At 43.1% G+C, this 60,948-nt stretch overlaps 2 protein-coding genes across 3 annotated transcripts in view; both read right to left on the reverse strand.

Moving 5' to 3' along the window:
- Positions 1-12,209, reverse strand: part of LOC120062895 (T-box transcription factor TBX5-like) — a 15,447-nt gene extending 3,238 nt beyond the window's left edge. Inside the window, exons 1-5 of the mRNA XM_039012962.1 lie at positions 12,115-12,209; positions 11,540-11,659; positions 9,577-9,724; positions 8,822-8,974; positions 3,658-3,749 (exon numbers count right to left, since the gene is read on the reverse strand). Coding sequence (XP_038868890.1) covers positions 3,658-3,749; positions 8,822-8,974; positions 9,577-9,724; positions 11,540-11,659; positions 12,115-12,206 — 605 coding nt within the window. The 5' untranslated portion in view covers positions 12,207-12,209. The remainder of the gene's footprint in view (positions 1-3,657; positions 3,750-8,821; positions 8,975-9,576; positions 9,725-11,539; positions 11,660-12,114) is intronic.
- A 19,066-nt stretch (positions 12,210-31,275) lies between these two features.
- On the reverse strand, positions 31,276-54,771 carry LOC120063305 (pleckstrin homology domain-containing family A member 2-like). 2 transcript variants are annotated; one of them, XM_039013604.1, is made up of 12 exons: positions 54,623-54,771; positions 52,901-53,063; positions 52,584-52,640; positions 52,433-52,481; positions 47,859-47,956; positions 44,512-44,640; positions 44,274-44,375; positions 35,277-35,345; positions 34,892-34,962; positions 34,741-34,804; positions 33,998-34,075; positions 31,276-33,838 (listed from the first exon to the last, which is right to left on the reverse strand). In XM_039013604.1, the coding sequence occupies exons 2-12, from the start codon at positions 53,039-53,041 to the stop codon at positions 33,386-33,388; spliced, it is 1,311 nt and encodes a 436-aa protein (XP_038869532.1). In that variant the 5' UTR covers positions 53,042-53,063; positions 54,623-54,771; the 3' UTR covers positions 31,276-33,385. The 2 variants fall into 2 exon arrangements, with proteins under 2 accessions (XP_038869532.1, XP_038869533.1); XM_039013605.1 differs by lacking the exons at positions 34,741-34,804; positions 34,892-34,962; positions 35,277-35,345.
- Between the last annotated feature and the right edge of the window lie 6,177 nt (positions 54,772-60,948).

Here is a 60,948-nt window from a genome sequence, read left to right on the forward strand (position 1 = left end):
TCATTCTTGTTCTATTATAGACTTGCATTTTATGAAGTATTTACCTGCTGTACAGCAAATATTCACTCTGCAAAAAATACATATTTCATTATCTCTACTTGCTTTTCCTCCACTCTTTCTCCCTCTCGCTCTTTTTCACATCTACACTGGCCTCAGCTACCTCAGTGTTATGTAGGGGACAGTGGGCTGTCTCTCTACCTCTCATCCTACCGTCACACACACACACACACACACACACACACACACACACACACACACACACACACACACACACACACACACACACACACACACACACACACACACACACACACACACTCTGCTGAGAGATAATATGCTTCTCTAAAAATAAACTCTCAGCCACATGCCACTTCAGATACTCTCCTGTTTCCCTCTTCTCTCACTCTAACACCACAGTCCATCCCCTTTCTTATTTCCTCCTTCCTTTCTCCTCACATAGAGCAGTACAGTGACTAATACAATACCTTTCCAGTCCTCCCTTCTCATCCTCTCTCCTCCTCTCCTCCTTCTCCTAATCTACAGTCTCTCTCTGAGAGGACATAGAACTCTAAACCCCTTAAACTGCTGACACAAAACAGACTGTCCCTTTCAAACGTCTGAGGCTCTGTACTCCAGTACCTTGGATTTGAAATTATACAATGACTCTGAGGTTAAAGTGTAGACTGTCAGCCTGAATTTGAGGGTATTTTCATTCATATCGGGTGAACTGTTTAGAAATTATAGCACTTTTTGTACATAGTTCCCCCAATTTAGGGGACCAAAAGTATTGGGAAAAATTCACTTATATGTGCATTAAAGTAGTCAAAAGTTTAGTATTTGGTCCCATATTCCTAGCACGCAATGATTACATCAAGCTCATGACTACAAACTGTAGATGCATTTGGATGCATTTGCTGATTGTTTTGGTTGTGTTTCAGATTATTTTGTTAGCAATAGAAATGAATGGTGAACAATGTATTGTGTCATTTTGGAGTCACTTTATTGTAAATAAGAATAGAACATGTTCATGTAGATGATACCATGATTACAGATAGTGCTGAATTAATCGTAAATAATGATAAGTAGGAAAGTTACAGATGCACATGCAGTACCAGTCAAAGGTTTGGACACACCTACTCATTCAAGGGTTTTTCTTTATTTTTTACTATTTTCTACATTGTAGAAAAAAACACTTTTTTGGTTACTACATGATTCCATATGTGTTATTTCATGGTTTTGATGTCTTCACTATTATTCTGCAATATATAAAATAGTAAAAATATAGAAAAACCCTTGAATGAGTGGGTGTATCCAAACTTTTGACCGGTACTGTATATCATACCCCCCCTCGAAAATGCTAACCTTCCCTGTTATTGTAATGGTGAGAGGTTAGCATGTCTTGGGAGTATGATACTTGTGCGTCTGTAACTTTCTCACGCATCATTATTTAATTTTCAGTTAGGACTATCCGTAATCATGGTCGCATCCACAATATGGGACCACCCAACTAAATACTAAACTTTTGACTACTTTATTAATACACATACAAGTTAGCTTGTCCCCTAAACTGGGGGAATATGTACAGAAAGTGCTGTAATTTCTAAAGGGTTCACCCAATATGAATGAAAAAACACTCAAATGAAAACTGTCAGTCTGCACTTTAACATCGTAGTCATTGTATTATTTTTTTAAATGTGTCACTGTCCCAATACTTTTGGAGCTCACTGTATATGCTCCAATGTGATCTGGCCCGCACCAACCCCAGCAGGACAGCTCTGGGGTCCTTCCACCCCACATCTCACGTTTCCTGGTCTTCCACACTGCCATTTTTGCCTGCCCCAACAAGTAGTTTACTAGTCAGTCCCTTCGCCTGTTGGCTACGCTACAGTGGCTTCGGAAGGTATTCAGACCGCTTGACTTTTTCCACATTTTGTTACGTTACAGCCTTATTCTAAAATGGATTAAATTGTTTTCTCCCCTCATCAATCTACACACAATAGCCCACAATGACAAAGCAAAAACTGGTTTTTAGAAGTGTATATCATATTTACATAACTATTCAGACCCTTTACTGAGTAATTCAAGCACCTATGGCACCAATTACAGCCTCGAGTCTTCTTGGGTATGACGCTACAAGCTTGGCACACCTGTATTTGGGGAGTTTCTCCCATTCTTCTCTGCAGATCCTCTCAAGCTCTGTCAGGATGGGTGGGGAGTGTTGCTGCAGGTCTTTCCAGAGGTCTCTCCAGAGATGTTCGATCGGGTTCAAGTCCGGGCTCTGGCTGGGCCACTCAAGGACATTCAGAGATTTATCCCGAAGCCACTCCTGCTTTGTTTTGGCTGTGTGCTTAGGGTCGTTGTCCTGTTGAACCTTCGCCCCAGTCTGAGGTCCTGAGCACTCTGCAGCAGGTTTTCATCAAGGATCTCTCTGTGCTTTGCTCCGTTCATCTTTGCCTCAATCCTGACTAGTCTCTGAGTCCCTGCCGCTGAAAAACAACCCCACAGCATGATGCTGCCACCACCATGCTTCCCCGTGGGATTGTGCCAGGTTTCCTTCAGACGTGATGCTTGGCATTCAGGCCAAAGAGTACAATATTCATTTCATCAGACCAGAGAATCTTGTTTCTCGTGATCTGAGAGTCTTTAGGTGCCTTTTAGCAAACTCCAAGCGAGCTGTCATGTGACTTTTACTGAGGAGTGGCTTCGGTCTGGCCACTCTACCATAAAGGCCTGATTGGTGGAGTGCTGCAGAGATGGTTGTCCTTCTGGAAGGTTCTCCCAACTCCACAGAGGAACTCTAGAGCTCTGTCAGAGTGACCATCAGGTTCTTGGTCACCTCCCTGACCAAGGCCCTTCTCCCCCGATTGCTCAGTTTGGCCGGGCGGCCAGCTCTAGGAAGAGTCTTGGTGGTTACAAACATCTTCCATTTAAGGATGATGGAGGCCACTGTGTTCTTGGGGACCTTCAATGCTGCACACATTTTTTGGTGCCCTTCCCCAGATTTGTGCCTCGACACAATCCTGTCTCGGAGCTCTACAGACAATTCCTTTGACCTCATGGCTTGGTTTTTTCTCTGGCATGCACTGTCAACTGTGGGACCTTTATATAGACAGGTGTGTGCCTTTCCAAATCATGTCCAATCAATTGAATTTACTACAAGTGGACTACAATCAAGTTGTAGAAACATCTCAAGGATAATCAATGGAAACTGGATGCACCTGAGCTTAATTTCGAGTCTCATAGCAGAGGGTCTGAATACTTATGTAAATAAGGTATTTCATTTAGATTAATAAAAAAAAAATCAAATATTTCTAAAAACCTGTTTTCGCTTTTTCATTTTGGGGGTATTGTATGTAGATTGCTGAGGATTAAAAAAAAAAAATTACTTTCTGAAGGCAATGTATACCCAGGCCTGGCCAACGTATAGTACAGGTCCAGAGTCAGCCCAAACCCTAGGCCTGTACACCACCCACCCAGGACAGAAAACACCCCTACCAGTCTGGAACAAGAAAATAACAGATGCTCAACTGTCTCCTCTTCCCCACAGAATCCTCTACTGTAGATCACTAGAGAGAGAGAGAGAGAGAGAGAGAGAGAGAGAGAGAGAGAGAGAGAGAGAGAGAGAGAGAGAGAGAGAGAGAGAGAGGCTGTACTCACCCCTGTATCTTAGCCATGCGGTGCAGCTCCATGTCATCACTGCCTCTGAAGCCCTTAGCGAACGGGTTGTTCTCTATCTTCAGCTGGGTGATCTGACAGGGAAACAACATACTTCCTTAGATCACTTAACACCCAGCCCAGTCCTGTGTTATACTGTATCCTACTGATCCATAAGGAATGTTGGATCTGGACCTGAACAGGGGTGGATTTGGGGACTCTGGATAGCAACATGAACATTTCACAGAACCACATTCTTAGAAAGAAACGGTGCTATATAGAACCTAAAAGGGTTATTTGACTATCCCCATAGGACAACCCTTTGAATAATATTTTTTGGTTCCTTTAACTTCTACTTGCACACAATCCCGGATCCGGGAGCACCCCATCAGTAAAAAAGCTGACTAGCATAGCCTAGCATAGCGTCACAAGTAAATACTAGCATCTAAATATCATTAAATCACAAGTCCAAGACACCAGATGAAAGATACACATCTTGTGAATCCAGCCATCATTTCTGATTTTTAAAATGTTTTACAGGGAAGACACAATATGTAAATCTATTAGCTAACCACGATAGCAAAAGACACAACTTTTTTTTCTCCACCATTTTTTTCCTGCATAGGTAGCTATCACAATTTCGACCAAATAAAGATATAAATAGCCACTAACCAAGAAACAACTTCATCAGATGACAGTCTGATAACATATTTATTGTATAGCATATGTTTTGTTAGAAAAATGTGCATATTTCAGGTATAAATCATAGTTTACCATTGCAGCCACCATCACAACTCTCACCAAAGCAACTAGAATAACTACAGAGACCAACGTGAATTACCTAAATACTCATCATAAAACATTTCTGAAAAATACACAGCGTACAGCAAATGAAAGACAAAGATCTTGTGAATCCAGCCAATATTTCAGATTTTTTAAGTGTTTTACAGTGAAAACACAATATAGCATTATATTAGCTTACTACAATAGCCAACCACACAACAGCATTGATTCAGGCCAACAATAGCGATAACGAATAAACCAGCAAAAGATATTAATTTTTTCACTAACCTTCTCAAACTTCTTCAGATGACAGTCCTATAACATCATATTACACAATATATATAGAGTTTGTTCGAAAATGTGCATATTTAGCGGCACAAATCGTGGTTATACAATGAGAATAGTAGCCAAGCTGCCAACAATATGTCGGGAGAAATCTTGGGAGAGGCACCTAATCTAATCAGTAACTAATCCTAAACTTGACTAAAAAATACAGGTTGGACAGCAAATGAAAGATACATTAGTTCTTAATGCAATCGCTGTGTTAGATTTTTAAAATTAACGTTACTACGACATACAGCGTGCGTTAAAGCGAGACCGCACCGAAATTAATGGCGGAATATGAGTTTTACATTTTTCAACAGAACAACGAATTAACATCATAAATAGTTCTTACTTTTTGATGAGCTCCCATCAGAATCTTGGGCAAGTTGTCCTTTTTCCAAAAGAATCGTTGCTCGGTTGTAGATTGTCGCCTTCAACTTTGGAATTAGCAGTAAACATTAGCCATGTGGCCAAGACGTGTCCAACTCCCTAGAACGCAGCACAAATAAATACCCGAAAATCGCAATATACTGATATAAACTGATATAACTCGGTTTAAAATAACAACATTATGATGTCTTTAACACCTATATCGAATAAAATCAGAGCCGGATATATCTAAGGCCTATAACGGTAGCTTTCCAGAACGCCATCCTGAGGTCTGTCTTGCGTCATGGCGAAGGGAAAAAAGAGAGTACACCACGTTGCCAGCCCATTTATAAGGCCTCAGATCTGCCTAGCAACTCCATTTCAATTCTCACTATTCGCTGACATCCAGGGGAAGGCGTATGCAGTGCATCTCAACCAATAGAAGACATGCAAATTAATAAACCGACCTCAGAACAGCCTGCAGATTTCAGCATTCTCACATCCTCATAGGAAAATTGCTCCAACTCGAGTTCTGTTTTACTCACAGATATAATTCAAACGGTTTTAGAAACTAGAGAGTGTTTTCTATCCAATAGTAATAATAATATGTATATTGTACGAGCAAGAATTGAGTACGAGGCAGTTTAATTTGGGAACGAAATTATTACAAAGTGCAAACAGCACCCCCTATTGAGAAAAGGATAAGGACCCTTTTGGGTTCAATGTAGAACCCTTTCCACGGAGGGTTCTACATGGAACCCAAAAGGGTTCTATCTGGAACCCAAAAGAGATCTACCTGGAACCCAAACATGGAACCCATGTTCTGACAGAATACATTTTTTAACCAGCAGAAGATCCCAGTGTAAACTGCTTCCCTAAACAGTCGCCAGGTTTAAATACATCAAGCCAAATATACTGGTTCTTGGAACATTTGGAGTGAAAAATATTTATTTTCACTGTCAACGTCACAATGGGGTTGGTTTGTGTTTTTCTTGTTAAGCACGGGATGTATTTATCACAATACACGTGGGCTTTTACTATGGAGCTATAATCAATGCCAACAGAAGTGTAATTTGAATCAAAGAAAGTTGAATTTCTGTTCAGAAATGTTATTTGAATTCAATAGTTTAAAATGTTGTATTGCAAAAATATAATTATTGAACGCATACATTGAATTTGTATTGCATGTCTTTGTGTGTGTGCCTGCATGACAGAGAGAGAGAACTTCTGTGAGTGTAATGTTTACTGTCCATTTTTATTGTTTATTTCCCTTTTGTATATTATCTACTTCACTTGCTTTGGCAACGTTAACATACAGTTGAAGTCGGAAGTTTACATACACCTTAAGTGTAGTTTACATACACATTTAAACTCAGTTTTTCATAATTCCTGACATTTAATTCTAGGTCAGTTAGGATCACTACTTTATTTTAAGAATGTGAAATGTCAGAATAATAGTAGAGAGTATGTGTAACGGCTTTCGTTGGTGGAAGGAGAGGAGGACCAAAATGCAGCGTGGTACGTATCCATAATATACTTTTAATGAGAATGAATACAAAATATAAAAAGAACAAGAGAAACAAAATGAAAACCGAAACAGTCCCGAATGGTGAAAACACTAAAACGGAAAACAACTACCCACAACCCATAGTGGGAAAACAGGCTACCTAAGTATGATTCTCAATCAGAGACAACGATCGACACCTGCCTCTGATTGAGAACCATACTAGGCCAAACACATAGAAATATAACGACTAGAACAAAACATAGAAAAACAACATAGAATGCCCACCCCAACTCACGCCCTGACCAAACTAAAATAAAGACATAAAAAAGGAACTAAGGTCAGAACGTGACAGAATGATTTATTTCAGCTTTTATTTCTTTCATCACATTCCCAGTGGGTCAGAAGTTTACATACACTTAATTAGTATTTGGTAGCATTGCCTTTACATTGTTTAACTTGGGTCAAACGTTTCGGGTAGCCTTCCACAAGCTTCCCACAATAAGTTGGGTGAATTTTGGCCCATTCCTCCTGACAGAGCTGTTCTAACTGAGTCAGGTTTGTAGGCCTCTTTCTCACACAACCTTTTTCAGTTCTGCCCACAAATGTTCTATAGGATTGAGGTCAGGGCTTTGTGATGGCCACTCCAATACCTTGACTTTGTTGTCCTTGAGCCATTTTGCCACAACTTTGGAAGTATGCTTGAGGTTATTGTCCATTTGGAAGACCCATTTGTGACCAAACTTTAACTTCCTGACTGATGTCTTGAGATGTTGCTTCAATATCTCCACATAATTTTCCTCCCTCATGATGCCATCTATTTTGTGAAGTGCACCAGTCCCTCCTGCAGCAAAGCACCCCCACAACATGATGCTGCCACCCCCGTGCTTCACGGTTGGGATGGTGTTCTTCGGCTTGCAAGACTCACCCTTTTTCCTCCAAACATGACGATGGTCATTATGGCCAAACAGTTCTATTTTTGTTTCATCAGACCAGAGGACATTTCTCCAAATAGTACGATCTTTGTCCCCATGTGCAGTTACAAACCATAGTCTGGCTTTTTTTATGGCGGTTTTTAGAGCAGTGGCTTCTTCCTTGCTGAGTGGCCTTTCAGGTTATGTCGATATAGGACTCGTTTTACTGTGGATATAGATACTTTTGTACCTGTTTCCTCCAGCATCTTCACAAGGTCCTTTGCTGTTGTTCTGGGATAGATTTGCACTTTTCGCACCAAAATACGTTCATCTCTAGGAGACAGAATGCATCTCCTTCCTGAGCGGTATGACGCTGCGTGGTCCCGTGGTGTTTATACTTGCGTACTATTGTTTGTACAGATGAACGTTGTACCTTCAGGCATTTGGCTGATTTCTTTTGATTTTCCCATGATGTCAAGCAAAGAGGCACTGAGTTTGAAGGTAGGCCTTGAAATACATCCACAGGTACACCTCCAATTGACTCAAATTATGTCAATTAGCCTATCAGAAGCTTCTAAAGCCATGACACCATTTTCTGGAATTTTCTAAGCTGTTTAAAGGCACAGTCAACTTAGTGTATGTAAACTTCTGAGCCACTGGAATTGTGATACAGTGAATTCCAACCTAAGTGTATGTAAACTTCCGACTTCAACTGTATGTTTCCCATGCCAATAAAGCCCCTTGAATTGAATTGAGAGAGAGAGAGAGAGGGAGAGAGAGAGAGAGAGAGAGAGAGAGAGAGAGAGAGAGAGAGAGAGAGAGAGAGAGAGAGAGAGAGAGAGAGAGAGAGAGAGAGAGAGAGAGAGAGAGAGAGAGAGAGAGAGAGAGAGAGAGAGTGTGAAGAGTGAAGAACTATGTGTGTGAGAGGGCTTGCTCTCTGGTGCTGGAACCATAACAGACATGATCAAAGGAAAGGAACAGGTCAGAACTGCCCTGTGAAGTGTACACACTGTTATCAAACTTGACATGTTGAATTGAGAACAGTGACCCCGGGGAATAATGCACTGATTCACATGGAAAAAAAGATACACCCATAAGACAACTCTGGCCTGCTTTAGTTGCAACTCATTTAAATAATCTGCACAACAGGACCTGGATAATTCAATTGTATCTATGACAAAATAATCCAGAAATATCTGACCAAATAAGATGAACAAAAATGTGACTTTGTTAACTAAATAATAATGACTTTGTGTTTTCAGTGTTTCAGTACCTTGTGGTTCTGGTATGATGTCACAGCGATGAATGAGGTCTCTGAGAACATGTGCGTGCAGAAGGCTGTGTTCTTGGAACCAAACCCATTGTGTTCATCTGCTTTGACGATGTGGAGGCGGGGTTGGTATTTATGCATTGAGTTTAATATAATCTGCAATACAGCAAAAACAGAGACATACAGTAAACAGTAAAACACTGAATGCTGTAGCGCCATCCCACTTGTAGAATGATATTCAATAGGGCCACAAAATTGCCCTTCTGTCTACTCTGGACCCATGCTAAATTGTTAATTTCCAGATGTGTCTCTTTTTGTACCAATTTACTGGGTGTATCTTTGTTGTGGTCCCTCTCTAGCGTGTGTGTGTGTGTGTGTGTGTGTGTGTGTGTGTGTGTGTGTGTGTGTGTGTGTGTGTGTATGTGTATGTGTGCGTGTGCGTGTGCGTGTGCGTGTGCGTGTGTGTGTGTGTGTGTGTGTGTGTTCGTTGAGAGACCTAATCCTAATTGATGTGATAGTCCCACCAGGCATGGGTACGAGGCATGAGCTAATGGCCCTGAACATCATTAACATCATTATTGTGGTTACCGCTGTTTTATCAGCAGCGCTATCCATCCTCACACACACACACACACACACACACACACACACACACACACACACACACACACACACACACACACACACACACACACACACACACACACACACACACACACACACACACACACACAGGTAGAGAGAAGTAAAGGACTGACGTGTCCAAAGGGGTCCAGGTGGTTGTTAGTGAGTTTGAGTTTCTGGAAGGAGACAAGCTGGCGTGTCCAGTGGCTCCCAGTGGCTGGAGAGTCAGGGTGGACGTACAACCTCCCTGGCATGGCCGGCTCTGCCTTCCCCGAAACAGACCTGACACACACACACACACACACACACACACACACACACACACACACACACACACACACACACACACACACACACACACACACACACACACACACACACACACACACACACACACACTGAATTCACACGTCGACAACTCAACCAAATATCAATTACAATTGGACGCTGATGTGCATGTCAGATGGACCTGCTTTGACCCAGCCCTGCCCTGCCCTTTTCTGCCGCCACGCCACTCGTACTGTATGTCTCTCTCTCTCTCTCTCTCTCTCTCTCTCTCTCTCTCTCTCTCTCACACACTCTCACACACACACACACACACACACACACACACACACACACACACACACACACACACACACACACACACCAGACACACACACACACAGTCTGACCCGGCCATGCTCTATACTGTCACACTGGCACAGGAGACACACAGATCTGACGTGCCTCTGGCTGTATCTATTATTATCTATTCTTATTATTAGACCAACATCCTCCTCACATTTAAACTGCTTTCAACATGAAGAGAGACACAGCTGGCCCCCATCAGTGACATCAGGATATGTTAATACCAATCCAGGTGTTAATCGGAGCGATGGATGACGTACAGGCAAATCACAACCATGTGAGCATGAAAGATGTTTCCAAAAATGATCATCCTTGTAGGACAATAAACTAATCTGATCTATTTCAAACAGGCAAAATGTTCTGGTTCACATTAAATACAATAGACTATGACGTGTGTGCGTGTTGTTGTCGGTGTGTATGACTTCTTAAGTTGGAATCTGTCCGAGAAGAATGCCTCCAACTGGCCACAACTGGACCGAGCTGGAAAACATGTTCACTGAAGTTATTTCACGTCTGTCAAATGGGACAGGGAAATGACAGAGCACCACGGATATTTACAAACAAAGAACCTCCCTTAGAGGGAGATCTACCCACGCACAACAGCGTTCACATTAGACATTAACATAGGTCCTTGTCCTAAACATGACTGAAAATGGGCCATCTGCCTCCCATTGGGCCAGTGGGATCAGCTGAATGAAGCGTCTTTTAGGGTGCCACAGGGCATCATCACGTGACCAGGGAGAGGATGACAGCCTCACGCAGCACAAGTGGGTTTAGATCTCCCCTGCAGCCTCATGCTGGTGTGGACCTCAGAGAGACCCGGTCTTTAATCTGCCCGCCACATGAACCCATGGTACTGAGACTGAACCGGTGGTCAGGGACAGGGGGAGTGGCGCGCGGCCAGCAGGCAAACACAGGGAAATAGGCCACAGGGCACGGGGTAGGACTAGAACATCACTGCAGCATTTTAGTAGGGCACTGTGTTATATATTTCTCTCTCTATGATGTTAAAATACAGCATATAGCATTTTATCATGGGCGGCAGGTAGCCTAGCAGTTAAGAATGATGGGCCAGTAAGCGAAAGATTGCTGATTTGAATCCCAGAGCTGACTAGGTGAAAAATCTGTTGAGCACGGCACTTAATCCTAATTGCTCCTGTAAATCGTTCTGGATCAGAGTTTCTGCTAAATGACTCAAATGTAAATGTAAATGTTATCAGCATAGTGTTATTGGGATGAAATCTCTAATAGGAGAGATAGATATAGCTTTGCTCCTGGTTTTCTGATACTTTGAAGCTTGAAACTTGACTATGGGTTATTGGGTGTGTTGAGTCAGTTATAGGCTACTAAACCCATTTCAAGTATTTATTCCATCAGCTTATGAGATAAACATTAGTCTACATTTAACACAAACAATACACATCAAGTAGGCTATTTAAATATGCAAAGATGTGATATGAAGCTTGCCATTTATTATCAGCGAACTTGTAGCGGTGGTCATCTGCTGGCACGATATCCATGAGGAGAATATACTTGCTTTTAGGGTTGAGGCCCGTCACCTTCACCTTGTAGCAGGGGAACATCCGCCTGGTGAGACAGGAAAACCACCGACCGTAAGGAACATAGCAAAAAAATGCAATATCCGTAGGCCTATCACTGAGGCATAACAACCATCGCTGCGGTTGTGAGCAAAAACCGAAACAAAACATACTTGTGATAATTATAGGCTAAATAAAAATGTTAGGCTACAAACATTAATCACAAAAATGTGACTAAATATTTGAAGGTTTAACAGGTCTATAGGCCTAGTAGATTCGTTTTTATATTTTCCTAAATGCTCCTTGGTAATTACCATATAGCCTAAACCAAAGTAAAAAGAGAGAAACGATATGTTTGTAAGTTTATAGGGACACGATTTTCATTCTCAATCTCACCTAATACAAAAATACATTCAGAAAATAATAGGCTACTTTTACTTTTTCAAAGCATTCAGCACTGATGTTTGAAGATAAAAATGAAGAGATTAAGACAGGCAATTTTACCTTCCCGCCTTAGTGATGATCATCTCCGTTCCAACCTCGTGGAATTTATCCCACAGTTCCCGCTCTTGCATGTATACTTTTATTCCATCCATTCCCTGAGAACAGAGAGAACAGAGGAGATAATAAATATATTAAACATTTAAACCAAAGACCCACTCCCTCCGCCATGAATGTCCTACCAATAGGTCTACACAAACTTGTTATTTGAACATTGTAAAAACAATAAATAAATAAATAAAATAAAAATATGTTGGCCTGTAATGCCTGCCCATTTACATTGTATTTCATCTTAATGAGACTAGGTCGTATTATTGGAACAGGTTTACTTTACATTAATAACAATAACTAGTGTAAGACTATGTATTACATACATAGGCCTACACTGTTAAACAGGCTACTGAAGGTTTCACATTTATCCGTCAACAACGATATTTTAACGGAGTTTGACAAAGATTTGACCAGAGAGAAGCAGTCAGTCAGTGTTGCTCTGGGCATGTTCTTGGTAACCAACCGACAGTTTAGAAACCAAATCTAGGTCATATTCAGCTCCTGCATTCCTAAAACGGACTGTTTGTTTCTGCTTTGACATGACATGGACTCCTACCTAGCTGACTTTAGTTATTATATTGGGGGAATAAGCTAATCGTTTAAATTAGTGGCCTAGGCCTATATTATTCTGTGAAAAAACAGGTATCTCTAATAGGCTAAAACACCGTAGATTATTAGCCTAATAATTACATTATTTTTGGAATTTTTCCATATCACTTAAGGAGAAAAAAATCATGCAATTTCGGTGCATGCAAAAATCGTCATCACCCACAATTTAAAAATAAATGGAAGTGCATCGTTTTTATGTTTAGAACAATTAAACACACGCGCACACACGCGGTTAGTTACCTGCTGTGTGCACGTTGTCTGCGGTGAAGGTGGCGAGCTCAGGGAGCGAGTATGATTCTCCGGTTTGTTCTCTTTCGGTGAGTCCTTGTCGGTGTCCACGTGCTCTTGGATGGCGTTAGCCATGACACTACCTGACACGGAAGGACACACGGACGGGATAGACGCAACACACACACACTATTATCTGATATTATATTATCAGTCAATACTTTACTATTAGCCAATTAGACCTACTACAGAGACCATCATTCCATATTCCATTAAGCTAATAGCCAAAGGAGATAGGCCTATATGGACGCTGTATTTTCAGAATCATCGGCCTAGGCCTATACTGTACACTGTGTGTAGAAAACAATAAGAACACCCCCCCAATCACCACCACACTTTTTGCCCTCAGAACAGCCTCAATTCATCAGGGCATGGACTCTACAAGTGTAGAGTGTCGAAAGCGTTCCACAGGGATGCGGGCCCATGTTGACTCCAATGCTTCCCATAGTTGTGCCAAGTTGGCTGGATGTTCTTTGGGTGGTGGACCGTTCTTGATACACACGCGAAACTGTTGGGCGTGAAAAACCCAGCAGCGTTGCAGTTCTTGATACAAACGAGTAGCACCTACCATACCCCATTCAAAGGCACTTAAATCTTTTGTCTTGCCCATTCACCCTCTGAATGACACGCACACACAATCCATTTCTCAATTGGCTTAAATATCCTTCTTTAACCTGTCTCCTCCCCTTCATCTACACTGAAGTGGACTTAACAAGTGACATCAATAAGGGAAAACAGCTTTCACCTATTCAGTGTCTATGTCACGGAAAGAGACGGTGTTCTTACATTTACATTTAAGTCATTTAGCAGACGCTCTTATCCAGAGCGTCTTACAAATTGGAAAGTTCATACATATTCATCCTGGTCCCCCCGTGGGGAATGAACCCACAACCCTGGCGTTGCAAGCGCCATGCTCTACCAACTGAGCCACACGGGACCAACATTCTTAATGTTTTGTACACTCAGTGTATATCCGGATTCAATTATATGCTTAGTTTATCATCCAAATGAAAAGCGTTCACTAAAGCGTGCATTATAGGCTACATTGAAACGTTGCAAAATAAAGCAAATATGATCTCCACTAATATATTAACATGTTGACTGTAGAGCTGATAATATTGACTTGAATTCAATGTGCAGCTCAGTCTCATTTCACAGAAAATATGCCAAAATAATAATGCAATTCAAACTAAAAATATACTACCAAATAATCTGTTTTATGCATTTTGAAACACGTAAAGAAACATGCTCATGCACAAATGGTCTAGATAATCAAATGAAACAAATTAAGAAATTAAATATCAGTAGGCTAAGACTTTGTGACAAACTATTATTAGGCTATATTGAAAATAATTTGATGATTATGTCACATGGTGGGCATATTAACAACGTAATAATAACAACAATAATAATATCAACAATAACAACAACAATAATAATCATCACCATCATCATCATAATCATAATCTAATAACAGTCTAATAATGAATAATGTAGTTTATGCATACATGAATTTAGGCCTATAAATAATGTATCAATAATAACCTAAGAATAACACTATTTTAGGCTACTAGAAATCAAATATGTTATTAGTAAGCTATACAATGATATGATGCTATAAACTGTAAAAGATCAGGGCACACTGGTAAAAAAACCCATTGTTTTCAATATATTATTGACTATAACATTTCTAGTGACGCTAAAGGCTCTTTCAATCTGCAAAACTGAAGCGTTACATATACGCGATAGAAATGTAAAGGTCATTTCCGATGGAGCCGAAATATGCAGCGTTTACCGTGAATCAGGAACATTGACTTCAAATTTCAATCATGCTGTAAAACTGAATTTACGCGATGAGACTGAATAGAGCCCAAAATCTGAACAGTGTTTCTAGATGACCGATGAGAGGTCCAGTTTGACTTATTGTAGGTAAAATCCCAGACTGCACATGAATATCTCTCACTGAACAGCATCCGAGTTGAAATATATATGCTATGTGTGGTAGCCTACTTATTTTTCTGTGTATTTTTGTACTGTCAAATAATGTGGCCAAATCAGCTACTTCTATTTAAAGTAGCCTATTTGATAGTATTTTCAAATAACATCCTATAAATAGCCGAAACTATTTACAAATACTTGTTTTCAAAAACACATGATTTCAAATACCCATAGGACCAAACTGGGTTCAAATGCATATAGTATTTAAATATTTGTGTTTAAAATTTAACTTTGTGTATTTGAGTATTTTCACATGCCAATATTTTCCAAGTGTATTTGCAAATAGGCCTACATTCCAACATTAAACTACTTTTATTTTCAAAATAAAAAATATCCAAATACTTAGCCTACTTCGAAATGACTTTGAAGTAATGGAAATCCCTACGTTAAATAGTATTTGAACGCAGGTCTGCACTATACATCAACTCTGGACAGGAACGTCATGGAGTCCGCGTCTAAAGCCAAGCTGCTGAGACTAAACAACACATTCATACTCAAACACTTCTCAAACACTCCCTACTCTTTGGGTGTAGGCCGCCTACCTTATGCGCTGTTCTGTTTCGTCCCTGGAGAACACAGTTCAACGGTCATCCTGGTGTGTGTGTGTGTGTGTGTGTTAAATCAGTGTCCCGAGTCGCTGTGTTACCTATATCCGAAATTCAACGGTCATCCTGGTGTGTGTGTGTGTGTTAAATCAGTGTCCCGAGTCGCTGTGTTACCTATATCCGAAATTCAACGGTCATCCTGGTGTGTGTGTGTGTTAAATCAGTGTCCCGAGTCGCTGTGTTACCTATATCCGAAATTCAACGGTCATCCTGGTGTGTGTGTGTGTTAAATCAGTGTCCCGAGTCGCTGTGTTACCTATATCCGAAATTCAACGGTCATCCTGGCGTGTGTGTGTGTGTGTGTGTGTGTGTGTGTGTGTGTGTGTGTGTGTGTGTGTGTGTGTTAAATCCGTGTCCAGAGTCGCTGTGTTACCTATATCCGAAATTCCCACAGGCCCACACTCATGCACTTAAGTAACCGAATTAATTAGAACACTCTGTGAGCAGACCTCCGTCAGTAACGCAATATACCGTGGATATCATACTGGACGAAGGTTATATACGTCTTAGTATTTTAAAACTGGATTGTAGCCTATGTCTGGACAAACTTTCCTACACTGTCTGACTCTGACTGTTGTCGCAGCCAGCCTGGTCGACCCTTAAGAGACCCCCGTGTTCCCGCCTTCCCTCCTCCTCTCTCTCTCTCTCCGTGCAGGGGAGCTCTCAGTTTGTCCCTCAAATCAGCAATGATAAGCTTCAAGGAAATCCCTTCGTTTTTCAGCCCCACCCCCATCATACCCCCCCATAGCCTATACTCCTCCAATTCTCTCTGACAACCGCAAGTGTTCCCATATTTAGGATGCCCTAAATATCAGGAGTCAAATCGATCAAAGTAGGCCTATCACAATTATCAATTTATCAGTCACTGAAAGATTGGATCATAAGATGTCTCTCTCTCTCGCTCGCTCTCGCTCGCTCGCTCGCTCTCTCTCTCTCTCTCTCTCTCTCTCTCTCTCTCTCTCTCTCTCTCTCTCTCTCTCTCTCTCTCTCTCTCTCTCTCTCTCTCTCTCTCTCTCTCTCTCTCTCTCTCTCTCTCTCTCTCTCTCTCTCTCTCTCTCTCTCTCTCTCTCTCTCTCTCTCTCTCTCTCTCTCTCTCTCTCTCTCTCTCTCTCTCTCTCACACACACACACACACACACACACACAGACAGACAGACAGACAGACAGACAGACAGACAGACAGACAGACAGACAGACAGACAGACAGACAGACAGACAGACAGACAGACAGACAGACAGACACACACACACACACACATACATACATACATACATACACACAACACAATGAGAGAGAGATAGAAAACATGTGTAAATGGGGGGGTCGTCGTTTTATGAGGATTTGGTTTGGTTTAATAGCATGAAAGTAGACTACCTAATCCCTATTGAAGAGAGGAGCAACAATAAATAAATACACGAATGCATTCTCAGAATATAAATAGCTAGGCTAGCCTAGACATGTATATTATCTCATAGGCTACCATCCCCCAAAGCAATTTGGTGCAGTGAGCGCGAATATGCCTGGATTACTGACAATCGAGATAATCAACCGGTTGCGCGCATTACCGTGCAGCTCTAGACCAGAGTCAACCGGAGTTGAAAGTTGAAGGGGTCAGCGCGAGGTAAACTGGCGTTCGTTTGGACTCGGCTCTCTCCGGTTGGCGAAATGAATTTGACTCTGATTTCCATGAAATAATCCATCCGCAATCACACACACTGAAATAGTCTGTCAGGGCTACATTGCAGATGTAGTCTATTATAATAGCCAAATTGTGTTAAATTATAGACCTGCGCATTATGCGTTGGTGTAAGAAGTTGTCTTTGTGTAGGCCTAAATAATTATAGCATATAGGCTATTTTATATACTTTTCTCACATTTTCTTGGCTTCGACTCATAGGCTACCGATAATGACGCCATATCCTTGTTCTTCAAAACGGTCATTTTTGACGGTAATAAACTCATTATTACAAGTTTCCCACCAGAATTTGGGCTGTTATATATGCAGTGTCCCGCGCGCCCTAACGCGCAAGTTTCCCTTCAACCTAACAATTATTTTCTCAAGTGATAGCCTAGCAGATCATTTAATAATAGTCCTATATTAATAGTCTTATATTATATGCTTTCATAAATATATGCTAAGTAGGATAGATCTCTATTTTTATAACAAATAAAAAGACAAACGGCTATAGCCTGTAGGCCATGCACCTCTCCAAAACAGACCAGGTTATTTCAGCAATTGTTGTGTCTTACCGTGTTCAGATGTCAGTTCAGCGCTGGGACATTTATAGTCTATTGACTCTATTCGGTCTGTAGACTACTAGTCTGTCAACAGTCCTCGACGGTCTCATATGAAGCAGTCCATACGTCTGTGCGTTGGGGCATTCATATAGATAATGTGCTGTCATGGAGTGGCATTAGGATTGTGGCTGTTGTGGAGTAGAGATGGTGTGTGTTGAGTTGGGGGGATGCTCTGATAACGGTTTCCGTCGCCACGTACACCACACACGTAACCGCGCTCACGGTCGACTGACCCCCCGTCGACTGACCCCCCGCGGACCCGCACGGTTTGGTTACACTGTTAATGATCAGAGATGGGCCTATATAGTAAACATTAGGCCTAGTCTACTGCTACCAATCTGTGGTATTATAAGCATTTCAACTGCCAGAGAAATGGATGGAAATGACCGATGGACACATATCAACCTGCTATTGATAACTAGGCGATGTGAGGGTGTTTTGCGAATATCAGACAACGACTGTTTTTAAACTTCATGTGCAGCGGAACGCTCTCCTCTCTCTCCTTGCGCCCTCTGACCTGTAGGTGTTCTCTTTCCTCATATGGGAGAGAGAGAGAGACAGCGAGTGAGCGAGAGAGTTAGACCCCTCAATGTCTCAAATCCTAATCCTGCGATAAGAAACAGCAGCCTTAGTTGGTAAGTGTGAGATATAAAACACATTTTTCAAGAAATATTTTATACAAATGTGTAGAAGATTTAGAATTATGTTAAACAATCGTTTCGAGATAATTGGCCTACACTCGCAGTATATTTATTGAATAGACCTATTTAATTTTTAACTGTCAAGTGATTCTTTGGCTGCATAAGTGAACATGTAGGCCTATAATTCACATAATTCAGATTAAATAAAGTCTGATGCTTTGTCACTCAATACGGCTAATGTCAAGGAAAATAGTTCGGTCAATTCAAGCTCAAGACCGACTGTTTTAGTTGATTGCTATAATTGTATGTGTCATCTCCTTTTGAATGAACAGGAACGAAAACACTACGCTACATTCATTACGAACAGCAACTGTTCATGAGAAAATGTGTTTGGTTAGATGGTTTGACTGGCGCGTCTGCCGAGGCCTAAAGGGCCTAAAGGACGCGCATTTCCAATTCACCTTTTTAATCATTCATATTTCATCTAACAACTGTTAGGCATAATACGAAAACCGTTATTCTTTATAACTTCAATATTACAAATATGTCAGATTGTTATAAACGAATGTAGGGGCCTATCACTAAATTCAAATAGTTAGCCTATTAAACTAGGAATTTTAATCAGGTCCGGGGGTCAAGTGCGGTATATAATAAGGCAATTGGTTAATTTAAACAATCTTAAACTGACTGGCAGGGAGTAAAACATCCCATAATCAAGTCAAACCTTTAAAATTGAGAAATGTATAGCATATTAATTATAATGTCACATTTTTGAACAACTTTTATATAGACCTGTCTTTTTCCGCCATCTTTGAGTTTTCTAATACTCATTGAGTGTTGTTTCATAACATTTTGTCGTCTCGAGCAATATCTGAAAGACCATGATTTTAAAGAGATGTTAGTTATGCCTAATGCATTCATAATTGCAGATAATATAGGCTACCCTACATTTCGTCTCTGTCTGTAGCAGTCTAAAGCAGACTAACCAGTTTTAGGCTACATTATTTGAAAAAAGGCCAATTAATCAATCAACGATTTATTGACTTGTTTTCACAAAGATTCATCACAAATCGAAGTTGATTGTTTGCTGGGAAAAACTCGACAAACGCTCAACACTTGAACTTTTCATATTTGAAAATGTTTCATAGCATTACGAGTTATATTAAATATTCTCAGTTGGAATTGAAGGGGCAATCAGCAATTGCTACATCCATTTTTGGACTTATAAATTAATTAAATGTGCCCATTGATTCTTGGAGAATATAATTTATAAATGCATCATGAGTTTAGTTCATTTGTCCTACCCCATCAGACCCCAAATATACGCTTGTTGTCTTCAATGGTGGTAAACAAAGTAAATGTAAACAAACACTATGGCGAGCTTGAAGTTCCTAAATGTCCACATCACTAAGGAATTATCATGTTCCACACACAGCAACACAGTCATGAAGAGGGCACAACAACGCCACTTCCTTCTCAGGAGGCTGAAAAGATTTGGCATGTGCCCTAAAATCCTCAAAAAGTTCTACAGCTGCATCATTGAGAGCATCTTGACTGGTATGGCAACTGCTTGACATCCGACCGCAAGGCGCTACAGAGGGTAGTGCGTACGGCCCAGTACATCACTGGGGCCGACCTCTCTGCCATCCAGGACCTCTATAACAGACAGTGTCAGAAAAATGCCCTAAATATTTTCAAAGACTCCAACCACCCAAGTCATAGACTCTTCTCTCTGTTACCACACAGCAAGCGGTACCAATGCACCAAGTCTGGAACCAAAAGGCTTCTGAACAGCTTCTACCCCCAAGCTACAATACTACACTAACAATTTTGACTCATCACATACTGGACGCTGCTGCTACTGTTCATGATTTATCCTTTTGCCTAGTCACATTATACCTACCTATAGATACATACAGTTGAAGTCGAAAGTTTACATTCTCTTTTTATATTTTTTGAACCTTTATTTAACTAGGCAAGTCAGTTAAGGACAAATTCTTATTTACAATGACGGCCTACCGGGGAACAGTGGGTTAACTGCCTTGTTCACGGGCAGAACAACATATTTTTACCTTGTCAGCTCGGGGATTCGATCTGGAAACCTTTCGGTTACTGGCCCAATGCTCTAACCACTAGGCTACCTGCCGCCCCAGGCGGGTCCAAATACATTTAAACTCAGTTTTCCCCAATTCCTGACATTTAATCCTCGTAAAAATTCCCTGTCTTAGGTCAGTTAGGATCACCACTTTATTTTAAGAATGTGAAATGTCAGAATAATAGAGAATGATTTATTTCAGTTTATATTTATATCACATTCCCAGTGGGTCAGAAGTTTACATACACTCAATTAGTATTTGGTAGCATTGCCTTTACATTGTTTAACTTGGGTCAAACGTTTTGGGTAGCCTTCCACAAGCTTCCCACAATAAGTTGGGTGAATTTTGGCCCATTCCTCCTGACAGAGCTGGTGTAACTGAGTCAGGTTTGTAGCTCGCACACACTTTTTCAGTTCTGCTCACAAATTTTCTATAGGATTGAGGTCAAGGCTTTGTGATGGCCACTCCAATACCTTGACTTTGTTGTCCTTAAGCCATTTTGCCACAACTTTGGAAGTATGTTTGGGGTCATTGTCCATTTGGAAGACCAATTAGCAACCAAGCTTTAACTTCTTGTCTTGAGATGTCTCTTCAATATATTCAAGTAATTTTCCTATCATGATGCCATCTATTTTGTGAAGTGCACCAGTCCCCCCTGCAGCAAAGCTCCCCCACAACATGATGCTGCCACCCCCGTGCTTCACGGTTGGGATGGTGTTCTTTGGCTTACAAGCCTTCCCCTTTTTCCTCCAAACATAATGATGGTCATTATGGCCAAACAGTTCTATTTTTGTTTCATCAGACCAGAGGACATTTCTCCCAAAAGTACAATCTTTGTCCCCATGTGCAGTTGCAAACCGTAGTCTGGCTTTTTTTATGGCAGTTTTGGAGCAGTGGTTTCTTCCTTGCTGAGCGGCCTTTCAGGTTATGTTGATATAGGACTCATTTTACTGTGGATATAGATACTTTTGTACCTGTTTCCTCCAGTATCTTCACAAGGTCCTTTGCTGTTGTTCTGGGATTGATTTGCACTTTTCGCACCAAAGTATGTTCATCTCTAGGAGACAGAACGTGTCTCCTTCCTGAGCGGTATGACGGCTGCGTGGTCCCATGGTGTTTATACTTGCGTACTATAGTTTGTACAGATGAACGTGGTACCTTCAGGCATTTGGAAATTGTTCCCAAGGATGAACCAGACTTGTGGAGGTCTACAATTATTTTTCTGAAGTCTTGGCTGATTTCTTTTGATTTTCCCATGATGTCAAGCAAAGAGGCACTGAGTTTGAAGGTAGGCCTTGAAATACATCAACAGGTACTCCTCCAATTGACTCAAATTATGTCAATTAACCTATCAGCCATGATGTAATTTCTGGAATTTTCTAGGCTGTTTAAGGCACAGCGTGTGCGTATGTTAACTTCTGACCCACTGGAATTGTGATACAGTGAATTATAAGTGAAATAATCTGTCTGTAAACAATTGTTGGAAAAATGACTTGTGTCATGCACAAAGTAGATGTCCTTACCGACTTGCCAAAACTATAGTTTGTTAACAAGAAATTTGTGGAGTGGTTGAAAAACGAGTTTTAATGACTCCAACCTAAGTGTATGTAAACTTCCGACTTCAACTGTATCTACTTCAATTACCTCGTACCCCTGCACATTGACTCGCTACTGGTAACCCGTGTATATGAAGTTATCATTGCCCATTGTGTATTTATTCCTTGTGTTATTCTTTTTCTATAATATCCCATAAGTAAGCATTTCAGTGTTAGTCTACATCTGTTGTTTTGCAAGGCATGTTACAAATAACATTTTATTTCATTTGAGCCTCAAAACATGGTTTAAATTATGATGTTGATATCATGGATGGTCAGTCCTTGCATCCATAGCTCTGTCTATGAAATTGAGAGTGGTTACGTTTTTACAGCCCCATCCCTCAGCTGTTTACTGAAACAGGGGCAGAGAGTGGTTACGTTTTTACAGCCCCATCCCTCAGCAGTTTATTGAAACAGGGGCAGAGAGTGGTTACGTTTTTACAGCCCCATCCCTCAGCTGTTTACTGAAACAGGGGCAGAGAGTGGTTACGTTTTTACAGCCCCATCCCTCAGCTGTTTATTGAAACAGGGGCAGAGAGTGGTTACGTTTTTACAGCCCCATCCCTCAGCTGTTTACTGAAACAGGGGCAGAGAGTGGTTACGTTTTTACAGCCCCATCCCTCAGCTGTTTACTGAAACAGGGGCAGAGAGTGGTTACGTTTTTACAGCCCCATCCCTCAGCTGTTTACTGAAACAGGGGCAGAGAGTGGTTACGTTTTTACAGCCCCATCCCTCAGCTGTTTACTGAAACAGGGGCAGTGAGTGGTTACGTTTTTACAGCCCCATCCCTCAGCTGTTTACTGAAACAGGGGCAGAGAGTGGTTACGTTTTTACAGCCCCATCCCTCAGCTGTTTACTGAAACAGGGGCAGAGAGTGGTTACGTTTTTACAGCCCCATCCCTCAGCTGTTTATTGAAACAGGGGCAGAGAGTGGTTAAGTTTTTACAGCCCCATCCCTCAGCTGTTTATTGAAACAGGGGCAGAGAGTGGTTACGTTTTTACAGCCCCATCCCTCAGCTGTTTATTGAAACAGGGGCAGAGAGTGCGCTTTGTTGTTGTTTCTACTGCTGATTGCTGCTTTAAGAATTAAGAGTTATAAAATATAATCTCAGTTGATAAAGTGAAGGCAAGGTATAGGGCCTATATGATTTCACACTAGTAGGCATGTTCTCTACTTTCCAACGGGCAGAGTATAGAAGCTGAAAAATCAAACAAACTTCACCTCCGGCTCCATTTTAGAACTAACTTCAAGAAGCCTAGAGACAGAAACAGGTGAAAGATGTATTTTTGTGGCCATGGTTGCACTACACACTGTCCCATCCTTACTTCTACAGTCCATCCTTATTTATACAGTCCATCCTTACTTCTACAGTTCATCCTTACTTCTACAGTCCATCCTTACTTCTACAGTCCATCCTTACTTCTACAGTCCATCCTTACTTCTACAGCCCATCCTTACTTCTACAGTCCATCCTTACTTCTACAGTCCATCCTTATTTATACAGTCCATCCTTACTTCTACAGTCATCCTTATTTATACAGTTCATCCTTACTTCTACAGTTCATCCTTACTTCTACAGTTCATCCTTACTTCTACAGTCCATCCTTATTTATACAGTCCATCCTTATTTATACAGTTCATCCTTATTTATACAGTTCATCCTTACTTCTACAGTCCATCCTTACTTCTACAGTTCATCCTTACTTCTACAGTCCATCCTTATTTATACAGTCCATCCTTACTTCTACAGTTCATCCTTACTTCTACAGTCCATCTTTACTTCTACAGTCCATCCTTATTTAAACAGTCCATCCTTACTTCTACAGTCCATCCTTATTTATACAGTTCATCCTTACTTCTACAGTCCATCCTTATTTATACAGTCCATCCTTACTTCTACAGTTCATCCTTACTTCTACAGTCCATCTTTACTTCTACAGTTCATCCTTATTTATACAGTCCATCCTTACTTCTACAGTTCATCCTTACTTCTACAGTTCATCCTTACTTCTACAGTCCATCTTTACTTCTACAGTCCATCTTTACTTCTACAGTCCATCCTTACTTCTACAGTTCATCCTTACTTCTACAGTCCATCTTTACTTCTACAGTCCATCCTTATTTAAACAGTCCATCCTTACTTCTACAGTCCATCCTTATTTATACAGTCCATCCTTACTTCTACAGTCCATCCTTACTTCTACAGTTCATCCTTACTTCTACAGTCCATCTTTACTTCTACAGTCCATCCTTATTTAAACAGTCCATCCTTACTTCTACAGTCCATCCTTATTTATACAGTCCATCCTTATTTATACAGTTCATCCTTACTTCTACAGTCCATCCTTACTTCTACAGTTCATCCTTACTTCTACAGTCCATCCTTACTTCTACAGTTCATCCTTACTTCTACAGTCCATCCTTATTTATACAGTCCATCCTTACTTCTACAGTTCATCCTTACTTCTACAGTCCATCTTTACTTCTACAGTCCATCCTTATTTAAACAGTCCATCCTTACTTCTACAGTCCATCCTTACTTCTACAGTCCATCTTTACTTCTACAGTCCATCCTTATTTAAACAGTCCATCCTTACTTCTACAGTCCATCCTTACTTCTACAGTCCATCTTTACTTCTACAGTTCATCCTTACTTCTACAGTCCATCTTTACTTCTACAGTCCATCCTTATTTAAACAGTCCATCCTTACTTCTACAGTCCATCCTTACTTCTACAGTCCATCCTTACTTCTACAGTTCATCCTTACTTCTACAGTCCATCTTTACTTCTACAGTCCATCCTTATTTAAACAGTCCATCCTTACTTCTACAGTCCATCCTTATTTATACAGTTCATCCTTACTTCTACAGTCCATCCATATTTAAACAGTCCATCCTTACTTCTACAGTCCTTCCTTACTTCTACAGTTCCTCTATCAACTCCATCAGGTCTGATAGTAGTAGTTCCCAGAGCTCCAGCACTCAGCAGCCTTGTCCCACACACCTACAGCCAGGCCAGAGGGAGTGTGTGTGTCTGTCTGTGTGTAGGTGCATGTATGTGCGTGTATGTGTGTGCGTGGCAGCAAGGGGTAAGGTCAACCAATTTCTCTGTAAACAATCACATCACACAGGGTAAGTCACATTCCTACCCTCCCTTTCTCCCTCTCTCCGCCCCCACCCCTTTTAGTCAGGTGGTCTCTCTCAGGTCCTGTTGTGTGGAAAAGAGACGGCTGTCCACATCATAGACTACATAAAGAATGATTGTAGGTTGTCCTGATTGGATTCTGTTGAGAGACGCCGAAAGGCACAGAGAATCAAGGAAGGTTGTTTCACTTTGTTGCTACTTTATATTTTAGTTTGATTGCAGTACATACAGTAGCTTTCTAGCACCAGATTGCAGGTTGCAATTCACACTCTGTTAGCACACTCTACTGTCTAGTAACCCACACTACACACAAGGCAACATGACTGTTGTTCACCATGACTACCATCACAAGTAGGCTAACTCGGTACTTGGCAATGTCTGCAGCAGTAAAACAACATCACTACTGTAAATGCCAGAGGGTGCGCCACTCTCCGGGGGTGTCTTAGGGGGAGTGAGATTTCTATTTCACACCACACACTAGTAAGGGTTCCACGAGACAAATACATGCACCCCCTATTTGACCTTTTTGTGTGTGTGTTCCCCAGACAGGGCTAGTCTCTTCTACAGTCGCCGTCTTGATGGGGAGTGGTGCTTGGCCTTCATTCCCATCTAGTGTTTTCCCTCTGCTCTGACAGACACACAGCAAAACATGGATTCAAGTTACAATAGCACAGAGAAACCCTGAGCTAAAATTCTCTGAGGAGTTGCTAAACTGTCAGGTCACACACTCCAAAACTCTTCTTAACACGTGCCTATACACAGACGGCAGTGTTCCTAACACACAGACGGCAGTGTTCCTAACACACAGACGGCAGTGTTTCTCTGCAGAAAAGTGCCCATTATTCTATCCGCTGGCATTTGACCAATGAAGTCGCGGGTGCAGAGTTTGAGTGCACAGGGGACAGAGAGGGTGTGGGGTTAGGGTGAGAGGGGCAGAGGGGGCACAGAGGTGTCCATGTGGGAACATTAACATTTGGGGGACCAGCATCTGTGCCTGGGTGCATGTCCCCTGAGAGGAACCCGTCACCCACAAGCCTCACTCTGGAGTTAATAAACACAGGCCTCACTCGTGTTAATAAACACAGGCCTCACTCGTGTTAATAAACACAGGCCTCACTCGTGTTAATAAACACAGGTGACCTTCTTTACGCACTGGTTGCCACTCACACACACGTGAGGGAGAGAGAGCGCGAGAGAGAGAGACAAAGTGTGGCTTAAAACTGCATCAGAACAGGGTTATCTCAAGTTGAACTACTTTTCACCTCCTCTCCTCCTCACCTAGACGTCATCACCTCCTCACCTAGACATCATCAACTCCTCTCCACTCCTCCTCACCTAGACATCACCTCCTCACCTCCTCACCTAGACATCACCTCCTCTCCTCCTCACCTCCTCAGCTAGACATCACCTCCTCTCCTCCTCACCTAGACATCACCTCCTCTCCTCCTCACCTAGATGTCATCACCTCCTCACCTAGACATCATCACCTCCTCACCTAGACATCACCTCCTCTCCTCCTCACCTAGACATCACCTCCTCTCCTCCTCACCTCCTCAGCTAGACATCACCTCCTCTCCTCCTTACCTCCTCACCTAGACATCACCTCCTCACCTCCTCACCTAGACATCATCACCTCCTCTCCACTCCTCCTCACCTAGACATCACCTCCTCTCCTCCTCACCTAGACATCACCTCCTCTCCTCCTCACCTCCTCACCTAGACATCATCACCTCTCCACTCCTCCTCACCTAGACATCACCTCCTCACCTCCTCACCTAGACATCACCTCCTCTCCTCCTCACCTAGACATCACCTAGACATCACCTCCTCTCCTCCTCACCTCCTCACCTAGACATCACCTCCTCTCCACTCCTCCTCACCTAGACATCACCTCCTCTCCACATCACCATCACTCCTCCTCACCTAGACATAATTACCTCTTCACGTAGAAATCACCTCCTCACCTACGCATCATCACCACCTAACCTAGACATCACCTCCTCTCCTAGACGTCATCACCTCCTATAGACTTTGTCACCTCCTCACCTAGACATCATTATAACCTCCTCACCCTAACTTATTTTCAACCTTCCTCTTCCTCCTTCCTTAGTCAGTCCTGTTTAAGTGCTGCCTTTAAAAAGCTTCTTCCAGTTGGATACCTTATCACCTCAGGGATGTCAGTCTTTAAAGGCTGAAAACTCACGTCAACACAGCTGACATTTGTGATGTTCGGAGGCCCTTTACTGTGGCCTTTACTGTGGCCTTTACTGTGGCTCACACCTTTCACCATGGTACAGAGCTCAGGAGGCCTGGCCCCAGGTGGGGTGACCTGGGTTAGTGTTGGGTCACAGGTTTCAGCGCTGGATGTGTTAAACACTTCACTTAACACAGCCTCTGGCTGGGCCGGCCAGGGTGGCGGTTCTGAGGTCACTTTATCTCACCTCCAAGAGAGAGAGGAGAGAGGAATAAGAGAGAGAAGAGGAGATACAATAGGAGAGAGACAAAGAGCCGGTCGGTCTGTCTGTCTGTTTGTCTCTTTCTGAGACAGTCTGTTCAGTTCTTTGTGCTGCTTGTATCTAGCACTACAGTGACACTACCAGATCACAGGATGACAAACAGTTACTACTACAGCAGGACTATGTGGGTCATACACTCACTTCAAAGTACGGGCCAATATGAGATGGGTTTCAAATCAGATACCTTTACAAAAGAACTAAAAAGCTACCCTTATTATTTAATGTGCTTGCTTACAAGTCAAAAAACAACACCATTACATCAGGAAGGTGAGTGGACACCAGGTAACCAGGTAAAATACATATGCAAAACAACAGGAATGAATCAGAAAACACTATCCAGAAGAGAAAAATACATGAATCGCACATTAGCATTTAACCATTCTCTTTTCTGGAATGACAGTACTTCATGTTGAAAATATGCTTCCCTTTAAAAACAAACATTAGGTGTATGTTTGTACTTGGTGTAAAGTAAAAAATAGACAAATACATCTTGTTTCTAAAATGTTTGGCCAGCCAGTCAACCATGACGAGAATACACACACACACGTTTGTGATTAATAACAGGAGTCTATACATAGAATCATAAACATGACATGTTTGGGTTTGAAGAGGAGAAAAGCACACCTGGACCAGGTTGGTGAGGTGCAGGCAAAACATAAGACGTAACATAACACAATACCATGAGCGATTCCACACCAGCTGAAAATATTTTTGACATCTCAGATTGTTCTGGCATTTCTCACATAGTAATTTCATTGGAAGGAAGGATGTTTGAAATGGTTTTTACATTTGTATCACAAACTATTTTTGATAAAATCATGATGAAAGTGGGCATTTTTGGCCCTTTTAAGACTTATACAGTGCCTTGCAAAATCATGTTTTTCCTATTGTGTTGCATTACAACCTGTAATTTAAATATATTTTTACTTGGATTTCATTTAATGGACATACACAAAATTGTCCAAATTGGTGAAGTGAAATGAAAAAAATAACTTGTTTCAAAATAAAATTATAATTTCAAAACGGAAAAGTGGTGCGTGCGTATCTATTCACCCCCTTTGCTATGAAGCCCCTAAATAAGATCTGGTGCATCCAATTACCTTCAGAAGTCAGTCACATAATTAGTTAAATAAAGTCCACCTGTGTGTAATCTAAGTGTCACATGATCTCAGTATATATAGAGCTGTTCTGAAAGGCCCCAGAGTCTGCAACACCTCTAAGCAAGCAGCACCAAGACCAAGGAGCTCTCCAAACAGGTCAGGGACAAAGTTGTGGAGGAGTACAGATCAGGGTTGGGTTATGAAAAAATATCTGAACATTTTAACATCCCACAGAGCACCATTAAACCCATTATACATTTTTTTTTAAAGAATATGGCACCAAAATAAACCTGCCAAGAGAGGGCCGCCCACCAAAACTCACGGACCAGGCAAGGAGGGCATTAATCAGAGAGGCAACAAAGAGACCAAAGATAACCCTGAAGGAGCTGTAAAGCGCCACAGCGGAGATTGGAGTATCTGTCCATAGGACCACTTTAAGCCGTACACTCCACAGAGCCGGGCTTTACGGAAGAGTGGCCAGAAAAAAGCCATTGCTTAAAGAAAAAAAATAAGCAAACATGTTTGGTGTTTGCCAAAAGGCATGTGGGAGACTCCCCAAACATATGGAAGAAGGTACTCTGGTCAGATGAGACTAAAATTGAGCATTTTGGCCATCAAGGAAAACGCTATGTCTGGCGCAAACCCAACACCTCTCATCACCCCGAGAACACCATCCCCACAGTGAAGCATGGTGGTGGCAGCATCATGCTGTGGGGATGTTTTTTTATCGACAGGGACTGGGAAACTGGTCAGAATTGAAGGAATGATGGATGGCGCTAAATACAGGGAAATTCTTGAGGGAAACCTGTTTCAGTCTTCCAGAGATTTGAGACTGGGACGGAGGTTAACCTTCCAGCAGGACAATGACCCTAAGCATACTGCTAAAGCAACACTCGAGTGGTTTAAGAGGAAACATTTACATGTCTTGGAATGGCCTAGTCAAAGCCCAGACCTCAATCCAATTGAGAATCTGTGGTATGACTTAAAGATTGCTGTACACCAGCGGAACCCATCCAACTTGAAGTAGCTGGAGCAGTTTTGCCTTGAAGAACGGGCAAAAATCCCAGTGGCTAGATGTGCCAAGCTTATAGAGACATACCCCAAGAGACTTGCAGCTGTAATTACTGCAAAAGGTGGCTCTACTAAGTATTGACTTCGGGGGGGGGGGGGGGTGAATAGTTACACGCTCAAGTTCAGTTTTTTTGTCTTATTTCTTGTTTGTTTCCCCCAAAATATTTTACATCTTCAAAGTGGTAGGCATGTTGTGTAAATCAAATGATACAACCCCCCCCCCAAAATCAATTTTAATTCCAGGTTGTAAGGCAACAAAATAGGAAAAATGTGAAGGGGGGTGAATACTTTCACAAGTCACTGTACATGCCTCCTGTAAGACCATATGATCTGTGAACCGTTCATGATTCAGAAAACATCTGGGTGTCATTACACTCCGTATAGTGTTCTCTAAAAGTCTAGATTCTGAAATAAAATGTTCACATTCATTCAAATATGAATATCCCATAACGACTCTTAGATTTAGTTCATTTTAAACACATTGTTTGGAACAATATACTTTACAACAGGGGTTCCCAACCTTTTTCCCCCAGGACCCCCTTTTTCATATTTGAGAAACGCCCCCCCGCCAGGAAAAATGTGTTGTTTTGAAGTTCATTTCCTTCAATTCTACGTAGTTTAGCAAGACTCATGATATATTTTACATAGGCTATTTAATGATAATAATAAATGAAAAGGAAAATAAAATCTAGACCCGATTTATCCTAAATGTTATTCCACTACCAAATGTTTTATGATAATTTATATAAACCCTCAAATGTAATTATACACCGAGTATACAAAACATTAAGAACACCTGCTCTTTCCATGACAGACTGACCAGGTGAATCCAGGTGAAAGCTATGATCCCTTATTGTCACCTACTAAATCCACTTCAATCAGTGTAGATGAAGGTGAGGAGACAAATTAAAGGAGGATTTTTAAGCCTTGAGACAATTGAGAGATGGATTGTGTATGTGTGCCATTCAGAGGTGAATGGGCAAGACAAAATATTTAAGTGCCTTTGAACGGGGTATGGTAGTACTGTAGGTGCCGGGTGCACCAGATTTATCAAGAACTGCAACGCTGCTGGGTTTTTCATGCTCAACAGTTTCCTGTGTGTATCAAGAATGGTCCACCAAGGACATCCAGCCTACTTGACACAACTGTGGGAAGTATTGGAGTCTACATGGGCCAGCATTCCTGTGGAACGCTTTCGACAACTTGTAGAGTCCATGCCCTGGCGAATTAAGGCTGTATCAATAATCAATATTAGGAAGGTGTTCCTAATGTTTGGTATACTCAGAGTCAAACATTGTATTAGATTACCTCCCAAGCGAAGTCCAATTTCTTTGACTCCTCGACTTTAGAAGGTCTCAGCTCATGTGCATCAGAGTCGCATCGTCCTCTGGCATTTTACCGCTTGTTTCTAGCCTAAAGCATTGCGGATTTATGAGTTGTTTTAGATTGGTTTAAACAATTGTGAATTGTAAAGGAAAAAAACAACAATAACAATAAGCCCTTTAATCAAGTAAGGTCCTGTACACCCCCACAAAATGTTGGTGCGCCCCCTAGTTTGGGAACAGCTGCTCTGCAAGTAAATCAAAATTCCATTGTGGGCTCTCTGATAACATTTTATGGGAAAATCAATTCAAACGGAACTTCCTCTGCTGGTGACTTGCTAAATATGCATCCTACAGTAGGGCTGTGATTGATTAATGATCTATAATGTCAATTTCTATGTATAAAATGGGTCATATAGTGAAAAGTACTAGAGAGAGCCCAATCTGGAAATTTTAACTTGTTTGAAGAGTGTCACAAACAATATGTAAAAAAAAAAAAAAAATTAAATCAAAGGGTAGTTTTTAGATATGAATGTGAAAATGAGTATTTCATAATCTAGACATACTCCATATGTTAGAGAACACTATAAGGAGTATAATGACACCCAGATGTCTGTATCATGTACGGTTCACAGATCATAGGGCAGTATTGTGGTAATCCGTTGATGGCAAAACACAAAGTAGACCAAACTCTTCGGTCCTTTATTTTACATACAAACTGCTGTATGTAAAATAGTGTGCTTCAGCTTGGAAAATTAATAAATGTGACTCTGGATGACAACATAATGTTTGTTTCCAACATTATTGCTGTTTTCCTAAAGAAGTTAAATCCGCTTCGTGCTTTGTTTCCTCGCGATACTGGTATCATCCCAGCCATAATGTATAGGTCTAGAAATGGCCACTTATCAAAATAATTGTTTGTGATACAAATGTAAAAAGCATGTCAAACATCGTTCCTCCTAATGAAGTTACAATGTGAGAATTGCTAGAACAATCTGACACCCAAAATATTTCCAGTCCCTCTGGAGTAGTAAATCCTTTGCAGTCGAGCAAGAGAACGAGGCTAACGGAAAAGTGTGCAGAAATACCATAAAATGTGCTGCTGATGAAGCGATTTAATGCAATTGGATTTAGTCTAACAAGAGAACAACATTGTCTACAGAGACAAGCAGAGCCACAGACACGAACATCGTCACTATTCTATGACCAGGTTATGGATTGAATGGGACTCTTGGGTTGAGTCCCAATTGGCAGTGGTACCATATTCATTATATAGTGTACTACCTTTGACTAGAGCCCATAAGGCTCTGGTCAAAAGTACTGCATGATATAGTGCATTAGGGTGCCAATTGGGACATACTGTAGATTTGGTTAATACAGGTAAAAGACCAGCTGACTAATACTATTAGAGGGTATTTGGTAGACAGACAGGCTCCAACACAATACAAACCTTCCTTCATCTCAGTACATGGGAGAACTACATTCAGGTTTTAAGAGGAAATCGTACAACACATAACTTAACCCTTCGCAGTCTACCAGACACTCCAACACTGATAATCCCTCCCAGTCTCTCCGAATAACCCTTTATACCAGAAGCCCACAGCCACGACTAACACACCCCTCACTGAGAAAACACATCCAGGAACCCCAATTTGCATCACTACCCTCCCCCACCAACAGGGGGCCACAGGCCTCCAGAGAGAGAGATGGATGGGGGGATACTTCAGCAAACAGCCCACAGCAGCCACAGCAGTCGCAGCCAAAGCAGCAGGCCTATGGAACTCTCAGAGGAAAGTGGCTGGGGGAGGGAAGGTTTAGTCTTTCAAAGGGAAAAGCACTCAATCAAGTGTCATTGTTGCTCTAGATATTGGTTCTAGATGTTGGTGGTTCTACATATTGTTGGATCCAGAGTTCTGTTGGTTCTAGACGTGGTTGGTTCTAGACGTCGGTGGTGCGGATGCCATCATGGTCCAGGCTGAAAGGGAAGCTGCGGTCTGTGGTGGGCTGAGGCTGAGAGCGGTGTCTCCTCCGGCTGCTGGAGGGGCCTGGGGCTATGGGGCCTGGGCTGACTGAGACCCCCACACCACTGGCTGGAGCTGAGACCCCCTGTGGGGTGGGAGTGGGGAGGGAGGATAAAGATGAGGAGGTGGAGAGAGAGAGAGAGGAGAGGCTGGGCAGCAGAGAGCTAAAGGGACCGTCCTTATCTAGTATGCCCAGTGCGGGAGCCTCTCTTTGGGGTACGGGGGTCCAGGGCTGCCATCCCGGGGCCACGGAACATGACTTCACTAAAGGGGGTCTCTTGTCATCTCCCTGACGACCACGGAGAACAGAGGGTTGGTGGGAGGAGTTACCATGGCAATACAGAGAGGAGGCACGTGTGAATGCAGAGCTCTGAGAGGGAAAGAAAAAATAGAGACACCATTTTGGGATTCCCCCACTGAATCAGAATTCCTCATCTCCCTGTTGTGCAATGACACTTGTATGGACGCGCCATCAGGACCACTAATAGTACTGGTCGGAACTGTAAGTGGAATTTAAATACACCTTTACCTTGCCCGGGCCTCTGAAGTCCTGTATCTTCCCCTCAATGTCTCTGATCCAGCCCTGCATGTCCTCTGGAGTGTCTGTCTGCAACAAAACCAGCACACGCTTACACATTATGCTTATACAACAAAGTAAGCACACACACAGTTACCTCTCTCTGATCTAAGGCCCCTGCCCCTAGTCAGCTGTTCTCCCATGGGGGGACAAGAGATGTTGTTTTATGGTTAGTGTTTGTACAAACCTTCCGTTCGTTCAAAAACAGAAGTAAGGCCACACATGAGCAACAGAGCATCGAACCAGAGAGTAGTCAACACAGAGGGAAGCCCAGCTGACGACAATACATGCAGCACGCACACACACACACACACACACACACACACACACACACACACACCTTTATTTGAGAAATTTCAGGACTTGTTTGACCATTAAAAATCATATTTTCTTTAACCCCGGGCAGGTAGCCTAGCAGTTAGAGCGTTGGACCAGTAACCAAAAGGTTGCTGGTTCAAATACCCGAGTTGATCAGGTGAAAAATCTGTCAATGTGCCTTGAGCAAAGCACCTAACCCTAATTTGCTCAGGAGTGCCGTACTACTATGGCTGACAATGTAAAACAACACTTTTTTTTTTTTAACCCTAAACCTTAATCTTAAAGTTCTTGTTTTCCTACTTTGTACGGACATTTGGGTGAATTGTTAGGACATTGGGGTCCTGATAAGGTAGGAAAACAAGTACACACTGACTTACCTGGACGTAGAAAACCCTAGAGCTGGTGATAATCTCAAACAGGTTATCCCTCATCAGCAGGTCCCTGACAGAGAGATGACTAGGTAAGACAGCAAGCTTGTGTGTGCGTGTATTAGATTAGATAGATTAAATAGATATGTGTGACTCTCACCCAGATTTGACCAGACATTCATGGACCTTTTGAATGTCTCTCAGAAGAACCGCTCTTAGCGGCTCCTTATGCTGAAATACATATCAAATACAGGTTACACACACACGCCATCGTGCATCAGAGAAACACCAAACTTTACTCTGTTCCACTGACAGAAACACATCTGTCACACAGGACACTGAAACACACACCACACCAAAGCAGAAACAAAGACAAACATGGAGGACATATGTTTTCCCCACAATGTATTTTCTTGGTTTGAATTTACTCCCCAAAGCCATTTGAGGACATCTGTAATTACAACCCACTGTGGTTTAAACAGCAACAGTTACCACCCAGAGCCACTCACAGAGGAGAGGTGAGGAGAGACAGGATATGACCTCACCGTCTCACACTTGTAGTAACTGACAGAATTGTTGTCCAGCATGAAGAAACGCCTTTTCCAGCTTTTCCTCTGAAACATACAACTGATTAGTTCAAAGTGTGTGTGTATGTGTAGGGCTGTGGCGGTCATGACATTTCATCAGCCGGTGATTGTCAAGCAAATAACTGTCGGTCTCTCTGTAATTGACCGTTAATTAACATAAACACATTTAGCATCTCCTGGCTTCCACACAGTGGCCTACAAGCCATTTTAAAAAGTCTATTAAAACCATGTAATATAGCCTATACCTTCACAATAAATCCATTATTTTAGACAGGTCTAAAGAAGCATGATATGAAGAAAATGTAGTCTATTTCAGAAGAAAATAATAGCATACTCTGTGGTCCTTATGTTCGGTCCTGATGTGGCTATGCCAAATGGCTGTGGACTACACTAGTTCATTTAGCAGACAAGATTTGCTTATAATTCCGTGGCATTATTTTAGTATGAAGAATACAATTGAACAAAGCTGAATAAAATATAAATATTTTCTCCAAACGATTTGAGGGAGTGTGCACATGCTGCTATTCTATATTGAGCGGTTAACAAAGAAATAGGTACTCCTATATGTTTCATGTAGAGTTATTAATCTAACTTTAGTTGTTCTACAAATGTTGGGCTATATGTTTGGAATACATTGTAAGGCTGCATGATGAGACTAATGATGATTTGAAAAAAGCTTGAAAGTCATGAGCTCCTCTTTGTTTTTTGGCAGGTTGTACACCCTCCAACAGTCTCTCATTCACAATTTGAAAAGTACTTGATAATGCCTCGAATTTCGCGCCGGCTTCCCCTTTGTGGCCGTAATGCACCCTAAAAAAATCCATGCCTTTTGCGACCCAAAGTGCTGCGTTGTGCCCTTCTCTCTGAGTGTGCTGCGCAATCCGAAGCCTCTCTGTCATGTGATCAGGTCTTTCTCACAGGCTACAAGACAGACACATCAGGGACGCAACTGCGTGTGTCCTTATCCAATTCCGAGGTGAATATTGAAGATATTGGATGAACTGTCCACATTTACTTTTCATCAGCCAACAAGATGAGTAGGCCTAACGAACAGCAAAAGCACTAGCGGATGTCAATCTACTATCCCCCACAGCACAAAAGTCGACCTATTCTATTCTGTGCAATAAATAAATATTCCAAACATAGTCTGGGACAGTTGTGGGATGCGATAGATCCCAAATGAATACAACCACTAGCATCAAGAATCCTTTTTTATGCAATCTGGCTGACACAATATCAGAACGTTTAGCTTGAAATGTTGATAAACTATTAGGCTATTTCTTCACATTATAAGCGCAGCAATTCACACATGGTAGTAGGCTATTAAGCACGAATGTTCCATTAGCGGAAAACACCATTATCAAAAGTGACCACAAATGCAATTATGCATGTGTAACGGCTTCCGTCGGTAGAAGGAGAGGAGGACCAAAGCGCAGCGTGGTATGTATCCATATTTATTAGAATACTTCTTCAATACGAACAAAACAATAAACAGACGAAAACCAACGAAGCTACAGTCCTGAACTAGAGAACATAGAACACATGAACGCACGAACAGGAACAATCACCCACAAACAAACAGTGAAAACAGGCTACCTTAATATGGTTCCCAATCAGAGACAACGTAAAACACCTGCCTCTGATTGAGAACCATATCAGGCCAAATTACAACCTAAACATAGAAACACATAAAATAGACTACACCCACCCAGCTCACGTCCTGACCAACTAAACAAAGACTAAACAAAGGAAATAAGATCAGGAACGTGACAGTAGTACCCCCCCCCCCCCCAAGGTGCGGACTCCGGCTGCAAAACCTGAACCGTACTGAGGGGCAGCTCTGTACTGAGGGGCAGCTCCGGACTGAGGGGCAGCTCCGGACTGAGGGGCAGCTCCGGACTGAGGGGCAGCTCCGGACTGAATGGCAGCTCATGACTGAGGAGTAGCTCCTGACTGAGGGGTAGCTCATGACTGAGGGGTAGCTCATGACTGAGGGGTAGCTCATGACTGAGGGGTAGCTCATGACTGAGGGGTAGCTCATGACTGAGGGGTAGCTCATGATTTAAGGGCAGCTCATGATTTAAGGGCAGCTCATGACTGAGGGGCAGCTCCGGACTGAATGGCAGCTCCGGACTGAATGGCAGCTCCTGACTGAATGGCAGCTCCTGACTGAATGGCAGCTCCTGACTGAATGGCAGCTCCTGACTGAATGGCAGCTCCTGACTGAATGGCAGCTCCTGACTGAATGGCAGCTCCTGACTGAGGGGTAGCTCATGACTGAGGGGTAGCTCATGACTGAGGGGTAGCTCATGACTGAGGGGTAGCTCATGACAGAGGTAGCTCATGACTGGGGCAGCTCATGACTGAGGGGCAGCTCATGACTGAGGGGCAGCTCATGACTGAGGGGCGGCTCAGGGAGCTCATGACTGAGGGGCGGCTCAGGGAGCTCCTGACTGGCGGGCGGCTCTGGCAGCTCCTGACTGGCGGGCGGCTCAGGCAGCTCCTGACTGGCGGGCGGCTCAGGCAGCTCCTGACTGGCGGGCGGCTCAGGCAGCTCCTGACTGGCGGGCGGCTCTGGCAGCTCCTGACTGGCGGGCGGCTCTGGCAGCTCCTGACTGGCGGGCGGCTCTGGCAGCTCCTGACTGGCGGGCGGCTCTGGCAGCTCCTGACTGGCGGGCGGCTCTGGCAGCTCCTGACTGGCGGGCGGCTCTGGCAGCTCCTGACTGGCGGGCGGCTCTGGCAGCTCCTGACTGGCGGGCGGCTCTGGCAGCCCCTGACTGGCGGGCGGCTCTGGCAGCCCCTGACTGGCGGGCGGCTCTGGCAGCCCCTGACTGGCGGGCGGCTCTGGCAGCCACTGACTGGCGGGCGGCTCTGGCAGCCCCTGACTGGCGGGCGGCTCTGGCAGCCCCTGACTGGCGGGCGGCTCTGGCAGCCCCTGACTGGCGGGCGGCTCTGGCAGCCCCTGACTGGCGGGCGGCTCTGGCAGCCCCTGACTGGCGGGCGGCTCTGGCAGCCCCTGACTGGCGGGCGGCTCTGGCAGCCCCTGACTGGCGGGCGGCTCTGGCAGCCCCTGACTGGCGGGCGGCTCAGGCAGCCCCTGACTGGCGGGCGGCTCAGGCAGCCCCTGACTGGCGGGCGGCTCAGGCAGCCCCTGACTGGCGGGCGGCTCAGGCAGCCCCTGACTGGCGGGCGGCTCAGGCAGCCCCTGACTGGCGGGCGGCTCAGGCAGCCCCTGACTGGCGGGCGGCTCAGGCAGCCCCTGACTGGCGGGCGGCTCAGGCAGCCCCTGACTGGCGGGCGGCTCAGGCAGCCCCTGACTGGCGGGCGGCTCAGGCAGCCCCTGACTGGCGGGCGGCTCAGGCAGCCCCTGACTGGCGGGCGGCTCAGGCAGCCCCTGACTGGCGGGCGGCTCTGGCAGCCCCTGACTGGCGGGCGGCTCTGGCAACTCCTGACTGACGGACGGCTCTAGCGGCTCCTGACTGACGGACGGCTCTAGCGGCTCCTGACTGACGGATGGCTCAGGACAGACGGGCGGCTTTAAAGGCTCAGGACAGACGGGCGGCTTTGAAGGCTCAGGACAGACGGGCAGCTCAGACGGCGCTGGGCAGACGGGCAGCTCAGACGGCGCTGGGCAGACGGGCAGCTCAGACGGCGCTGGGCAGACGGGCAGCTCAGACGGCGCTGGGCAGACGGGCAGCTCAGACGGCGCTGGGCAGACGGGCAGCTCAGACGGCGCTGGGCAGACGGGCAGCTCAGACGGCGCTGGGCAGACGGGCAGCTCAGACGGCGCTGGGCAGACGGGCAGCTCAGACGGCGCTGGGCAGACGGGCAGCTCAGACGGCGCTGGGCAGACGGGCAGCTCAGACGGCGCTGGGCAGACGGGCAGCTCAGACGGCGCTGGGCAGACGGGCAGCGCAGGCGGTGCTGGAGAGACGGCAGACTCTGGCCTGCTGAGGCGCACAGTAGGCCTGGTGCGTGGTGCCGGAACTGGTGGTACCGGGCTAAGGACACGCACCTCAAGGCTAGTGCAGGGAGCAGCAACAGGGCGTCCAGGGCTCTGGAGACGCACAGGAGGCTTGGTGCGTGGTGCCGGAACTGGTGGTACCGGGCTGGAGACACGCACCACAGGGCAGGTGCGTGGAGGAGGAACAGGGCTCTGGAGATGCACTGGAAGCCTGGTGCGTGGTGTTGGCACTGGTGGTACTGGGCTGGGGCGAGGAGGTGGCACCGGATAGACCGGACCGTGAAGGCGTATTGGAGCTCTTGAGCACCGAGCCTGCCCAACCTTACCTGGTTGAATACTCCCCTTAGCCCGGCCAGTGCGGCGAGGTGGAATAGCCCGCACTGGGCTGTGCTGGCGAACCGGGGACACCATGCGTAAGGCTGGTGCCATGTACACCGGCCCGAGGAGACGCACTGGAGACCAGATGCGTTGAGCCGGCTTCATGGCACCTGGCTCGATGCCCACTCTAGCCCGGCCGATACGTGGAGCTGGGATGTACCGCACCGGGCTAAGCACACGTACAGGAGACACCGTGCGCTTTTCCGCATAACACGGTGTCTGCCCGTACTCTCGCTCTCCACGGTAAGCACGGGAAGTTGGCGCAGGTCTCCTACCTGACTTCGCCACACTCTCCTTTAGCCCCCCCCCCCCCCCCCCTCAGTCAACCCTCAGGCTTCCAGCCTCGCTTCCGTGCTGCCTCCTCATACCACCGCCTCTCGGCTTTAGCTGCCTCCAGCTCTTCATGAGAGCGGCGATATTCTCCAGTTTTAGCCCAGGATCCCTTACCGCTCAGAATTTCCTCCCATGTCCAGGAGTCCTGTGTAATGGGCCGCTGCTGCTGCTGTCGCTGCTGCCCGTTACCACGCTGCTTGGTCCGGGTTTGGTGGGTGATTCTGTAACGGCTTCCGTCGGTAGAAGGAGAGGACCAAAGCGCAGCGTGGTATGTATCCATATTTATTAGAATACTTCTTCAATACAAACAAAACAATAAACAGACGAAAACCAACGAAGGTATAGTCCTGAACTAGAGAAGATAGAACACATGAACGCACAAACAGGAACAATCACCCACAAACAAAGTGAAAACAGGCTACCTTAATATGGTTCCCAATCAGAGACAACGTAAAACACCTGCCTCTGATTGAGAACCATATCAGGCCAAATGACAACCTAAACATAGAAACACATAACATAGACTACACCCACCCAGCTCACGTCCTGACCAACTAAACAAAGACTAAACAAATGAAATAAGGTCAGGAACGTGACAGCATGTAATGCTTTTATTATAAAGGTGCATTTTTATGGTGAAAATTTACTTTCCCAAACTTGAAACTACATGCTGCTTATATACACACACACACCAGTTAGGCTCTACGCCCCTTGTAAAGCGGATTAATGTGCTTCATTTTAAGAAGTTATTTGGCAACTTTAGTTGTGATACATACCTTATTAAAATGTAAAGGCCTATGGGCTAGGCTACATGTGGTGTTTGACTTTGATTAGAAAATGTCCCAAAAAAGCATTATTTCTTATGCTGGGCATCATTCACAAGAGATAATATATCATTCACAAGTGATAGTCTGATGGGTGACAATATTAGCCTATTCCTGATTTAATCTAGTCTTTACACATGCTAAATAATATATGTGACATTTGTTTTGATTTAGAATGGACCATTATCATGGACCTGTATCGAAAACAGGGGCAGTGGGAAAAAATACATGTCATCTATGCACTTACAGTGACTGGAGGACGCTTTTCCATATGGTTTATTTTCATACCAGCCAGGTAGGCTATACTCCTGTTGTAAATATAAGCAATGTTCTTAATATTAGGAAAGTTCAGAAATAAATATAGTAGGCCTAGCCTATAGAAAGCTGATGGGAACCTCCTCTTTTTAGTAGAGGCCATCACTCTGCTTTCTCCCGCAATTGCATAGCCTATAGAAATGTTGCACAACATGAGGTCATGGGCTCTTATGAAGAGTTTGATTTGATTTTTGAATACATTTGCATTGGTGTCAGAGTGATTAGAGGGACAATAGAGTGCTGAGTACCAGGCAGTTAGCACGTTTGGTAGGCTACTAATTACCAGCAGCAGCAAAGTTTGGAGAAGCCTAATTACTGTGACTAAACGGCAATGTGGAATTTGACTGCCTTCATGACTCGTGGCCGCCGGTGTGTCGGTAATACAATCACCACACCAGCCCTATGTATATAGCAACGTGCATGCCCAGCCTACCTGAGGATATGTCTTTTTCAGAAATCTATTTCCTGTGTTTGAGGGGTGGAAAATCCAATTGTCACAAATCTCGCTGGATTGGTTGCTTAAATTTTTTCCAGTTAACTTTACGAGCGCAGAAAATGTTTAGTAATGACCTGTCAAACACACCCCGGTAAATACTAAACTTAGTCTGGGATTTAACGCATCTTCTCAACACTTACATCACAAAAGATAAAGTTATTTTGATGGGTGTACATTTTTTGTGGAATTGAAAAACTTTATAATTTAATACAATTGAAATGTTTACAAATGAGATGCGCCGAAATGAAAGCAACTTCTGAAAATGAACACTCGGATTATAGTGATATTATGTCTGATCTCACAAACAATGTAAAGTACACTACTGTATACAGTGCATTTGGAAAGTATTCAGACCCCTTGACTTTTTCCACATTTTGTTACGTTACAGCCTTATTCTAAAATTGATTACATGTATTTATTTCCTCATCAATCTACACACAATACTCCATAAAGACAAAGTGAAAACAGGTTTTTAGATATTTTTGCAAATTTATTCAAACCAAAAAATGGAAATATAACATTTACATAAGTATTCAGACCCTTTGAGTACTTTGTTGAAGCACTTTTGGCAGTGATTATAGCTTCGAGTCCTCTTGGGTATGAATCTACAAGCTTCGTGTACCTGTATTTGGGGAGTTTCTCACATTCATCTCTGCAGATCCTCTCAAGCTCTGTCAGGTTGGATAGAGAGCGTCGCTGCACAGCTATTTTCAGGTCTCTCCAGAGAGGTTAGATCGGGTTAAAGTCCGGGCTCTGGCTGGGCCACTCAAGGACATTCAAAGACTTGTCATGAAGCCACTCCTGCGTTGCATTGGCTGTGTGCTTAGGGTCATTGTCCTGTTGGAAGGTAAACCTTCGCTCCAGTCTGAGGTCCTGAGAGCTCAGGAGCAGGTTTTCATCAAGGATCTGTCTACTTTGCTCCGTTCATCTTTGTCTCGATCATGACAAGCCTCCCAGTCCCTGGTGCTGAAAAACATCCCCACAGCATGATGCTGCCACCACCATGCTTCACCGTAGGGATGATGTCAGGTTTCCTCCAGATGTGATGCTTGGCATTCAGGCCAAAGAGTACAATCTTGGTTTCATCAGACCAGAGAATCTTGTTTCTCATGGTCTGAGAGTCCTTCAGGTGCCTTTTGGCAAACTCCCAGCAGGCTGTCATGTGCCTTTTAATGGGGAGTGGCTTCCGTCAGGCCACTTTACCATAAAGGCCTGATTGGTGGAGTGCTGCAAAGATGGTTGTCCTTCTGGAAGGTTCTCCCATCTCCACAGAGGAACTCTAGAGCTCTGTTAGAGTTACCATCAGGTTCTTGGTCACCTCCCTGACCAAGGAACCTTCTCCCCCGATTGATCAGTTGGGCCGGGCGGCCAGCTCTAGGAAGAGTCTTGGTGGTTCCAAACTTCTACCATTTTAGAATGATGGAGGCCACTGTGTTCTTGGGGAACTTCAATGCTGCAGAAACGTTTTGGTACCCTTCCCCAGATCTGTGCCTCGACACAATCCTGTCTCGGAGCTCTACGGACAATTCCTTCGACCTCATGGCTTAGTTTTTGCTCTGACATGCACTGTCAACAGTGGGACCTCATATAGACAGGTGTGCCTTTACAAATCATGTCCAATAAATTTAATTTACCACACATGGACTCCAATCAAGTTGTAGAAACATCTCAAGGATTATCAATGGAAACAGGATGCACCTGAGCTCAATTGAGTCACATAGAAATGGGTCTGAATAGTTATGTAAATAAGGTCTGTTTTTTATTTTAATAAATGTGCAAACATTTCTAAAAACATGTTTTCTCTATGTCATTATGGGGCATTGTGTGTAGATTGAGGGAAAAAAGATTCAATCAATTTTAGAAATCTTAATGCTACAGCATACAATGACAATCTAGACGATTCTGTGCTTCCAACTTTCCAACTTCCAACCCAAAGTTTTGGGAAGGCCTTATCCTGTTTCAGCATGACAATGCCCCCGTGCACAAAGTGAGGTCCATACAGAAATGGTTAGTAGAGAGCGGTGTGGAAGAATTTGACTGGCATGCACAGAGCCCTGACCTCAACCCCATCAAACACCTTTGGGATGAATTGGAACGCCGATTGCGAGCCAGGTCTAAATCGCCCAACCTCACTAATGCTCATGGCTGAATGGAAGCAAGTCCCTGCAGCAATGTTCCAACATCTAGTGGAAAGTCTTCCCAGAAGAGTGGAGGCTGTTATAGCAGCAAAGGGGGGACCAACTCCATATTAATGCCCATGATTTTGGAATGAGATAATTGTCAAGCAAGTTGTGGTTACAGCCCTATGCCACCCATTTATGTTAATCTATTCAAATACACCCAGTGTATTTATGCAAATGAGGCACACAATATTTTTACAAATACCTGATACCATTATAAAATGTATATGAGTGAATAAAAGTGAAATTTGACAATAAATGTAATACCAGAAATCCCACCAAAATCGCTGAACTTCATTATTTGTTCGTGGCAGTAAAATGTTTTGTGCTATAATTCTGTCAATATCTGATGGATTACAAAAATGACAAAAGGTTTGGAGTATCTTCCTCCATTGTCCAACTGTTGCATTTATTTAAACCTTTTAACAATTTTGATGACCGTTGCTAGTGTGTGTTTGTACTCACCATGTTACCCTGTTTGACACAGTAGCCACACCTCAGGACGCCTGGTCTACTGCCTACAGCGTTGACCTTCCTGTCCCCTACCTCCATCTCCTCCCCCTCATTCTGCAACACACACACAATCATCATTATTATCACCATCACTGTACATCATCCTCACCCTCCATTGTCATCACCACCATCATCACAATCACCAACACGGTCACCATGGCAATGGTGCGTTTGGACTAGAACATAGTACCTGGTACATGGGGGTGTGCACCACCACTCCCCCGATGATCTCAGTCTTATAGGCCTGCCTCTTACCCCCTGCCTCACCGGTTACCATAGAAACCTCTGTCCTGGGCTGGAGAGGTCCAGCTTTCGGAACCTACAGAAAACAACAGTTTGAGCATTAAGTCAAACCCATAGCTAGCATTTAGCATTTATCCAACAATACATTATCATTAACTTTCACTTATTGATAAACCATGAAACTATAATATAACATATTTCTGGAGTGATAAACAAGACATTTCATATAAACATGGCCCACATGTAGGCCTACAGGGTTTCTTCAGGGGGAGCCAAAGAGGAAGTGGAATAGAGAGAGCATCTGTGTTTCCTGTGTGAGGGCAGGTGACAATACAGAAGAAACAGAGCAGCACCACACTCTAGCCTCACAGAGCCAAACACAGTGATGACTATTGGGTCACAGGTCCCAATCATTTCTCCCGAAGTGTGCACTTGTTCACCTCCTTTCATGTATTGAAAACAAAATGACTGGTATATGGAAACTCCCTATAGGCCGTGCCTATACCAATCCAATGATTAAACATTTGTGTGAAGTGGTGAACGAGTGCATACTTCAGGAGAAAAAGAGAGAGAGAAAAGAGATTATTGGGATGTAATCACTAACTGCTGTTCTCAGCCTTCTGTAGTGGTGTGGAGGGGAGGAGTTACAGGCCTTATGACCTCCATGACTCAGCATTAAACTCTCTGACCCCCCCCCCAAAAAAATGTGTGGTCGAGAAGTTTGCATGCGTGTGTGTTCTATAGCTCCACAGCACAAACATCAGCAGTCTGTTAAAACAGTGTGTGTGGAAAGCCCCCCCACAGGCTGGATATAAGTTTCAACACACACACTTTTCTTACCTAAATGTAAATATGACCCCGTACATTGGCTCAGTACTCCCTGTATATAGCCTTGTTATTTTATTGTGTTACTTTTTTAACTTTAGTTTATTTAGCAAATATTTTCTTAATATGCATTGTTGGTTAAGGGCTTGTAAGTAAGCATTTCACGGTAAGGTCTGTTGTGTTCGACACATGTGACAAATAACATTAGATTTGATATGAATCTGCTATGTGAAACCTCAAAACAACTCCCACTGTCCTGTTTCACCATTTCCTCATATTTTAAATGTGTGTGTGTGTGTGTGTGTGTATGTGTGTGTGTGTGTACACCCTGGCCAAACAGTTGAATGTGAGACCACAGACTTCTTCCTCTTGAGTGCTATATACAGGTAACTACCAAAATAAAGGAAACACCAATATACAGTCTTAATAGGGCTTTCGGCAACCAAAAGCCAGAACAGATTGAATGCATAGATTTGACAAGTGTCTGGAACTCTACTGGAGAGATGCGACACCATTCTTCCACGAAAAATTCCATCATTTGGTGATTGTTTTGATGGTGGTGGAAAACACTGTCTCAGGCGACGTTCCATAATCTCCCATAAGTGTTCAATTGGGTTGAGATCTGGTGACTGAGACGGCCATGGCATATGGTTTACATTATTTTCATGCTCATCAAACCATTCAGTGACCAAACCATTCAGTGACCACTCATGCCTTGTGGATGGGGACAATGTCATCCTATGGGGGCATAGCTTGCCTATTATTTTTATACATGACCCTAAGCATGATGGGATGTTAATTGCTTAATTAAGTCAGGAACCACACCTGTGTGGAAGCACCTGCTTTCAAAATAGTTTGTATCCCTCATTTACTCAAGTGCTTCCATTATGTTTGCAGTTACATGTATCTATGGCTCTGTGTGACATCACTTCTTGTCAGTGTGACTCAGGTGATTGTAGTTTCAGCTGCACCTAGCCGACAGGTTTCCCGAAATCAAACATGAACATATTACGTGTAATGTTAGAGTCAAGTTATAAATGCAATATCAAAAGGTAGAGTCAGACACAGTTACACTAATATATAATTAGTGTAACTATGCACATCAAAAAATATATATTAAATCAGTATTTCTTCTAAAATAAGTTGAAACTGAAATAACTTTTGGGGTTCATATATTTTTTTGTTTGATTTACAACTGCACAGGACCCCAAAAAATAATAATGGCCTAGACTAAACCATTACGAATTCAGAAGAATTCAAATAAATTTGGTTTGAGGCAGGTGATTCTCATTTACAGTGAATTTCTCTCACCTGTGGGAAGTTGCGGGCCAAATCAAATCAAATTTGATTGGTCGCAGACACATATTTAGCAGATGTTATTGCGGGTGTAGCGAAATGCTTGTGTTCCTACAGTAGCTCCAACAATGCAGTAATATCTAATACACAACAACAGTTGCAGGTGCCTACAAGGTAAAAATAACATTTCAACCAGTTTTGAGAAGAGAAAACTGAACATTCCGCTCCATTGTAAAGTGCAGGGTGCCAATATATTACAGTACAACTGTATGCACGAAGTAAACAGCAATGTTAGGCCCATTGCCACAATAACCAAGAGTAGTGAAACGCAAACCTAAACTTCTCCGGTCTTTCTGATTCTCAGCAATCAGGTTGTAGCTATTGATGCGCATCCGTGCAGATGCCCTGTGATACTCTGAGTGCCAAAGGTGACACCATTGGTTCTAAAGTGTTTGGCAAAATTCGTTACGTGTCTTTTCTGGGGCCTTTCACATCTCAAAATAGGATGCTGCCCCTTTAAGACAAACATTCCAAAATAGACATTGACTGGCTACAGTAGACTAGCCTAGACCAATGCTAGGTGTCTTTTTGTATCTTTCTTTATACAGACTATCAACAGTAGCCAGCATATTGCTAATATGTTCACTATTGAACGTTTACTTTTGTAAATTACTTTCCCTAAAATAAATAAGCTCAGCGAGTAGATTGATGGGCGCTTATTTTTGCTCAGGACAGCTCGCATCTGCGTTGTGAACGTAGCCATTAACTTCTGTACTGCTCAAGAAGTGGTGACTCGCCGGAGCGTAGTGGTGCTTGAATGAACGGCCAATCATATTGCTCAAATAAAAACAGCGCAACTTTTCTGTGTGTAGTCTTCAATTGTTTTCAATGGTAGACGGCGACAGAGCAGGTAGATGCTGAACTGGAACGCAAAAATGTGCTGAGAAGTTACTGGCCCGGTTGGTGCTGCTGCCTTGAAAGTGGTGTGCGATTGAAAAGTACTGGGGCTCTGGGGAGTGCATTGTCTTGCATCACGCTCATCTGCAACATATGCAGTGCTGTTTGTGGCAACTTAATATCGCTAAGTCTCAGTTTGATGGAACGTTATACGTGTATTGATTAGATGTCTGAATGTAAAAGTTGATTTGAAGCTACATGAGTTGGGGTACTCACAGTGATCTTGGTGGCTTTGTTGAGAGCAATGACCCAGTCTCTGAGGTCAGCAGCATCGTTGGCTTGGAGGAAATACCGCCGAGATACTGCATTGATCACTGCAGACATAGTGATATACAGTACCATTTAAAAGTTTGGACACACCTACTCAGTCAAGGGTTTTTCTTTATTTTTACTATTTTCTACATTGTAGAATAATAGTGAAGACATCAAAACTATGAAATAACACACACACACATACATACATACATATATATATATATATATTAATCAAAAAGTGTTAAACAAATCTAAATATATTTTAGATTTCAGATAATTCAAAGTAGCCACCCTTTGCCTTGACAGCTTTGCACACATGGCATTCTCTCAACCAGCTTAATCTGGAATGCTTTTCCAACAGCCTTGAAGGAGTTCCCACATATGATGAGCACTTGTTGGCTGCTTTTCCTCCACTCTGCATTCCAGGTGAAGCTGCGGTCCAACCCAGCCCAAACCATCTCAATTGGGTTGAGGTCGGGTGATTGTGGAGGCCAGGTCATCTGAGGCAGCACTCTATCACTCTCTTTCTTGGTCAAATAGCCCTTACACAACCTAGAGGAGTGTTGGATCATTGTCCTGTTGAAAAACAAATGAGTCCCACTAACTAGATGGGATGGCGTATTGCTGCAGAATGCTGTGGTAGCCATGCTGGTTAAGTGTGACTTGAATTCTAAAAAAAAATCACAGAGTGTCACCAGCAAAGCACCAATCACACCTCCTCCTCCATGCTTCACGGTGGGAACCACACATGCGGAGATCATCCGTTCACCTACTCTGCATCTCACAAAGACACGGTGGTTGGAACCACCATCTAAAATTTGAACTCAGTCTGTCATCTTTCTAGGCCCAAGCAAGTCTCTTCTGCTTATTGGTGTCCTTTAGTAGTTATTTGCAACAATTCGACCATGAAGGCCTGATTCACACAGTCTCCTCTGAACAGTTGATGTTACTTGAACTCTGTGACTTAGCGACTTTCTTTATTTTGATAGCTTATAGTTTATTCGCCTCCACACAAACTTTTATTCTGGGTGTGTGCCAGCTCATGTTTTTTTATCTACTTGAACTCTGTGAAGCATTTAAACTCAGCAAAAAAAGAAACATCCACTCACTGTCAACTGTGTTTATTTTCAGCAAACTTAACATGTGTAAATATTTGTATGAACATAACAAGATTCAACAAGTGAGACAAACTGAACAAGTTCCACAGACATGTGACTAACAGAAATTGATTAACGTGTCCCTGAACAAAGGGGAAAAAAATCAAAAGAAAGTCAGTATCTGGTGTGGCAACCAGCTGCATTAAGTACTGCAGTGCATCTCCTCCTCATGGACTGCACCCAAATTTGCCGGTTCTTGCTGTTAGATGTTACCCCACTCTTCCACCAAGGCACCTGAAAGTTCCCAGACATTTCTGGGGGGGAATGGCCCTAGCCCTCACCCTCCGATCCAACAGGTCCCAGACGTGCTCAATGGGATTGAGATTTTTTATAATTCTTTTCCCCTTTATTTAACCAGGTAAGCTAGTTGAGAACAAGTTCTCATTTACAACTGCGACCTGGCCAAGATAAAGCAAAGCAGTGCGACACAATAAACAAAGAGGCAGGCCTATAAGACTGAGATCATCAGTGGTGGTGCACACCCCCATGTACCAGGTACTATGTTCTAGTCCAAACGCACCATTGCCATGGTGACCGTGTTGGTGACAATGGAGGGTGAGGATGATGAATAAACAAGTGTACAGTTTTTTCTATAACACAATAGAAAAAAAGAAAGTCTATATACAGTGTGTGCAAATGGAGTGAGGAGGTAGGCAATAAATAGGCCATAGTAGCGAAGTAATTACAATTTAGCAGAATAACACTGGAGTGATAAACAAGCAGATGATGATGTGCAAGTAGAGATACTGGTGTGCAAAAGAGCAGAAAAGTAAATAAAAACAATATGGGGATGAGGTAGGTAGATTGGGTGGGCTATTTACAGATGGACTATGTACAACTGCAGCGATCGGTTAGCTGCTCAGGTAGCTGATGTTTAAAGTTAGTGAGGGAAATATACGTCTCCAGCTTCAGCGATTTTTGCAATTCGTTCCAGTCACTGGCAGTAGAGAACTGGAAGGAAAGGCAGCCAAAGGAGGTGTTGGCTTTGGGGATGACCAGTGAGATATACCTGCTGGAGCGCGTGCTATGGGTGGGTGTTGTTATCATGACCAGTGAGCTGAGATAAGGCGGAGCTTTACCTAGCATAGACTTATAGATGACCTGGAGCCAGTGGGTCTGGCGACGAATATGTAGCAAAGGACAACCGACTAAGGCATACAGGTCGCAGTGGTGGGTGGTATAAGGGGCTTTGGTAACAAAACGGGTTGGCACTGTGATAGACTGCATCCAGTTTGCTGAGTAGAGTATTGGAAGCTATTTTGTAGATGACATTGCAATAGATGGAGCAATAGATGGAGCAACAGCAATAGATGGAGCAGGGAAGCCGCGGCGTAGTCGTTACTACGCTAGCACGCGGGAGACACGGCGTTTAAAGTTAGCAGGCCGGGGTAAGTAGAAGCGTCTGCTCCGACGTCCGGCAACAGCCGGTTGAGGACACAGCGGATGGAATTAAGATCCGGCCTCCTCGCTGGCCATGGCAGAATACTGACATTCCTGTCTTGCAGGAAATCACACACAGAACGAGCAGTATGGCTGGTGGCATTGTCATGCTGGAGGGTCATGTCAGGATGAGCCTGCAGGAAGGGTACCACGAGGGAAGAGGATGTCTTCCCTGTAACGCACAGCGTTGAGATTGTCTGACAACAAGCAATGACAACAAGCTCAGTCCGATGATGCTGTGACACCGCCCCAGACCATGACGGACCCTCCACCTCCAAATCGATCCCGCTCCAGAGTACAGGCCTCGGTGTAACGCTCATTCCTTCGATGATAAATGCAAATCTGACCATCACCCCTGGTGAGACAAAACCGCGACTCCTCAGTGAAGAGCACTTTTTGCCAGTCCTGTCTGGTCCAGCGATGGTGGGTTTGTGCCCATAGGCGACGTTGTTGTCGGTGATGTCTGGTGAGGACCTGCCTTACAACAGGCCTACAAGCCCTCAGTCCAGCCTCTCTCAGCCTATTGCGGACAGTCTGAGCACTGATGGGAGGGATTGTACAATCCTGGTGTAACTCGGGCAGTTGTTGTTGCCATCCTGTACCTGTCCCGCAGGTGTGATGTTCGGATGTACCGATCCTGTACAGGTGTTGTTACACGAGGTCTGCCACTGCGAGGACGATCAGCTGTCCGTCCTGTCTCCCTGTAGCGCTGTCTTAGGCGTCTCACACTACGGACATTGCAATTTATTGCCCTGGCCACATCTGCAGTCCTCATGCCTCCTTGCAGCATGCCTAAGACACGTTCACGCAGATGAGCAGGGACCCTGGGCATCTTTTTTTGTGTGTTTTTCCAGAGTCAGTAGAAAGTGTCCCAAGTTTTAGTGTCCCAAGTTTTCATAACTGTGACCTTATTTGTCTACCGTCTGTAAGCTGTTAGTGTCTTAACGACCATTCCACTGGTGCAGGTTCATTAATTGTTTATGGTTCATTGAACAAGCATGGGAAACAGTGTTTAAACCCTTTACAATGAAGATATGTGAATTTTTTCGTATTTTTACAAATTATCTTTGAAAGACAGGGTCCTGAAAAAGGGACGTTTATTTTTTTTCAGAGTTTATTTGGGCTGCAATTTCTGAGGCTGGTAATTCTAATGAACGTATCCTCTGCAGTAGAGGTGACTCTGGGTCTTCCTTTCCTGTGGTGGTCCTCATGAGAGCCAGTTTCATCATCGTGCTTGATGGTTTTTGCGACTGCACTTGAAGAAACTTTCAAAGTTCTTGACATTTTTCAGATTGACTGACCATGTCTTAAAGTAATGATGGACTGTCGTTTGTCTTTGCTTATTTGAGCTGTTCTTGTCCTAATATGGACTTGGTCTTTTACCAAATAGGGCTGTCTTCTGTATACCAACCCTACCTTGTCACAACACAACTGATTGGCTCAAACACATTAAGAAGTAAAGAAATGACACAAATTAACTTAAGGTACACCTGTTAATTGAAATGAATTGCAGGTGACTACCTCATGAAACTGGTTGAGAGAATGTCAAGAGTGTGCAAAGTTGTCATCAAGGTAAAGGGTGGCTACTTTGAAGAATCTCAAATATAAAATATATTTTGAATTTGTTTAACACTTTTTTTAGTTACTACATGATTCTATATGTGTTATTTCATAGTTTTGATGTCTTCACTATTATTCTACAATGTAGAAAGTAGTACAAATAAAGAAAAACCCTTGAATGAGTAGGTGTGTCCAAACTCTTGACTGGTACTGAACGTAGAAATATATAATATTATATAGCAATACAGAACATAAATACAGAGGCTATAATAGCATTGATCACTGCAAAGAGGACAGAACAGGTATGATAAACATAGGAACACATTTTACTGTACGTGTTTCACCAGGGCCATGAGAACACCCTACACGTTGACTCACCAAAGCAGAACTCAGTCTTGGGCTTCTGTTTCCCCGTGGCCTCGCTCACCTAACCCCAAAACAGAGGAGGAGAAGACAAGAGAGAGAAGATGAGAGTTTGGAATTAGTCAAAAACATTGCCCTTAAGTCATCTGTTTTAGGGTGTTGTTACCTTGGAGATATACGTCAGCTGCAGACTCCCGACTGCGTTCGCTCCACTGGGCAGGTTCTACAGGCAGTGATACAACACACCAATGTAATAAACACAGTAACACAACACTCAATATAACACTTCTGCAGGCAGAGATAGTTAAAGACACAGAGAAGCCTTCTACTCCTAGTCTCACTTCCTCTATAGGAGGTGTGTTTCTACTCTGCTAGTGGCAGAACACAACCACTATCTGAACACACTCTGCCCAACTCTGCCTCAGACACATCAGAGATCATGTGTGTTTGTACAGGCAGTATGATGTGCGTGTTTGTGTGTACCTGGGGGTTGTCCATGTACCACAGCAGTGTGTTGCCCTGTGTGTCCAGTATAAAATAGCGTCTCTGGAAGCGGCTGCTGCCCTCTTTCTCCTCGATGTCTAGAAAGCCACACACACGGTTCTGTCTGTCCACGTACGGCATACTGCTGCCTGCTACCACATCACTGAGAGATGGGGGGGGGGGGGGGGGGGGGGGGGAGGCATGTCACACACACTCAGCAGTTTTTCATGTGAGGTTATTGAGGCAGCCTAGCTAAGCCTAAGGCCCGAGGCTGTGCTGCTAACCAGAGGATTCACCACAGCTGGAAATTATAGACTACTGAACAGATCTGCATACAAGCACATTTCATCTGGCCAGATAGAGAGAGAGTGACAAGGGAATGAACATCAGAGGACAACCTAACCTAACTGTCAGAGAGACTGACATGCTGAGGACATAACATCATCATGACATCATCTGTGCAGTTATTGCACCTACCTGGTCACATGAGCATACAAAGACAACTTCCCCTCTGGAACAGGCAATATGAACAACATTTTGTTTTAGGAAATAAATAAATACAAAACACACACATGCAGACACAGCCAATGCTTGGTATAAAACAAATAATATATTTTTGGCATTAAGCATAGCAGTAGTAACCAGTGGTGGAAAAAGTTTTCAATTGTTATACTTGAATAAAAGTAAAGATATCTTAATAGAAAATGACTCAAGTAAAAGTCCCCCAAAAGTATCTGGTTTTAAATGTACTTAAGTACAGTGGTGGAAAAAGTACTAAATTGTCATACTTGAGTAAAAGTAAAAAGTTAATCCTGTACATCAAACCTCTTACATTAAGTAAACCTGACTGCATGATTTACAGACAGCCAGGGCACACTCCAACACAATTGACAAAAGCAGTATTTGTGTTTAGTATGTCCGCCAGATCAGAGGCAGTAGGGATGACAATGCATTATATTGATAAGTGTGTGAATTGGACCATATTGCTGTCCTGTCTGAGCATTTGAAGTGTAACTAGTACTTTTGGGTGTCAGGGAAACATGTATTGGAGTAAAATGTACATATTTTCTTTAGGAATGTAGTGGAGAAAAAGTAAAAGTTGTCCAAATTATAAACAGTAAAGCACAGATACCCCAAAAACTGCACAGATACCCCAAACACTACTTAAGTATTTTTACTTAGTTACTTTACACCACCAGCAGTAACCAAGTCTGAAATTAGGCTACATGTTGGCATAGATGGAAAACTTAAAGTAGTTATCCATCTTTACAATACATGGTGATTTGTGTGTGATTCCATGCTGATTGTTCCATAGGCCTGATTCGTGTAAATATTTATTTTTGTTTAAATGCAGTTATTCCCCAAACCGAATGAGGAGATAGATACATCTACTATATTGATACTATCTATCTATCTATCTATCTATGGACACGATCTATCTATCTATAGGATCAGATACAGACGGAACCCATCCTGTATCATATATACATTATTTCGTCAGGTGCTCAGTGGGCTTTGTTCCATAGATAAACTGTCTGTCAGTTATTTCACTAGTTGTCGACCCGTATGGATAACTTCGTCAAACAATAAAGCATGATTTAGCATCAGGTTGAGATGAAAGTTTCATGATTCAATTATCTGCCGACCACAACCCCTCCTTCCCAACAAGACGCGCGCACGCGCACACATACACACGCAGACATAAATTCTGCGAAAACTTACGTTTTAGCTGGTCAGTGTGCGCCAGTGCGTCCGAAGTGGAAGAGTAAAACGCGTCTCACCGGGGTAAAATGAAAGTTTATATCCGCTGTTACTCTGAGTTTACATGACATAGCCTGACATCTGAAATGTATGTGTGCAGCACCCGAACACCGCTGTGGCTTCTTTCCGGGTAGAGCTCGCAATTATAATATATTTTCGACCTAGAACCAACCCCGGAAATGATCTAGTCTCTTGCTCGTTGTTACTGGACAAAAACGACATCTATATACCTCTCTGGCATCAACTACAGTAGCCCATGAAGAACTGCGTTGACTTGAATTCTTGACTGGCTCTTATCTCTCGGTTGTTGCTTCGTGTTTGAATTGTCCTCATGACTGTCATTGTGCTCTGCGCTACAATGTAACTTTCTGCAGCAGCTGTCAATTTAGCCAGCAGATCCGACCCGCTTGCTTACAGCTACACTAGGGTCGGACAGGCTTCCTGTGTAGATTGACACATTGGAGCAGGTGAGAGATATGGCTCAGAAAACATACCTCAATCCAGGCATGAGAAATGAGTTTGTACTCCAAATTGTCCCATTATCCCAACTGTTACACCAAGACGATTGAACCACTGCTATTAAACCTTGGAGAAACAGTTGGGATAATTTGGAGTACAAACTCATTTCTCATGCCTGGATTGAGGTACCAGTTGGGATAATGGGACAATTTGGAGTAACTGTTTGGATAATGGGACAATTCTCATCCCTGGATTGAGGTACATTTCTGAGCCATGACCCTACTGCAGCTGTAAGCAAGCGGGTAGGATCTGCTGGATACCTTCAACTACTGTAGTGTACAGCAGGGGTGTATTTAAGTCGGAATCTGTTGCTAAGCATTTTTTCTGTTGCAAAACATTTGTTGCAAAACGTTTTGCAACAGAAACCATTTACTCCAAACGTAAAACATTATTCAACAAAAACAATAGTTTCTATTGGACAAATTCAGGTAAGTCCCTCCCCATTTTGTTTCGTTCCTAGAGTAAACAATCAATGGTTTCCATTGCAAAACGTTTTGCAGCAGACATAAATGTTTTGCAGTGGAATCCAACTAATGAATACACTCCTGGCTCAGAGCCTGGAGGCTGAATGTAAGAGGCTGAATGTATCTCACAGGAGAAAGCATCAGAGTGAGCAAAACAGCACCCCTCTGTCTCTCTGTGTAGACCATCTATCTGATGCTGTCTGGTCCAAACGAGTATGACATTGTTGCTGGCTGTAGCATTGAATGAAAGGGAAGCCAGTGAGCATTTGGTATTAAAAAAAAATATATACCAATCAACGTTGAGCTAAACTGAGTGAGCTCCACTGTGAATGGTCCTAGCTTAGGTAAAAAAAAGTGTCCTGGGAAGCCAGCTTGGATTTGGTGTCTCTCCTATCATATTGCTTTGAGCATACGTCATTAACAGAAACTTGAATTGTTGCATATTGTTGTGTTGTCTGCTGGTGGCTAGCTAGCTAAAATGGGCCTTTTCCTAAATTAGCCATGGATGGAGATAGGGATTTGGACTTCTGGTTTTACTTAATTCTCCGAACTGGCCAATGATTATAATGGTGATTTTGATCCAACCATTAATTCATACATTGTGCCCCTGGGCTGAGAGGATGGAAGTTCAATATGTGCAGTACCTAGATGTAGAAGGCTAATGTTAACTAGCTAATGTTGCCCATGATTGAAAGTTAGGCAGGCGAGCAAGCATTTTATAGCGAGCAAGCATTTTAGCCAGGTAGCCTAGGAGAACAAAAAATAAGAGTACTGTATGACAGAGTGATAGACCGTTTCGTCAACATGAGAGAGAAGGATGGCATTGGTGTTTCTCTAGAAGTAGGTTGAGTCAACATGTTTCTTCTTCCACGAACATGCGTGTAAACAGATTAGAACCATGGACAGCCACATTATTTAGCTTACATTGATTGGACTAAATTGCTTTTGGTATCTTTTAGTTGTCACTATTAGACTAAGCAGAGGTGATTTGATGATGTTGAAATGGTGCTGGAATAGTGGAGGCAGCTCCTGTTTTCTTTAACTTGTGGTTCTAAATCAATAGTGGTCCGAAAATGTCAGAAACATTAACTTGCTTAATCATGCTGTAGGTCATGTAACTGCCTGTTACATGCAATATGTGTCGCGGACTTCACCGGGCAGAGGTTGCTATCCGGTATTGTGATAAAACAAAGGTGTGGTTGAATTTATTCTACCACTGTCTTATTTTCTCTGCCTTTATTAGCCTAAACATCAGTCGTTGTTAAATTATCATCTATGCTACAGAACGGAAAAGTTGCGCATCTTGATTGTTGACCAATAGTGCCCCACAGTGGAGGTGTCATAATACCCATAACCTAGCAGTCAAACAGGGAAATAGTTCCAATTGTTTTTCAAACATACATTTTTCCCTTATGTAATTTTAGAAACACTTAAAATAAAAGCTGTGTTTTGTGGTAGGCTTACCTTAGCGTGATGTTTTGATAAACGTGTAAATCTCTCCCAGACAAGGTGACTTATCAATATATTCAGCTCTATTTACTTTGATCCCAAAATGCAAATTGGCATCAAAGTAGATATCATGCAAGAGTACAAATCCCTGCAAACTCTTGCACGTCATCTCTAGCTGACACCTTTGCTAACAGGTATTGTGTCAATTTAGAACTTGCACAAAACAGTTCACAGAATTGTCAATTTACAGAAATGAAGCCAATTTATTAATTACTACATTAGATAGTTAATCCAGATATTCTTAACTTTGCCTCGATTCGGCAGTCTCGTCCAGATCATGGCATTTGTAGTTCTTTGTTAGCCGCATTAGCGTTTAATTTGGGGGGGGGGGGGGGGGGGGGGGGTAAATACAGGCAAATATATTGATAAAATTCACCTTGTCCTAGAGAGATTTACACGGTTATCAAAACGTCACACAAAACACAGCCCTTATTTTACTGTTTTGTAAAATCCCCTATGGAAAAAAATTATGGGGGGGGGAAACTATTAGAACCATTTCCTTGTTTGACCGCTAGGTTTTATGGGTATTATGACTCTTACTGTGGTACTCTGTCAATGATCAGCATTGAAAGGGGGATACCTAGTCAGTTGTCCAACAATGTATTCAACTGAAATGTGTCTTCCGCTGTTACGAATCCCTTTGGCCCGACAGTCTAGGGGGGATGGTAATGGGACCCGTAACACAACTCATGCAAATTATAGTAGTGAAAACGTAACAGTGAGAACAAATAACACAGACAACTTAATTACCGTCAAACACTAAATGTTTATTTATAAACACACGGTAAATGGGGGGGGAGCAGGAAAAGGGGCTGAGCGGGACCCAAGGAATGAAAGAATAATAAATTCAAAAACACCCCTAAGCTAGACTAGCCTACTTCACAAACAGCTAACTAACCAAAAATACAGGGGGTGGTCCGCCCAGTTCTAACTAGTGTTTTTAACAATGTTTAACTACGGGTAGTGTAGCCCAAGGGCGACTTGTCTGGTTACCCCCTTTTCCCACCATCAAACAAACACTCAAACACCATAACCAAAACAATACTCACAGGTGGGGACAAAGTGACATGTAGCTGCAAAACACACAAGCGATCTACAGACAGAAGGCATGTTACAAAGAGATTGAGCTGGGGAGACAACAACTGACAGGGGTTTTAAACCAAGGGAAAGGGACTGTGATTGGGTAAGGGAAAAGGAGCAGGTGTCTTCTGATTAGCGACTGATTGATGACTGATTGGGGAATGATTATTGTCACCTGTGAGTAGGGGAGAAGGAGAGAAAAGAAACACAGGATACACACAGAACACTTGTATCCGTAACATCCGCATTTAACCCAACCCCTCTGATCATTGGCGCAAAGGCTGGTTCAAATATCCAGATTAGTGACCAGAAAGAACTTGTTTCATTTCCTCCAGGTTTGCCTGGAGGAAATTAGTTGGCCTATGTTTATCATCCATATAAAATACAGTTTAGCAATCTACTAGTGACTTATTATTGCCTGAACAATGGGCTACCTGGTGATTTCATTGATCATTTTTCAGATAGGTCTTGTTTGGTTGGCTATGTGTCTAAATAAGCAGCTGTTACATCGCACTGCCTTCAATATTACGGGATGAAGGTGTAACATATTTTGGTGAATTTATTATGATATTTGTTAGGAAGAACAGGGCTAACCAGGCTGGCAATAAGCACTCTGTAGGCAGGCTGCCTTCAAGTGTTGGTGTGGTGCAGACCAACCTGGTCTCAGAGCATTTCATATTATTCTGTACATACATCGGAGACCTCTATTTTAGTATGTATGTATTCATTTCTGGATGTCATCCCCCATTTCGTATGATATATTACAATTCGTATTATATGTTACGAATTTGCAAAACATACAATATGTTACGAATTTGAAAAACGTATCATATGTTACGAATTGTAGCTAGGTGGCTAATGTTAGCAGGGTTAGGGTTAAGTTTAGGAGTCATGTTACAGGGTTAGGGTTAGGGTTAGGGGAAGGGTTAGCTAACATGCTAAGTAGTTGCAAAGTACCTAAAAAGTAGTTGAAAAGTTGTCAGTGATCAAATTCGAACTTGCAACCTTTGGGTTTATACGCCCACCCAAAAAGCCACCCTACTTTTGTTTTTGCCTTAAGTAACAAGCTGTCCTATGTAAGCATACCAAATGTAACATATCATATTAATTTGAATGTCCTGAATATACATAAACTATGTTACGTCTAGTCTTGGAGACCAAGCTGCGCAGACAGAACATGCTTTCCATTTACCAATCCTGCAACCTCTGCTATAAGCAGACCATATGATTTTGCCTGCTCTGGACTCTAGAGAAGTGACATGATATATCCCTAGTTGATATTGGCTGCTAACATGAATGACTTTCAGTTCCAAATGCAGGTCTAAAATGCGATTTATTTCTGCATTTTGAAAATGTATCAGCGTTTATGGGTATAATGACAGGCAACATTTACGCTCCCGAGTGATGGATCGGTCTAAGGGACTGCATCTCCGTGCTAGAGGCGTCACTACAGACCCTGGTTCGATTCCAGGCTGTATCACAACAGGCCGTGATTGGGAGTCCCATAGGGCGGTGCACAATTGGCCCAGCGTCGTCCAGGTTAGAGTTTGACCGGGGTAGGCCGTCCATTGTAAATAAGATTGTGTTCTTAACTGACTTTCCTAGTTAAATAAAGGTTAAATAAAATGTAAATAAATACGCAGCAGATGTGTGTGCGGGGGTCGCAAGTTTTGTACCACTTCTTTTTGGGTGTTGTGGGTCAAAAAGTGTGAGCCGCTGAGATACATGATAGCGGCAAAACATGGAGAGGGGTTGGACATAGTAATGGTAGGCCACAGTATTTCTTAATCTTCTATTTTTACTGGAATTGTATTGGTAATTCTTAATACGTTCAAAATAGTTTTGTAAAATAGGCAAATTTACTCATCAGATTGTGCTGCTTTCCCTTGTAATAATTGCTCAATCCGTGACCATGGTTGCGGGAAAAACATTTTTTGTTTGGTTTAAGTACATAGCACCCAAAAGGTTGGTGTATGGCCTTGAGCCAGACTAACAGCAGGCACTGTCTCAAACATTAATTGGTCTACCACTCACTAGGCTTCATGTATATCTGAAACAGTCAAATTGATTGTGGACCTATGCTTTATTTATTGTAGGTTATAGGGCCTGAATATGCTAGTTCAATACATTTTTAACCCTGCATTTATGATCCATTCTCATAAACAGAGCGAGATATTCTAACCATTTATCTCTTTCCTTGTTGTCTTCTGTCATTCTTTCCTCCCTCTCTCAGCTGGCAGCATCGCTATGGGAACTGGGTCAAAGTCACATCATATGATTCAGGATTACACCCCCACCCCCTCTGTCTGTGTCTCTCTCTCTCTCTCTCTCTCTCTCCCTGTCTCATTCTCTGTGTTTGTCTCCACCCCCCCCAGATGGAGACTAGGCTAACAGGAAATAGAAGTTTATTCTGCTATGGTGCACAGAGCTACTGTGACTAGCCTGTATGGGGTAGATATTCTGTCTGAATTGGATGATCAGGGGATGCGATCTGTATCCTTGTCTAGACCAGTTGTTTTCTCTGCCTCATATCCAACTCTCCTTACCTGAGCCTGCCATGAGTTATTATATAGTCTGAGACAGAAAGGAAGCCAGTGTTCAGTAGAAACATGGACCTGTGTGCTCTCTCTATGGAGAAGACTGGAGGTCGGAGGAGGAAGTAAGTGTGGTCTGTTAACCACCAGCGAGCAAAATGCTACCTGAGTAACCTCACGT

The sequence above is a fragment of the Salvelinus namaycush genome, chromosome 18 (genome assembly GCF_016432855.1).
Source record: "Salvelinus namaycush isolate Seneca chromosome 18, SaNama_1.0, whole genome shotgun sequence".
In the NCBI taxonomy this organism is placed as follows: Eukaryota; Metazoa; Chordata; class Actinopteri; order Salmoniformes; family Salmonidae; genus Salvelinus; species Salvelinus namaycush.

What these genes read in the sequence shown, in the direction of transcription:
- LOC120063305 (XM_039013604.1), bottom strand. Translation starts at nt 53,041, where the DNA reads ATGCCGTACGTGGACAGACAGAACCGTGTGTGTGGCTTTCTAGACATC. An exon ending in GGTACATGGACAACCCCCAG is followed by an intron (nt 52,641 to 52,900) that starts GTACACACAAAC and finishes CACTGCCTGTAG; the next exon opens with AACCTGCCCAGTGGAGCGAA. An exon ending in GAATGTCTGGTCAAATCTGG is followed by an intron (nt 34,805 to 34,891) that starts GTGAGAGTCACA and finishes TCTCTCTGTCAG; the next exon opens with GGACCTGCTGATGAGGGATA.